Source organism: Lygodium microphyllum, chromosome 14 (assembly GCF_053477565.2).
Source record: "Lygodium microphyllum isolate KBCC chromosome 14, Lygodium_microphyllum_v1.1.10, whole genome shotgun sequence".
In the NCBI taxonomy this organism is placed as follows: Eukaryota; Viridiplantae; Streptophyta; class Polypodiopsida; order Schizaeales; family Lygodiaceae; genus Lygodium; species Lygodium microphyllum.
In genome coordinates, this window is record NC_141148.1 from 74,791,836 (window position 1) to 74,863,924 (window position 72,089).

Sequence of the window (72,089 nt, forward strand, 5' to 3'; positions counted from 1 at the left end):
TGGAAGGCAAGGAACGCTTGGTGTGTAAGCTGTGTAAGAGCTTATATGGTTTAAAATAGGCTCTTAAGGAATGGTATCATAAGTTTGGTGCCTTTATGTGGTCTTAGAGATACATTAGAAGTAAGGTCGATTATTACCTATACACTAGGAAGGCTTAGGATGGTAGGTTTATGATGTTGATTCTTTATATGGATGATATGTTGATTGTTGGGAAGTCAATTGTGCATGTGGATGCTTTAAAGAAAAGGTTGTATGAAACCTTTGATGTAAAGGACTTGGGGAATGTTGGTTACATTCTTGGTATGCACATTATGGGAGATCAAGACAAAAAGATACTCTATTTGTCTTAGAAGGTGTATATTGGGGAATGCTAGTTACATTCTTAGTATGCACATTGTGCAAGATCGAGACAAAAAGATACTCTATTTGTTTCAAAAGGTGTACATTAGGAAGGTATTGGTGTGTTTCAATATGGAGAGGGGGAAGGCTCTCAATGTTCCATTGCCTCCATGTTTGAAACTTAGCCAAGAGGATAACCCCAAGTTGGATGAGTAGAAGGCTAAAATGGCCAAGGTTCCTTATGCAGTCACAAATGGTAGCTTGATGTATGCCATGGGTACTACACATGTAGACATTCGCTATGTAATGTGAGTGGTTAGCAAGTATATGGCAAACCTTGGCAAGAAGTATTAGGAGGCAATAAAGAGTATCATGAGATACTTGAAAGGCACTAGGTCTATGTGCACACGCCTTGGAAGGAATGATGCATCTGTTCTTAGACACGCTAATGTTGATTTTTGAGGGAGTGTAGACTCTAGGAGGTGTACTATACTTTTTCTCTTCATTTTCACTAGTGAGGCAGTCTCTTGGGTCTCTCAATTACTACCATGTATAATTTTATCTACTATGGAGGCAAAGTATGTTGCAACCACAAAAGCCCACAAGGAAGCTATACGGCTTACTTATCTAGTGGGAGACTTTAGCATTGCAGGAGAGATACCTACATTGCACTGTGATGGTTTCTTAGCAAGTTGTTGATAGATTTGTCATTTTTAAAGTACCCTCTTCGCGCCCTACACAAGTAGAGCTTGAAATCTACTAGGTTGTCCTTGGGGATTGGAAGGGGCTTCTCACACTACTTCACATGTATACCTTAATGGTTACTCGAAATGCTAGTGGCTTAGTAGTATTCTCTTTAGCAAGTTGGTGATGGAGACTTAAGTGGATCTAAGCAAGGTGGCGATGGAGGGGGTTTAGAAGGTGAAGGGTGTTGAGCATGGTGGTTTGCCCCTTGGGAGAAAGTTGAATTCCTACGTAGGCCTGGCTCCTCTGAGAGCGTTTTGTGAACAGTCGTTAAGAGTAGGCGTGGAAGCTTCTCCTTTGTTGCCTCCCTTACTTTCAGTTTCCAGAGAAGACTGGAAGAAATTATGCAAGGTGTAATTGCCGAGCAAGGAAGGCGCAAGGTGCTCTCTGTGCCACCTCTTCTCGGCGTCACGTCTCTGCCGAGAGAGAGAGAGAGAGATGCCCTTCGGACGAAAGCCTGATCGATTGTCAGGTTGGTGAGATTCTCCACACACACCCCCACACGCGCACACAGAGAGAGAGAGAGAGAGAGAGAGAGAGAGAGAGAGAGAGAGAGAGCCTGAAGCCTATCCATCCGTGTAGCATTCATGGCACGCTACCTCAGAAAGGCCTCCCAAGAGGCGATCCCTCTGCGTCATCGGCCCCTTCACGGCTGCTCCCCCTCCAGAACCACAGCTCCTGACGAAGCCAGGCACCTGCAACCCTGGAGCTTCTCAGGTGTTTTCTCACTCGACAGGAAATCTGCCCTGAGGCTCTATGGAACTGTCTACCGCGGCCGGCCTCTGCCTTTCCCACAGCCGCATGTAAATCCCAGGGTACGAAGCATGCTCTCTGAATTGAGAGCTTCCAAGGCATGCCGATCGTATTATGTGGATGCTCGTGGCTATGAGCATTTCGGCAGGAAAGGGTCTCAAGGGATATATGGAAAGCATAGAGCCCGGCAGTATGTATTGCTGTTTATATCGGCTGCTGGCACTGGCTCGGTAATTTACTACTCAAATCTCGAGGTGGTGCCGCACACTTACCGCAAGCATTTTGTCCTTATCCCCCCAGAACTTGAAGTCAGCATTGTGGAGCAACAGTTTGAGGCGGTTAGTAGTCCGTGTTGGAACAACTTAATAGATCCTAGAATCCAAAATTTACGCTCTCTAGTCCACATTGAAACTTGTGACTGTATCTGCCACTTGTGCAGCTGAAGAATAACTGGAGACCATTTATCCTTCCACCTATACACCCTGCAGCTATTAGAGTGAGGAACATTGCAAGTGATATAATTCGTGCTGTAATGGAAGGTGCAAAGGCTGAAGGGTGGGTTGATATGGACATCAAATACAATGGCACGACACAGGGATACCTACATGGTAAAGGTGACAGGGAGGTCCTTAAGTTTAAAGCAGATGATGATGAAGATTTTCTGGTTCCTAAGTGGGAGGATAACGATGAGACTGCTGACCATGAGTGGGTTGAGGAGACCAGGCAAAGAGGTTTAAAAAAAGGAGCGAAGCCTTACCTTGAGCATTTGAAGCACATGAAGTGGGAGGTTCTAGTTGTTGACAAAAATATTGTCAATGCATTCTGTTTGCCTGGAGGTAAAATTGTTGTGTATACTGGCCTTTTAAAGCACTTCCCTACTGATGCTGAGATTGCAACAGTTCTGGGTCATGAGGTGAGTAGTTTTTCAATTTTGATAGGACCTCAGCACAAAGCTCTAAAGAGGAATAAGCTATCAAATGCTATTTCCCTAGTTGAAATGTTTGTGATCTTAAAGCTCTAAAGAGGAAACAAGTTACGAACTGTAGTTTCCCTGATTGGAATGTTTGTGTTCTATTTATTTTGAAATGTTGAGTAAATGGATGTTCCAAATGGAACATTCATGTGTGTCTATGTGTGTGTGAAGTGCCCACCAAACCACGCCCCCCTTTTTTCCCCTCCTCCCAAGGCCACTGAAACAAATGAAAAAAAGAAAATAGAAAGAAAGAAAACAAAAACAAAAACCCAACAGATGTAACTCCTAACTCTACCCAAAAGATGTAACCCCTAACATGAAGTGAAGGAGTTGCTTTGCTTTAAAAAACTACTTGCTTTCACATGCCACTACTAGTAGAGGACCCTTGTGTGAGTACATATGAATATATCCCCCTCCGAAAAAAGAAGAGGCAACTTTGACAATGATATTATTTGCCTTTGCAGTTATGTACATGCCTTGAAAGTTGGTTTGTCCTCTTAGCAAGCTGCAACATGTCCCTACTCTCCATTTTACGAGTTAAGGGCAATGACAGAGGGTTGTGATGGTAGTGTTTATGTGACATACAGCCATGTGGCACCAACCAGAGTCGCTTGCAATAAGCCTAGTCAAACCCTATGTAGTTTAGTGAGGTTGGCCAATCACAAGCCAAAGGCTATAAAAGAAGCAAGACTCCATGTTTTTCTCTCTTGTGTACGACTTTCACTCTTGGATGGTACTCATAACCCTAAGCAATCTTACAAGTTCATTGCATTGTGCGTTGTGCAGTATAGTATTTTCCCATTTTTGTGTGTGTTTGTGTGTCCCTAGGAATTTGATATATGTTGGTGTTGTATCACATACCTGTGATACATGTGCATAGGATAGTTTGTTGTTTGACTTGTCTTAGAGGTGGACAACTCATTGAACTCGTTGCCTCACATTTGCCCATAGCAGCCAAGAGTTTAATTTCTAGCGTAAATTTGAGCAAAGGAGTTGTACTTCCAAGTTTGAACAAGAAAGAGATGAATAGCCACACCACAAAGTTGGAGTATGAGATGGCAAATGGACATTGGTGGAGTGACTCCTATGTTCTAATCTTGACTTGCTACTCTAAGACATTGTTTGGGGTGTTGGGCGAGCAATACTCCACTTTTTGTTTTTCACATGAGCATTCTTGTTCCCAAGTGAAGCTGAATTGTACATTTTTTCACTACCCAAGGCTGATTTGGGCCTTGTTGGACCAGATGAGTTTGTCAGACCTTGTTTTTAACCAAGTGAATATTTGAATTGATTGCTCTCTGTACATTTCCTTCAAAAGTCATGGCTTCTTCAGCATCCATGCCTGCCCCATCAGCCTATGACTACTTTCCAACTTGGTGATGGCATTATCAGCCCTGTCTACCTTGTTGTTGCCATGGTAGCCTCATCTACTGCTGTGTGCTGCTGTCTTGCTGCGTAAAGGCAGGTTCCAGCCACCCTATCAGCCCAGGTGTCCAAGTTCTGCTGCTGCTGGTCAAAACACAGTCTTTTGGCTGATGTCAGCTGCTGCTGCTGCTTATGCAATTGGAGTCCCTCTCTACTAGAATGCTGGCTTGTTGCAGCAAAACACAGCATCTGCTGCCCTTTAATGCAACTTTTGTGCCTCCAAAACATAGTGTGTCTGCTTAGACTGCCTTCATCAGCCAAAATGTACTTTTTTGTTCATAGCTTGACATTGCTGGCTGCGTGGTCACCTTCGGGATTCATCCGAGTGAACACACACTCGACCCTATTGTTTGCAATGTATCCTAACTGAGTCCATGAATATCATGGACCACCTCTCCAACTTTCCTTGACCCTTGACTCTTCCTTCTCCCTCAAGACTTTCCCCTTGGTTCGACTTCTCTTGCAAGTTGGAAGTGGTCCTATTGCTTCATATTTATTGACTGTATTTGTTACTCCTACTGTGCAAAGGATCTTCTACTTAGCTTCCCATTTCCATCCATTCCATTTTATTTTTATTGGTGTGTAGACAATAGGTACAACTTGACAAAAGATGAAAGCACTCAAAGGTGGAAACGATCCTTGGAGGATGCATTAAGGTTTGTAGAGAAAATAAGAAGAGTGAATGAACAACGGCACAATGAACTTAGATGAGATACAAATGAAGAAGAGAATGAATGAATGCTGAAAACTCAATGAACAAATTGAGTATGCTAGGTGTGATATACCAAATATCAAAGGAGCAAAGTGTTGTCCACTAGCCATTCTCTTGTCGGCATGGGCTGAGGAAGAGTGTTGGTAGTATTAATACATTGTATGGGTCTTATTGGTATTTGGGCACTTGGGTGGTCTTTTGGGTACGGCCCAAACTCCAGTTGTCTTGGGCCTGTGTAAAGAAATGGCTTAACACAGAAAACACAAATACAATTGTACAAGAAAGCACAAACTGATAACAGAATATAGTTAGGGTTAGGGTAATTTAGAGACAATAAACACAATGAATAATCTAGAATAAATGAAATTGAATAATACAATGCTCATGCGGCAAACACACACTCACATGACCTATGGACAAGATTGGCTTCAAGACATGAGTTCTAGAGGGGGTTACATAACCATTGGTGGCAATTCTTCCACGTGTTCTTGGAGTGGGGACCGTTCCCTTATTGTCAGATTGGCAACATTTTTCAATCAAAGTTCTTTATATACCGGATTTGGATTTTAACCTTTTGTTATGGTCTCACAGAACTAGGTACCCAAGTCTTTACATAGGATGTAGTGACCATGGAGGATGCTTCTACAAGAGCGGTTCTTTACATAGGATGTAGTGACTGCGGAGTTGATTCACACTGACCTATGCGGTCCTATGGGTGTGGCCTTCCTTGGGAAGACCAAGTATTTGATGTTGACTGTTGATGACTTTAGCCATTATGCTAGCCTTATTTTTTGAAGTACAAAAGTCAAGTGTATTCCAACTTCTACAATTGGAAGGTGTTTGTGGAGATGCAAATGTCTTTCAAGGTTGAAGGTACTTGAGCAGATAATAGTGGTGAGTTTGTTCTAACACATTTTCTAAGTTTTTCAAGGATAATAATAATCAGATGGAGTACTCCCATTCAAACACACCATCTAAGAATGGTATGTTAGAGCATGCCAATTGGACTATGCTAGAGATGACCCGTTTTATATTGGAGCATAGGAGTCTTCCTCGCTACCTTTGGGGTGAGGTGTCGGCTATTGTGGTTCATATCCTCAATCGGTCTTCTATCTCCTCATTATAGGATATGACTCTCTATGAGGCTTCCTTTGAAAAGAAGGCTTGCGTTTTCTATTTTTGTATCTTTGGGTGCGATGCTTTTGTCCATGTGGACAAGAAGAAGCAAGAGAGCAAACTCGACTCCAAGTTGAAGAAGCTTATTTTTGTGGTTTACAGCATGACTGCGAAGGGTTATTGGCTTTACAACCCGAAGAAAAGATAAATGAGGCTTCGACCTGTGATGATCTTGTTGATGGTTCTTCTTTTGCAGGTGGTTCTTAATCATCGATTGATCCTGCCTCCAACCATTAGCCCCTCCTTTTCCTTGCAGATTACCTATCTATAGTTCTTCATGTGCAACTTGTCCTCGTCCTCTCCCTCCACTTGCTTTCCTCCCTCCTTTGACGGCTCTTGCTTTTACTACTTCGTCTTCGAGTACTTCTACTTCATCTTGATTCCCTTGGGTTTCTTCTCGGGGTGTTGAGCTGTCTGAAGGGGAGCATTACTCTTCGGATGAGGGGGATTTATCTTCATCTATTGTGGGGGAATCCCTATTCGAGACACATGCATTGGAGGCTACTAAACCTCCTTTGCAGCAGCAGGATGAGCCTATCACCATTCCTCAGTGGTATTGATAGCTTATGCACGACTCAAGTGTTTCTCACTTTTTTGCTATCCCTATAAGCCCATGCAGATCAGCCAGATGGTAGGCCCAGTGGTATAGTTTACTTTGTGTGAACTATGCTATGTCACAGATTATTCATGATCGTGAGCCTACTATAGTTGACGAGGCTCTTGTACAGGATATTTGGCTCGTGTTATGCAGGAGGAGCTCGATTCTATCAAGTGTAATCAGACTTGGGAGTTGGTTCTGCGTCCAAAAAAGTGGAAGGTGATTGGTGTGAAGGGGTCTATAAGACCAAGTATGTGGTTGATGGATCCTCGGACAAGTGTAAGGCTAGGCTTGTTGCCAAGGGATTTGCATAATGCCAGAAGTGGTGCAACAATGGAAGCGTAAACATAAGCTGTAATAAATTGCTGAAACACAAGACAAAAGAGAAAGGGAAAGAAAGAACACAATACAGATGAGAACTTAGATGTATGCTCTGGAAATGGAATCCATATACCAAGACATGCGACTGTACAGAAGTGATGTGAGTCACCGGCTGTGGAGGCACTGGCACATGCTCCCTCTCTCCAAGAACTGTCAGGTGATGAATGAATGTGGAGGAGGGAGACTGAGAATTTATATAGGCCAAATAAATGTCAAAAATATGATTGGTCGGCCAACATTAAATGTTGGCTGATTGGCTGCAAATAATGCCAAAACACAATAAATACTGGCAAATAAAATGCCTAAAATATCTATGTGCCCAGCCTACTATACCACATGTACAAACTCAACTAATCTGCTAACACATAAAAGGCAAGCTTGGATTACTTAGAGACTTTCGCATCTACAACTTGGATGTCCACTATATGAGTTTCTTGGCTCTTGCTGCTCATTATCATTGGTTGGTCTTCCAAATGGATGTAAAGTTTACCTTCTGAACGGCGTTCTCGAGAAGGAGATTTATGTCTCACAGTATCTTGATTTTCTTATGCACAGGAAGGAGGATTATGTTTATAGGTTGTGGAAGGCCTTCTATGGTTTAACGCAAACTCCTCGAGCTTAGTACTAGAGGATTGATTGATTCTTCTTACAGAGTGGATTCCATTGATTAGATTATGACAATCTTTGTTATAAGGTTGAGGGTGACATGTATGTGCTACCATCTTGTATGCTTGATTATCACAGGAATGACTCATAGGAGGTTGATTGGACTTGGGAGATCCCGAGACAAGAGTTCGACATGATAGATGTAGGGACGTAAGTGCCGCCCAAGTTTGCCCTTCAACAACATCCAGCACCAATGCTATCGCTTCAAACAAGCAACATTATTGCTTCATCCTATTAGTAGCAGACTTGCTTGCAAACCTTGCCTGCCACATCCTGAGTTGCTTGCTCATAATCCTACGGAAGTTGCTGTTGCCTCAAACCTTGCCTGCCACATCCTGAGTTGCTGCCTCTGGTGCGCCCCCTCAACGTTTGTGCCATCATGCATCACCCCCATGTTCACCAGCAAGCGGACAGAGCTTGCCACATCAACACATCAACATGGCATCCTCTTTCGTTTCAGCTGACACATCGAATTTAATCTTTTTCCAATTTTCCTTCATCAAAAAGTTTGTTATCTTTTATTTTTCAGTCACATAGGCCCTTGTTCACACTCTCTCTTCATCCCTAGTACAAATGTCGTGGAAAATTGGGGGTTTTCATCCAATCCACCCAATTTGACTCCAATTCAAAGGAAAATTTGGGGTTCTTCATAAATCTTCCAAAATTCATTGTGAGATTGCCAAAATTTGTTACTGATTGATCGACAAATTTGTGACTGTTTATCAAATTGACCAAATTTTGCCCAAAATTCACCCAAAAAATTGGGGCTTTTCAAGAATTTGACATTCTTCATGAAAATTGAGGCCCAATTCATCCTCAAGGGTGACATTTAACACCTTTGGACAACATTCAGCACCGTCTAGGTAAAGAATTGACAAAAATTTAACAATTTCTCTTCAATTTCTTGGTAAAAATTGGGGCTTTTCCCCATTCAAGCTCAATTTCAACCAAATTTCTCCAGAAAGTTTAGGGCTATTTGAAATTCGGCAAGTTTCATCACAATTGAGGCTTAATTCAGCTTCACTGCATTATTCGGCATCGATTGCGTAATAATTTCATCCAATTTTTTCAATCTCTCTTCAATTTTCAGGTAAATTTTGGGGCTTTTGCCCAATCGCACCTCCAAGGCACTTGAAATTTGGGGCTTTTGCCTCAAATCACTTTCTTCAGCCTTGACATGCACAAAAATCATAATATTTGGTTTGCTGGCCTTGTTTTTCCTGGACTTTGAAGAAAATTTTACTGCTATTTGCATTATCGGAGCATTCTCAGCCGTTAATCCCTGTTCTCAGCATATTGCTGATTACTGCCTTGTTTAGGTATTTCACAAAGTCACTTTCTTCAGCCTTGACATGCACAAAAATCATAATATTTGGTTTGCTGGCCTTGTTTTCCCTGGACTTTGAAGAAAATTCTACTGCTGTTTGCATTATCGGAGCATTCTCAGCCATTAATCCCTGCTCTCAGCATATTGCTGATCACTGCCTTGTTTGGGTATTTCACAAAATTATTATTTTCGGCATATTTTTCTCCCTCCTCAGCAGGAGAACAACAAGAGAAAGAGATTATTGTCGTATTATTCTACTTCATCGAAGCAGCCAGCAACTTTTCTATGAGTGCTTCACTATTATTCGAGAATTTATTTTTTCTCTCTTCACTTGAAAATTATTATTTTATAACTAGTTTTCACTTATGGCTAGCAATAATAATGTTTTGTTGGGCATGCTTGGCATTGCTGGCAAGCTCGATGGCACCATTTCTCCTAAGTGGGTATATATTATGTGAGATGTTCTTGTCAGGACGAGTCTATGGAATATTGTGAACGGCACCAAGTGAAGGCTGGCTTCTCAAACACCAGCACCACCTCCCGCCTCTACATCGAGTGGTGGCTCTCATGATGCCGAATCCTCTTTCTCCTCTACATTGGTTCTCGCTCAAGAGCAAATCTAATGGGACAGCCGAGATGCCTTGGCACATGCCTTAATCGCCAAGGGGTATATATTTCACAACCTCCAAGATTTGAGATCAAAGGCTTTGAGAATAAAGTTTGTTGTCTCAAGAAGCTCTTGTATGGTTTAAAGCAAGCTCCATGGGCTTGGTATGCCCGAATATATTCTCATCTGTTGCATCTTGGCTTCTAGAATAGCCCTATAGAGGCTACTCTCTACGTTTGATATTAGGGATCTGGTTTTATTATTCTTGTACTCTGTATTGACATGCTTGTCACTAGGAACAATGATGGTCAAATTGCAGCATAAGGCTGATTTACAACAAACCTTGGTCATGACGGATCTTGGTCTCCTTCACTATTACTTGGGTATCCAATTTGCTACCGTTGGGGGACATCATCATGACACAGTCCAAGTATGTTGGACAACTTCTTTAGTGCTTTCAATTCAAGGGCTGCAAGTGTCAGAGTGAAGCAATGCGGAAGTGAATGACCAACACAAAGAGTGAATAGAGAGAGAGAGAGAGAGAGAGAGAGACAGTGAAACGGAGAAAATATGCAGTGAAGAATGCTGTATAAGGATGCAGAAATATACATGGGTGCAGAGAGAATATCTGCGTATGTCTCCACCTCGAAGATCTCAGTCTCTGTCAGCCCCAAGGGCAGTCTCCACGGTCTGCAGCTTGAAATTATTGAAAACAATTGATGCAGTTTGCTAGAATTAGGGCCTATAAATAGGTTGGGGAAAACATGAAAAAACATGTAGGTCCGTTGCATTTAAATGCAATCGGCTGCTGTCTAATTGTTGCTATTTGACTATCTGCCACGTGTCACTTGCGCCTAGCCGACCTGCCACGTGTCATTAGCCTTGCTGCCTGCGCTCCTACCACATTCGTAGACAATGTCACCAAGTGGTGACACTTTTTTCTTTTTTGTTGTTGCTGTTGCTTCTTACCCCCAGAGTTCTCTTGGAATAAGCCAGGATCTTTGCATGGCTAGAAGAGGCAGCCATTGGGACAAATTGGACTAATGGTTTGTTTGAGCCTTAGGATCGGTTCCATATTGAATTGGCATTGAAGAATAGAATGCTAGTGGTTTGGGACTGTGTGCTTAGCCATTGGAGATGGTGCAAGACAATGAGCTTGGCCAAGACAGAAGAAGCACATGTGAGAATGCTCATGGAATAAAAGTCACCGCAACTAAGCCACATTACACTTTTTGATGTGGTCACAATGATAAAAGTTGCTTAGAACAACTTGAGGAATGCAAGGGTCACCGTCCCTAAAATTTAAGGAGTTACTATTTTTGGACCCCGAAATCTGTTCGCGTCATTATCTTCGATTTTGCACGAGGATTAATTCTCTGGTCTGTGCCGAGGTCAAATTTTGCACTAGTCATGGAGAATTTTAGATTAGAAGGTTTAAACGGGAAAATTGTTACATGTATGCCATGTGGCACAAATTTCCAAAAGAGAGAGAGAAAGCATTAAAGAAAACGTAATAGGCATAAGGGGCAAATGGAAGAATGAAGTTTTGAGGAGCTGAGGGGCTAGATTGTTGCAAGAAAATTAGTCATGGAGAGTACTTCTACGTCTCTGACTCAAGTACGGAGGTAGAGCTTGCTCCCTCTGATCAACTCTCTCTCTATTCTCAGAGGAAATGCTTCGCATGATGGGCTGATTCCATCGAAGGTACAATTCTGTGTTTTCTCTGAAATTCTGCACATGAATCATTGAGTATTGGTCACTGAAAATGCAGGACATGCTGGACAGTAAGAATAATGAATTCAGAGATTTGCAGACTGTAATTCTGCGCATGAATCATTGAGTATTGGTCACAGAAAATGCTGGACATGCTGGACATTAAGAACAATGAATTCAGAGACCCGCAGACTGTAATTCTGCACTTGAATCATTGAGTTTTGGTCACATGCTGAACAGTAAGAACAGTGAATTGTGCACATGCTGGATAGTAAGAAGAGTGTGTTGGACAGTAAGAACAATAAATTCAAGACATGCTGGACAGTAAGAACAGTAAATTCAGAGATCTGCAGACTGCAATTTTGCACAGGAATCATTGAGTTTTGGTCACAGAAAATGCTTTCCTAAAAGGGATGTTCATCTGGACATGCTGTACTGTTCTTATGTAGCTGGGATTCACTCAGAAGAGATGAAAACCAATTGTTTGCATGTTATGTATTTTAAAACATTATCATTTTTGTAATTTTCCATCTTTTAATTGATAAAGAAATACGGAGAGGGATGCCAGTCTTCGGGTCCAATCTAGTGCTGAGCGAGGGAGTGAGGTCTCTGCTTATGTGTTTGTGTGTAAATGCCAGGTGTTAATTGAAGGAACTACTGCCTTATGTGAGTCATAGACTGGTTTCATGGTTCCATCCCTGGGATTTGAATTCTTTTTTGTAAGAATTTAAGCTCGGACAGTTTTGGGTAAAAAGGCCATACACAGGTTTTACAAAGATTACAGGACTAGAGAGATGGCAGACATGGATAAAGGCAAAGGAAAACTCCCTCATGAAGAAGAGAGTTCTTCTTCTGCTCGTAGATACCGAAGAGAGAGTATTGGTGCACAAGTGTCAGCACCTTCTAAAGCCGACATTGAACCATAGGATGAGGAGCAAGAACAGGAGGACTTGTTTATGGCACAACTCCTCAGTATGGTTGGCTCTTTTGAACAGCTTGTAAAGAATCCTCGGATGCAAAAATTTTTGAAGTTACATAATGAGGATTCTCAAGCTGAGTCATCACATCATACCATGGAGCGCTAAAAAAGGCAAACTTCTAATGTGCGTGAGCATGTGGAAAAGACATCAAACATGGAGACAGGTCAAGTGCAACAACAAGCACGAGCACAGGACCAGGGAGTGAATGGTCAAGGCAATAATGCACAAGTGGCACAGCAGACTATTCCTCCTCAGTTTGCTACCTATCCTGGTTACTTTGGTGGTGGGCTAGTTTTTCAAGCAATGGTTGGATTACCCAGGGGTTAACAGGGATACTTGCCTAGAGGGCCACCAGGAATGATGCCTATTGAGGCAGTGAATCCACTTTATGCTAATATTTGTCTATAGCCCGATTATCAGACTCTGCAGAGTCCTTATTTGATGCTTGGAGTACAAAATGCAGCCGCTGGTTTTTTTCAGCCTAGTGGATATATGGCAGCTAAGATAGGTGAAATGAATGCTGATAATGAGCGTAAGGGACTCCCCTTTTTATAGCCACCTGTCTATGGTAACTTGACACCAAAAAGTGCAAAGCCTAAAGACTATAAAGAGGGTGGTCAGGCAATAAAGTTTGAAACCTTCAGTGGTATGCAAGATAAGCTGAAAGCTTCATTTATACAGCAGTTTGATGCAGCTTACACAGGAGAGAATTTTATTGAGACTTCTAAGGTGCGGAAGGCTGCAACTTTTTCGAAAGGTAATGCTTTGCAGTGGTGGAACATATTGTTGATACAAGGATATGCACTTGCCACTTGGGTCCATTTTAAATAGTTGTTTGCAGCCTCATGGTTAACTAAGATGTTTGAAGTAGATGTCATGACTACATGGCATAAATTGGACGCGGGAAATTGTACGGATTTAGAAGAGTACAAAAAGAAATTTTGGGAAGCACTTTTGCATGTGAGTTCTTACAGGACAGTACCCTTGTCAGAACAAATTGAAAAGTACTGTTGCGGCTTGTTTGAAGCCATCAGGGATTATTGTACCAAGACTAGGGTTACAAATATGGTACAGTTAATTGAAAATACTGGTGTGTTAAATGCATTGTTGAAAGGAAAAGCTGACAGCTTTAAAGGCATTGAAAAGAAGGATTCTCAGTTTAAGCAGGATCTTGGTAAGAAGAAGAAGCAATTTCCAGAAAAGACCAGATTTACAAAGAAGTCTTTTTTGGAAGAAAAGATTTCAGTAGCAATCTCAGCCTTATTTTAAACAGGATAAAGGACAGAAGAGGCCACTTTTTGGCAAATCATTTGAAGAAATAAAAGTTTTAATGATGGCTAGTAAATGCTTTATATGTGAACAGAAAGGTCATATTGCTTCTAAGTGCCCACAGCAATCTTCTAAAGATGCGGAGGACAAAGATGCTCCAAGTAAAAAGAAGCCCAACATTGGCTTAGTGCCTGATATGGTGGGAGATCAATCAGCTGATGATGCTACAGAATTGTGCAAGCTTGGGAAAAGATCAGAGATTCCACAGTGTTTATTTTCTTTGATCCTGGAGCTCGTGCAAACTTTATCTCACCGGCATTGGTAGCTAAGCTGGGTATACGTCTCGAGGAAATGGGACCAATTGGATAGGCTGATTTGGCATGCCCAGGACATACTGAACATGTCACCCCCATTCTTGGCAAACTTTGTATGCATATTCAGAGCTATGTGGACACGGAGGAGTTCCATATTATGCCTTTAGAGGGTTGTGATGTTCTGTTGGGTATCCCATGGTGCCACAGGAAGCACGCTATCTTGGATACTTACAATAGAATGATTACTCTTGTACATAGGGGCAAGAGTCAAGACTCATGTGTTAGATGTGAAGCTTAAAGGAGAGTCTGTCCCAGTTGTTTTTGCTTTTGCAATTACTTTTGTAATGAAAAATCATATTTCTGCGTACTTGGTTTTTGCAAAGCAAGTTAATGAAGTTGACAGTAATGTGTCTGTACTAGATGAAAGTAGAAGGGCTTTCTTGGATAAATTCAGTGACTGTTTCTCAGATTCGTTACCAGGAGAGTTACCCCTTGAGAGACATGAAAATCATACCATAGATCTTATTCCAAGGACTAGTCCACCCAATAGGCCACCGTATAGGTGCGGTGCAGCAGAAAGAGATTATGACACAGGTTAATGAGCTTTTAGAGAAGGGACTAATCCAGCCCAGTAGTTCTCCGTTTTGTTCACCTGTGTTAGTTGTTTTAGAAAAAGAACGGCTCTTGGCAAATGTGTATTGACTACAGAGCCTTGAATAAGAACAAGATGAAGAATAGGTTTCCGAGGATAGATGACATTCTTGACCGATTACAGGGAGCATGAATGTTTAGCAGGATAGATTTGAAAAGTGGGTACCATCAAATCAGAATCAAGCCAGAGGATATCCATAAGATTGCTTTTAGAACGACATTTGGTCTCTATGAATTTTTAGTCATGCCGTTTGGATTGACCAATGTTCCTGCTACGTTTAATAGGATGATGGATAGAATTTTCTGCCCTTATCGAAGTTTCGTTGGCACATTCTTTGATGATATGATTATCTTTTCAAAGAATGAAGAGGAGCATAGAAAACACCTAGTTGCAGGCTTTAATGAGCTTAAGCGTAACAGATTGCTCATTAATGGTAAGAAGAATGATTTTTTTTGGAAGAGATTCACTTCCTTGGGTACATAGTTTCTAAAGATGGTGTGAAGATGGATCCTGCAAAGATAGAAGCAATTGTCTCTTGGCCAGACTTGAAAACCATTCATGATGTCCGGAATTTTCTTGGCCTATGCTCTTACTACAGAAGATTTGTAAGACACTTTGCAGAGATTGCTTCTCCTTTACATGCGCTTGAAAAGAAGGATGTCAAATGGCAATGGACTGACAAAGAGAAATCAACATTTGGATGTTTGAAGGGGAAAATCACTATAGATCCAGTACTTATTTTGCCAGATCTATCTAAGCCATTCATAGTGAAGTGTGATGCATGTGGAAACAACATTGGTGCTATATTAATGCAGAATGGCAGAGTTGTGGCATATGAGAGTAGAGTACTTTTTGTCATTGAAAGGACTTACCAAATTTATGAGAAAGAATTATTGGTTGTGATCCATGTACTCTCTAGTTGGAAGCACTATTTGCTTGGTGCTGATTTTGTAGTGCAAACGGATCATCAAACACTTAGAGACTTTCTCACACAAGATAAATTGTCAGAGAAACACATGCGTTGGGCAAATTTTCTATCTATGTTTCATTTTCAGATAGTGCATGTGGAAGGCAAGAAGAATGTAGTTGTAGATGCTTTATCTTGTAAACCACAGGTGTCAGCTGTTTCAATTCCTTATCACCATGAATTGGATGATATGAAAGAGTAGTATGGTGGTGACGAAGATTTCTCTGAAATCTATGAACAGTTGATCAATGGCCAATATCATGATCATTATGTGTTCAAAGAAGGCTTTATCATGATGCATGGAAGACTATGCGTTACAAAACAATTAAGGCCAAAAGTTTTATTGGAAAGTCGTGCTCCGCCGTATGCAAGACATTGTGGTATTGATGTTACAGTCAAGGCGGTAGAGACTTTCTTCTATTGGCCAGCCTTGAGATCTAATGTTGATGCATATGTTAGATCTTGCCTTGTATGCCAAAAGGTCAAATTTGATAGACAGAAGGCCCCAGGGTTATTGCAATCACTGCCTATTCCAGAAAGGCTATGGGAAAGTATTGCCATGGATTTCATTTTTGATCTTTCAAGAACTTCTTCAGGGAATGAGGAAATCTGGATTATCATTTGCAGATTCAGCAAACATGCACATTTCATTCCTGTAAGGAAAAAGATTAAGTCAGAATACATGGTAAAGATATTTATGGAAAATATCTTCAAGTACCATGGAATGCCACGGTCAATTGTGAGTGATAGAGACCCAAGAATGACTAGCTTGTTTTGGAAAGCATTGTTTGAAAACATGGGCGCACTATGCTGAAATTTTCATCTTCTTTCCATCCACAAACTGATGGACAGTCTGAAGAAGCAAATTCTACTGTTTTAGATCTATTGAAGTGTTATGTTTCAGATCATAAGACTTCTTGGGAACACTATTTGCCATTGGTTGAGTATGCATACAATACTACAGTGCACTCATCTACTGGCAAAGCATTTTTTGAGATTGTGGAAGGTGGAAAGAAATTGCCTCCCATTTTGCAGAAAAAAGATAACATCTTTGAAGTAGATCATTATGTAAAAGATTGGGAAGAAGCATATAAAAAGGTCAAGTATGCCCTAGAAAAGTCCAAGCTAAACAGAAAAGAGCTGGTGATAGTCATCGTCAGGAGCTCTTGTTAAAAAAGGATGATTGGGTCTTATTGCGTTTTGAAAAGGCACGCTTGAGAAAACAGAAGGGCAAGGATCGTTTGTTTCGAAAGCTGAGTGTGCGTTACTATGGCCCTTTTGAAGTCTCAGAGAAGATCAATGACGTAGCATATAGGCTGAAATTGCCAGAGAATTGGAAAATTCATAATGCATTCCATGTGAGCCTATTGAGGCCTTTTATTGGTGAAGTGCCAAAAGATATGGTTCAAGAGGAATAGCTTGAAGTAGAGGAATTAGATGAGATTCTAGTTCTTGAGTAGATCTTGGCACATAAGGATAGGAAAGTGAAAGGTAGAGTTATAAGAAGATTTTTGGTGAAGTTCAAGAACTATTCACCAATGGATGCCAAATGGATGGAAGAGGCTGAATTGGCAGATTCGCCTCAGTTATTGCAACTTGACCGAGAAGCTTTCCTACTGGAATCTACAGTGACTTATAATGCTTTTTGAAACAATATACATTCTCTATCGTAGAGTTGAATACTGCATCTCATTGAATAATGCACAATGTATGATTTACATTTAGCATTAACATGTGTATCATTGAATGAAATCTCAGTGCTTTGAAGTTGTATTTGTTACACTTCAGTTGAGTGAATATGCATGTTGTGACACTAATAGTTCGTGCATATGTGCTATTGCCATGTGCTGCATCCAGAAACATGTATATTAGAAAGGCTCCTAGTAATCACAGTTAGATACAGGATGTAATTCTACACCTATGTAAGACTTGAACTTGCAATGACACAAATGGTAGTGGGAAAACTCCTACCGTCAGTCCATGTCATTTGTTAGCAAGTGATACATGCAATGGCACTAATAACATGGAGAATCTTTTTATCGCCCTCTGTCATCCGTTAGCATGTGTGGCATGCAATCGAGGTCGCTTGGTTCTTTCAAGAGAGCGGTATGTCACCAAGTGGTGATACTTTTTATAGTTGCTTTTTTGGCATGCTCGCATGGGGCATGTGAACTTTGGGAGCTTGATGCTCTTACAGCGTATACATATGCTAGATGGATTACCTCTTCTTGAGAGACCTTCTAAGCACTTGTGTGAGGGATGTATTTTGGGAAAAACGCATCGTTTTTCGTTTCCTGTGATGTTGCTTTCAGAGCCACAGCCAGGTTACAATTAGTGCATTCAGATGTATGTGGGCCTATGCAGACAAAGTCATTGGGAGGATGTTACTATTTTGTGACTTTTATTGATGACTTTACTCGATTCTGCTGGGTCTATTCTTTGTGACTATTGTTGCACTTGTGACTTTTATTGATGACTTTTTTTTACCTCAGAGTTCTCTTGGAATAAGCCGAGATCTTTGTATGGCTAGAAGAGGTAGCCATTGGGACAAATTAGACTAATGGTTTGTTTGAACCTTAGGACCAGTTCCATATTGAAGGGCATTGAAGAATAGAATGCCAGTGGTTTGGGACTGTGTGCTTAGCTACTGGAGATGGTGCAGGACAATGAGCCTGGCCAAGACAGAAGATGCACATATGAGAATGCTCACGGAATAAAAGTCCCCACAACTGAGCCACATTACACTTTTTGATGTGGTCACAATGATAAAAGCTGCTTAGAACAACTTGAGGAATGCAGGGGTCACCATCCCTAAAATTTAGGGAGTTACTATTTTTGGACCCCGAAATCCGTTCGCGTCATTATCTTCGATTTTGCACGAGGTTTAATTCTCTGGTCTGTGCCAAGGTCAAATTTTGCACTGATCATGGAGAATTTTAGATGTGAAGGTTTAAACGAGAAAATTGTTACATGTATGCCATGTGGCACAAATTCCCAAAAGAGAGAGAGAGAGAGAGCATTAAAGAAAACGTAATAGGCATAAGTGGCGAATGGGAGAATGAAGTTTTGAGGAGCTGAGGGCAGATTGTTGTAAGAAAATCAGCCATGGAGAGTACTTCTATGTCTCTGACTCAAGCACGGAGGTAGAGCTTGCTCCCTCTGATCAACTCTCTCTCTATTCTCAGAGGAAATGCTTCGCATGATGGGCTGATTCCATCGAAGGTACAATTCTATGTTTTCTCTGAAATTTTGCACATGAATCATTGAATATTGGTCACAGAAAATGCAGGACATGTTGGACAGTAAGAACAGTGAATTCAGAGATCTGCAGATTGTAATTCTGCACATGTATCATTTTGTATTGGTCACCGAAAATGCTAGACATGTTGGACAGTAAGAACAGTGAATTCAGAGATCTGCAGACTGTAATTCTGCACACGAATCATTGAGTTTTGGTCACATGCTGAACAGTAAGAACAGTGAATTCTGCACATGCTGGACAGTAAGAAAAGTGTGCTGGACAGTAAGAACAGTGAATTCTGCACATTCTGGACAGTAAGAACAGTAAATTCAGAGATTTGCAGACTGCAATTCTGCACAGGAATCATTGAGTTTTGGTCACAGAAAATGCTTTCCTAAAAGGGATGTTGATTTGGACATGTTGTACTTTTCTTATGCAGTTGGGATTTACTTAGAAGAGATGAAAACCAACTGTTCATAGGTTATGTATTTTGGAACATGATCATTTTTGTAATTTTCCATCTTTTAATTGATAAAGAAATACGGAGAGGGACGCCAGTTTTCAAGGCCAATCTGGTGTTGAGCGAGGGAGGGAGGTCTTTGCTTATGTGTGTGTGTGTAAAGACCAGGTGTTAATTGAAGGAACTACTGCTTTATGTGAGTCGTAGACCGGTTTCAGACTGCCTACTAAAAACTGCATCTGCTTGTCCAGGGAATGTCACTCTCTAACACACCCCTCTCAGATCTTGGACATGGCAGAAGGCTAAGGGATCTGGAGTGCTATGGAAGTGAAGCTTGGGGAAGCACCTTGGTAAACAAGTTTGCAAGATTGTCCTCTTTCTTGCAATAGACCAGGGAAAGGGTCTCATCCAGAATCTTCTCCCGAGTAAAATGGTATTGGATCTCAATATGCTTTGTCTGAGCATGAAACACAGGATTCTTGGTCAAGGCAATGCAACTTTCATTGTGGCACTATAGAACAGTACGACCTGTTTGTGGGCAGCCAAGCTCCTCCAGAAGCCTGTGAAGCCACATTGTCTCACATGTAGTAGAAGACGCCACTCGATATTTCGCAGCAGTTGAAGAGAGGGCAACCATAGGTTGCTTTTTGTTGCTCCATGAAACAGCACCAACACCCAATGTAAAACAATAACTTGTCGGGGATCTTCGATGATCCACATCACCAGCCCAATCTGAATCACTCCAACCTGCAAGTACCAAGTTCGTAGCACTTGTACTAGTAGGATAATAGATCCCAAAATCAAGAGTCCCCCATAGGAACCACAAAATCCTCTGAGCAGCTTGCCGATGCACCATCTTGGGTTCACTCATGAACCCGGCCAACACACCTACATCATAACATAAGTCAACATGGGTATTAAGAAGCCAAATCAAGGAACCAACCAATTGCCTATAACGGGTAGTATTTGCCAAAGGAGAATCGGAATGAGTTGTAGCTTTCCAATTCGGGTCCATAGGAGTCATAAGCGACTTGCTTCCCTCCATTCACACGTAGCCAAGAGCTCCTTTACATATCGCTATTGGGAAATAAAGATCCCCCTCGGAGTTTGATAGATCTCATGACCTAGAAAGAAGTCCCATATCTGTCATCTCAAACTTCTCATGAAGTGTTGCCTTCGTTTGCTCGATCATCTGAGTATCGTCACCTATCACAATCAAGTCGTCCATATAAAGGACAAACAACACACGACCTTTACTTGAGATGTGTACATACAACAGGGGGTCGGCTTTGGAACGCTAATACCCTAATTTCTCCTGGAGGAACGAGTCAATCTTCTCATTCCAAGCACGGGGAGCTTGCTTAAGGTCTTAAAGAGCTTTCCGCAACTGGAACACCTTACCATTAGAAGAATTGAAGCTTGGAGAGATCTCCTTCTTCAACTCTCCATTCAAGAATGCAAACTTTACATCTAGTTGATAAACCGGCCATCTTCTATGGCTAGCCAAGGCAAGAACTATGTGAATAGTGGCCATCCGAGCTGTAGGGGCAAAAGTATTGTGGAAATCAATGCTTATGCACTGTGCAAAACCTTTAGCAAAAAAGTGGGCCTTGTGCTTGTCCAATGTGCCATCACTGCGCTACTTGGTCATGAAGACCCATATGACTCCAATGAACTTCTTGTGAGGAGGCTTCGGCACAAGAAATCAAGTGCCATTCCTCTCAATCGACTCTAGTTTGTGCTCCATTGCTTTCTGCCAATGATTATGTTGTAAAGCCTTCTTCACGGAAGTGGGCTCCCAATCCCGCATGACACGAGTCATCAAACAATAATTAGTGTAAACAAGCTTAGTGTGGTGTGCTTGGTTCCTTCAAGAATGTCGTGAGCCATCTTGTGGCTGCGACTCCTCAGGGATCCCCTCAATCCCTGCATCACGAAGAGTGTCACAAGCCCAACGAGGAGGCCGGAGCTCACCTTGTCGATCTCCATCTGCGGAAGTTTTTGGAAGGTCCATTGATGACGGGGGAGCAATCAATGAATCGGGCGGTTGAGAATTAGGCTCCTCATCCGAAGAAGAGTCCTCAAGAGGCATATGCTTCAGAGGAATAGTCGTTGGGGCCCAACTATCTCCAGGATCTCTAAGAACATGGTGTTCCTCACTCCCCTTTGTGGCTGAAACTTCCACGAACCGAGCATCATGGTTCTTCTAGACATCTTGCTTAACAGGATCATACAATCGGTAGCCTTGAGACTGTGAGCTATAGCCCACAAACATCTGTCTTTTGAAAGCCGCTTTAAATTTGTGACGCTATGTCTCGGGATGTGAATATAGGCATCACACCTAAACACCCTAAAATAAGAAACATCTGGCTTAGACCCAAAGTACACCTCATATGGGTTCATGCCAACAACAACGGAAGTAGGGTAATGATTGTGGATGTGAACGGCGGTAGCCGCAGCCTTAGCCCATAGGCATTGAGGTATCTGACGATACTCCATCATGGTACAGACCATCTCGATCACATTGCGATTCTTCCGCTCCAAGATGCCATTCTCTTGAGGGGTGTTTGTATTGGCAAACTCTTGGTAAATATCAAGATCTGCATAAAAACGAGCAAACTCATTAGAAACGAATTCTCCATCCTTATCTGATCATAAGTTCTTCAGCTTCTGAACTAATCGGTTCTCCTCAAAGAGCAACCAATCCTTAAAGTTGGAGAAAGCCTTTGACTTTAGCTTCATGTTGTAATCATCCACAATTAGCATGAAATACAAGCTCCCTCTAAGGGACTCCGTTTTCATAGGTCCACAAAGATCGGTAGAAACAAGCTCTGAGGTGCGAAACTCTGTCTCGGCCTCAGAAGACATCTTTACTTACAATGCTTGCACAAAACACAAAGAGCAGCCCCCTCTAATTGTGAGAATACAGCTTGCTAGGGCTTTGGTTCGCTTGTCCCGCTCCTTCTTTACCCATCGGCAAAATCTGCACTTGAAGACCCAAAACACAGCCTTCTTCCTTCTCTAACAGCAAAAACCAGCAGTAGCGTCAGCAAATTTTCTCCTTTCTTGCACGCTCATGCTCACCTCAACCTTGTTCTGATGCACAACCCAGCTGCTCACACTTGAATGCTGAAAACGTAGCCTTGTGTCGTAATGAAATCTCCTCTTCAGTTTGGGTCCACCCTAGGTCCTTCAATGCTTTGATACCATGTTAGAGTGAAGCAGTGCGGGAGCGAATGACCAAAACAAAGAGTGAACACAGAGAGAGAGAGAGAGAGAGAGAGAGAGAGAGAGAGAGAGAGAGAGAGAGAGAGAGAGAGACACTGAAACACATAAAATTTGTAGTGAAGAATGCTGTATCAGGATGCGGAAATATACATGGGTGCAGAGAGAATATTTGCGTATATCTCCACCTCGAAGATCTTAGTCTCCATCAGCCCCGAGAGCAGTCTCCACGGTCTGCAGCTTGAAATCTATGAAAACAACTGATCAAATTTGCTAGAATTAAGGCCTATAAAAAGGTTGCGAAAACATGAAAAAACATGCAGGTCGGCTGCAGCCGATTGCTGTCCGACTGCCTGCCACCTGTCACCTGCGCCTAGCGGTCTTGCCATGTGTCATCTGCCTTGTTGCTTGCGCTCTTGCCACACAGACTACTTGCTGAAAATTGCACCTGCTTGTCCAAGGAATGTCACTCTCTAATAGCTAGCCCGTGTCGTCTCCCTTGATGATTGTATTGGATCCTTTGACACTACTTTATATTAGTAGGCTATTAAATGCTTAATTTATCTATGTTACACGAGGCCCAATCTTCAATTTTTTGTCTCCCAATTGAGTAGGTTCATGCAGACCCTTTTATTACTTCATTGGCACATGTAGTCAAGCATGTCTTTCAATATCTTAAAGGCACCCAAGATCTTGACCTTTTCCACAAGGTTGATTCTTCACTCTTTGCATAGATATTTAGATAGTGATCGCCATGGATTTTCATATTCCCATGTCTCTCATAGTAGCAACTACTTCTTAGGGACATCTCTTGTTTCTTGGTTCAGCAAGAAACAAACTACAATTGCTACTTGAAACTTCCAGTTGTAAGACTAAGTACAAAGCAACGTTTATGGTAAACTGCATTTGGCTTTACACCCTACTTGCAAATCTTCATGTGCACCAGGTGGCTCCGATACTTATTTAGTTTGACAACTGGAGTGCTCTGGCCATTGCACGAAACCCAAATTTCCATACCCATATAAAGCATATAGAAGTTCATTACCATTATGTTCATGTTAGGGTTGTCTTACATACTCATTGAAGACAACTTGCTAGTTTCTTTCACAAAGGCTCTGTGAGAGAGTACAATGGAAGAGAATCACAAACATAGAGAGAAAAAGATAGGAGAAGAAAAAGCAAGAAGAGTAGAAATCTGCATTGAACAATGAAGGAAAGCTGAATACAATGAGCATTGATCAGTCCCTGCATGCAGCTCAAGGCATCGGCGAGGACATGGGATCAAGCTGAATAATGATGTCAGCAATTGTGACGGTGACGATGACGGAGATAGTGCGTGTGCAGCCTGCAGTTCTCATTGTAGATGGAGAAGACTGCAGCAAACGATCGGAGCACCTGCAAAAGACAAAGAAGAATAATCTGCCCAGCCAAACCAACTGCGATAAATAGCAATAAATCTGAAAATCTGTCCAACACTAGTCTTGTTGACCTGCAAGAACTGGCCCATTGCATTAATGCAATCCGACTGCAATAAATGTAGTGAAATGATGAAATGATGACACCACAGGCCAATAAAAAATCCAGCAGTCTAGGAACTGGACAGCAGCTGGTAGGGCAACACAAACACTAGAAATGCACACTGGACGAAGAAGGAAAAACAGTCAAAGCTCCAAATGTCCTTGTCAGACTTTGACTAGGGCTCACAACCAAGAGATGACAAATTGACAAAATAAGGCAAGCTAACACCCCCTCTCAAATCTTGGGTGTGTGTCTAAAGACCCAACAATCTTACATGATGAAGCATAGAAGCCTTAGGCAAAGGCTTCATGAAGAGATCTGCCGCATTGTCCGCCGTGGGATAGTAGACCACCTGCTAACTCGGAATCTATGATCCACTCCCATACATAGTGATATTGCACCTTTATGTGCTTCGTGCGAGCATGAAACATGGGGTTCTTTGCCAAAACTAAGATACTTTGGTTATCCATGCACAAGTGAGTGGGTCCTGTTTGTGGAAAGCCAATCTCTGCCACCATTTGATGGAGCTAAACTATCTCCATAGTTGTAGAACAAAGAACAAAGTACTCAGCCTTTGTAGAAGAAAGTGCCATGGTAGGCTACTGCTCCATGAGATAGCTCCCGATCCAAGGGAGAAAATGTAACTTGTAGAAGATCGTCTCGAATCCACATCACCTAAACAATCTAAGCCCCACCATCAAGAAAGACTAGCCCCCTCTCCATACATGATCCTATAGGATCAAGTCTCCTATAAATAGCGCAAAATGCGCAAAGCAGCTCTCTAGTGAGCCTATGTAGCAGTCTTCATAAAAGAAGACAACAGTGCCACCACAAAGAAATATCCAACGGAGTGTAAATGAGCTAGATCAACAAATCAACAAGGCACCTATAATGGGTAGTGTCTAGAACCGGTCGTCAAAAGCTTGGACTTTGGGTCAATGGGGCGAGAAATACACCAACACTCCGCCATACTAAACTCCAAAAGTAACTTGGAGATGTACTTGTGTTGGGATATGAAGATGCCTTATGCCATGTGATAGATCTCCAAACCAACTGAGAAGTATAAGAGTGGCTGCTAGAATGATTTTGGGTAGCTTTAAGTGTGGCTATCGTACCTCCTCATTCCAATGTCTTCGAGGTGATTGACGGGGGTGGTTGAGTGGCAGCTGCTGCAGCTGTCTCTACCCCCCAGTCCACTGCCTCTGTACAACCCATCTTGGGGGAAATCTTGGTCACCTGCCCATTCAGAATCCAGATTGGCACCTGTCAAGCCACTGTTGTCATTTATATATATGGACCTTGATTGTTTACTGCCATGGTGTATTTTATGAAGTCTAAGGTGCATAAAATTTAGTAGCTCAATCTGTTCTGTACATTACAAGCACTTCTGATGAAGTGCATTGCTGCATTGATAATCTTCCTTTTTTAAAAGTCTCTTTCATTCTGATCTTAAACTTTGGGGTGTGATTCGGCACAGGTTGCACATGTTGTGGCAAGGCATAGTGCAGAAAGGATGACACGACACATTTTTGTGACATTGATAGAGCTGGCTATAATGGCTTTTTTCTATGCTCCAGACCTTGTGCGATCAGCGTCAATATTACTACTGGAGCTTCCTTTCTCAAGAAAGTAATACTCATACATGCAGCAAACACTAAGAGAGATTATCAGCATTGTCTTTTATGTGACATGTCTGATGTTTCTACCTCTCATTGATGTTTAGGGCTTGTAAGCTGGTTGGTTTCTGGCAAGTTGTTCCATTAAACCTGCAGATTGACGGATCCCTTTTGGACTTGATTACGTGCAGGCAAGAGCTAGAAGCAGATCACATTGGCTTGCTGCTGATGGCAGCTGCAGGGTATGATCCGCGTGTTGCACCATTACTTTATGAAAAATTGGGGAAGCTTGGTGGGTCTTCTGAGCTGCTTCAATATGTGGCCACTCATCCGTCAGGGAAAAAGCGGGGTGAGATGTTGTTAAAAACTGGTACCATGGAGCAAGCAGTGAAGATCTATCATGCAAAACATGGAGGTAGGGTTGTCAAGGGGTTCTTGGATGAGTTTTGACCTTGTACCTTCTTGTTTAATTGAGCCTGTGCCATCATTTGAAGAATGTGGAAGCTCATGTACAGGAATGCATAGCTCTGAGGAATTCCAATAATCCAGAATTATGCAACCAGAATGAGCATATTCAAATGTGTTTTAGTCTTGTTTCAATGATCTCTTGTGATATAAACAAGTGTAGCTTTGTCAAAGGGAAGGTCTGAGTCTTGTCTCAATGAGCCCAAAGTGAATTGATTAAGTGTATGCCCAGTAGCATAGCTCTGGTTGTCCTTCCAAGGGAAGATATTGGGCGACAGCTCCCTTGATGGTAAGTCAAATGCTATTACCTCCTCATAGTGATGGTATAGTTACTTACCACTGTGTAGTGGTGTCCTTGCAGTTTGTTACATTAGGGGTGTATAGAAGATCCTAACAATTGAGAAAGTGTGTATAGAGGACTTGTAGTCCTGATTGCAAGTGTTGGGCTTGCTGATACTTTAAATCTGCCTATAGAATACTCTTGATATTCCTCTATACTTGTCTGTTCTCAAGGAACCAACTTCCTATACCATATCAGAAGGAAATTGTAGAAGAGGAAGTTACATGGAGCAATGTGCACCCTGAGTTTCTGCATTATGTGTACCAGTTGAAGAAAGCACTTTATGGTTTGAATCAGGCACCTGGAGTTTGGTGCAAAAGGATAAGTTTGTTGTTGACTAATATGGGATTTAAGCAAAGCATGGCTGATTATCCACTTTGGATGGTGGTATGGTTGTGGCAGTCGTTTATTTTGATGACCTTATAATTGTAGGAAGCATAGACAAGGAGATTACTAGCATAAATAATAGGTTGCATAAGGAGTTTGAGATAAAGGTTTTGGGGCAACTAAGACACTTTTTGGGTCATGGCATTTGGATCTTACATAGACAATATACTTTGATCGTGTTAGAGAAGTATGGGTTGGCAGGGTGTAAACAGTTGATACACCATTGGATCAAAATGTAAGAATAGTCACTACATAGAGGATGTCACTATGTCTAGAAGAATAGTGAAAAGTCTTATTTACTTGACTATCACTAGACTTAACTTGAGTCATGGAATTGATATGATCAAGCGATTCATGCAAACGCCATGAAAGGTTCATCTAGATGGAGTTGGAAGGATTATGAAATATACGAAAACCGCTTCGAGACTAGGGCTTCTTTATGTAAGAGGTGCTATGCTGACTTTGTTTGGATATACGGATGCAGATTGGGATTGCAACAATAGCGAGATATTTCTAGCAAGCAAACGCCTTTATCAACCCTTTAAAATTAAACAATGAGAGCTGGAAAAAAAAGCAAGGTCTCCTAAATGCTCCTTTAAAATTATGCGTTTTTGAGGAATATGTCCATGAGGAGAGGGAAGTAAAACAAGTGTTTTTGGACTCCAACCAAGCATGCATTGGAAAAAGAAGGTAAGTAGGAATCAAAATTTCAACATAAATAATGCACTTTCTTCTTTTAGTATAGTTAAGAGAGTTTTTCCCATGATCAAGCACACTAAAGGGAACCAAACTAGGGTGGTTGCTCAAGCAATTATTTGATTAGCTCTTGGAAAAATTCAATGAGAATGACCTTTGTTGGCTGTGGGATAAAAGAAAAACTTTTCAAGGATTTTCTTTGAAGTAATTATAATTACCAACCTTGGCAAGCTATTCCTTGGAGACAAGTCACTACAAGAGATCCAATGGGGGGTGTTGCATTCTAATTGTCTTTTACATGGGGTTTGGGTTTGATTAATCATTTTGACAAGGCCAACAAATTTAACCTAAGATGTTTTCTATGGATTGAAACTTGATAACCTTAGGCGCTCTCCTTAGATACTAAACTAGATGTGCTTAATGTATGACATGGTTTTTCTTAGAATAAAAAGCTCTAAAGCTATTAATTTGATTGTCATTGTTTGGGAAGCTTTAAAAAAAAATTCACAACTGTTTCTTAGAGTCGAGAAAAGATGGATTTCAGCATATAATTTGGTTTTAACTCTTTTTCTCTCAATGATAGGACTAAAGTATTATTCACTTGAGTATTATTAGAACAAAGCTAGCCTCCAAGTAACATTCGAAAAGCATCTTTATACAAGAATCTTTGAAATGCTAGTAGACTTGATTGGCTATTGATTCAAGACATGTAAGGCAAGTTCTCTTGAAGCAAAGATTTGACTTGTTATTGTCTTTGCCATCTTAGTCATGATGGAATTGAAAGTGAAACACATACCAAGCTTAAAAAGTTCTTCAAGCAAAGAAGATTTGACTTGTTATTGTCTTCGCTATCTTAGTCATGATGGAACTAAAAGTGAAGCACATACTAAGCTTAAAAAGATGAAAGTGTTGATAATGGGTACTTGGTAGGCTCTTCTTTGAAGAACCAAGCTCTTGCTTTGGACAATCATAATGGTTAAATTGCGAGTGACTAAGTGGATGTTAATTTTTCCCTCTACAAACTATTATGAGGATGTGTTTCATCTAGTATGGGTGCTGTACGTATACTACCAACATTCAAATAGGTCCAAAATAAACTCATAGGTGCATTGATTGCATTTGGAGAAAGGTTCAAGATTACCTCAACTCAATGACCTCTCTTTGAACCAAGCTTTGTTTCCTCAAAAGAGAAGACTAATGCTAGCCTTCCCTTTGTTCACATTACTTTATTAAAAGGTACTATCATCCAAAAGATTTATAATACAAGCATAAAGTTTCCTATTCTAGCTTAGATCATGATTGACATTGCAGATGATTTGTTAAGCACACAATGGATTTTGAATCTCTGAACTCTAGTCATAAAAATCAATACTTCAATGTTTTGATCTCTAAGCCTAAAGGCTCTAAAAAAGAATGGTTTCCTTTGGCATGAAGTTCTACATTCAAGAAGAATATTACTATTCCCATTCAAGAAAGCATTTTTTATGTCCATATACCATAATTTTCAATCATATATCGTTGACAAATCAAATATTGTTTTGATTGTAGTCATCGTGTGTGTATCCCTTGGCTACCAACCTTGCTTTGTATCTTTTGAGAGTTCCATTTGCCTCACACTTAACTTTACAGACCTGTTTGCATCTAATAGTTTTCTTTTCAAGTGGTAATTGAACAAGATTCCATGTCTTATTCTTCTCCAAAGCATCCATCTATATGTATGATGCATTGTCATGTATCCATTATAAGTCAATCTATTAGCTAGATTTTTCAACCCCTTTGATAATCTTAGCTGCGGTGCATTAGATGGCAACTCAACCACTCTTGCATAAGGTAAAACTTACTCTGTTGCACTTTTAGTTCTAAGAGTTTTTACTTGAAACTCATCTAATGATTCATCTTCAGAAGTATCCATCATAGGCCTCTTTCCTTTGGCAATTTTAGCTCTCTTTTTACTATCCCTCAAGTTGCCACTATGGATTTAGATTTCCACTACCTTTCACTTGTTCATTTGGCTTAAAAACATCTTCAATATGATCTTCAAATGAATTGTTTGCTTAAAATTTTCCATCATCAACATACTCAACATTGCCCTCATACATATCCACATGTTCAGTACCTTGGCCTTGCACCATGACTCATTCTTCTTGAACTGAACCTCCTTGTTAATAATCACTTTGTTAGAGATTGAATCATAGTATTTGTAGCCATTCTTTTCATTAGGATAACCAATAAAAATGCATTTTATAGCCTTAGATTCCATCTTCATTCTCAACTTAGTAGGCACATGCACATAACATATATATCCAAACACTTTAAAGTATGCAATTGTGGGCTTCCTATTATACATCTTATCGTACAATGAAATGTTATGAGTCAATGATGTAGGTGTTTTGTTCATAATATGTACTACCATGTGTACTGCTTCAATCTAGTAAGTTAGTGGCATGCGCATCAGGCTCATCATAGCCCTCATAACCTTTGCAATGATATGATTCTCTCTTTGCAACTTCATTATATTGTGGTGTATAACAATACGTAACCTTTCTTCTTATCCCATTCGCTCTCAAGTGATCATTGAACTCATTTGGCATATACTCACTACCATTATCTAATCTCAAACACTTAATATATGTCCCTTTTTTAACCCCACCATTGCTTTCAATTCCCAAAAATTGTCAAAAGCCTCACTTTTGTACTACATGAAGTAAACCCAAGTCATGCAACTAAAAATCATCAATGAAAGTGATATAGTATCTTAACCTCCCACTCAAAGAAACACTCCGACAAGGTCCAAAGATATCATAGTGGATCATTTTCAAAGGATATGTGCATACTTTCCCCCTCTTTGGAAATGGTAGCCTCAATTGCTTACCAAATTCGCAAGCTTCACAAACATGGTCAAAATTGACATATCCAAAATGAGCTAATGCACAAACAATTTTTCTAGATTGCATTTGCTTCAATCTCTATAAGTTAGCATGCCCAACGCATCTATGCCGTATCTCTACATTCTTAATTAACTATGACTTCTTTCAACATACACAATTCTCCACGATAGGTGTTTGTCAAAGCCAATTAATCATTATTTTTACCTTCAGCAATCATCTTGCCTGCTCTTCCATTGTTAAATTTCTCAACAAAACATCCAAGCTTATTGAAATGAACATGCAATCCTTGGTTAGCCATTTGACCCACTGATACAAGGTTTTTAGTAATGGTAAGCACAAGAAGTACATCACCCATCTTATTCTCAATACCATTCTTTGTGACCAATGGCACACTTCCAATATGAGTAATCTTATGCATAGTGTCATCACTTGTTGCCACATACTTGTCATTATGTATCTTCTTCTTTCTATCAAACCATTGTTCATGATGAGCATATGATTTGTTACACTTGAATTAAGAAACCAATTATCATTTCTAAATGGATGCACCATGTTGCCCAAAACATATTTCATTGTGAATAAATCAACTCTATAGGATGAGTCCCCTCGAGACACGTATCCAATGCCACTATATCCTCCTGCACATAATAACCATATTGGGTTCTTCCGTGACTTCTACTCATGCTATCTTTCTTATGAAATCATTCCCACTAAAATGATCATACTATCCACAAAGGAGCCACGTCCATGAGCCAATGCACCACCTAGTAGCTGCTCTTATATCTAGAAATACCACCACATCTTGACTGGTGATAAAAAAGCACACTCACTTGTCTACTTACTATTGTATGCATTTAAAGAAAACTTTATATAGAAGTATCCACTGACTTATATGCGAGAGCATGACCATTCAATATAGTAGAGACTAAATTATCGTCCTCCACAAGTGCATTAATAGATGCAAGTCTTCAATGATTTTGTTAATTTTCACCACATAGCCACTAATGCTATGATTACCATGCTAAGCACCATGAAGTCTGCTTAAGTTGAAATTTTCATGCCTATGTACAAGTACAATATACCTTCTCAATGATATTCCATGTATCCTTACAAGTATTAGCCTTCTTTATGTGTGGGATAAATGTCTTTGAAATGCATATAGAAATCCAATACAATACCTTTCTATTTTTTCCCATCCAATCTTTATATACTTTTTCGTGTTCTTCAATGGCTTTATCTAACAACTCAGGACATATATAATCACCCATTACGAGGTCTTGAAGACCTCACCCAAAAAAATTTCCATCCTATACGACCATGCATTGCAGTTATCCTTTGTAAGCTTATTACCAACTATAGCACACAAAATCAACAAAAAACAAAATTCTAAAGTGTCCATGCAATGACTAAGTGGATATACCAATAAGAGTGTCAATCACTCAATTATGAGAGTCCAAATACATTAACACATCCACTCTAAATACATAAAATGAAGTGTCAAGTTTTGTATGTCATACATCAGATAAAAGCTTCCAAAAACATTCCTAAATGATGCTAAGAGGATATATAATAGCCATCCATCAAAAAGTACCCACACAATGCTCATACGGTGCCAATATGACCAAAATTGCACGTGTTTATGGATCCAAAAAACATTATACTAGCAATATAACAATAGATCTTTAATGCCAAAATGATGCCCAATCAATGCTCAATAAATGGTAAATCTTTCAAATTTTTTGTATAAATTTTTACCCTTAAAAAATGCACTTGAAAATAGCATAAAAACAACCTTTCTGACCTCCAAAACAATCAGTTCTAGCCTTTACAATGTGAATGGCTTCAACAACATTCAAACTAGACCTGCCCAGTGTGAAATGGACTTCTAAAATGTCCAGATCCAAACATTCAAATGTGCAAAGAATCAAAATAATCCTTGAGTTGCACCCAGTGTGAAAGGGCCATAATACATCAAGGTTTACTAGCCTTCTAGCTAATTGGGGGCAAAACAAAAATGTGAATAGATGGCCTATTTGCTGCATCATTCTAAATCACAAAGTCCCGAATCATGCACTCAACAAAGTCATTTTGGCTCGAATTAACCTCTCCTAGTAGCTCAAATGATTTTGGGAGCTCAAGGCTATCAAAATGAAGCAATTCTCAATCTTCCTTTGTGTGTGTGCGTGCGTGCACGCACACGTGCTTATAAGCCCCCTACTTCTTTTTTAAAGCAAGCCTTGCGCTTCCACAAGCCACCTTGTGCTTCTTTTTCCCACATGCACGCCCCAAGCTTAAGCAACCCTTGAGCTTTTGGAACCAATACATATAGTGATTTCTTCTTGAATCAAACCAATACCTCGTTCTCTTGACCTTATTTCTAGTCTTCAATGGTTGCCAAATCACTTCCAAATTGGGCAACAAAGCCCTCAAATTGAGCTTCAATCGCTCCTTGAATCGGTCCTATTTTACTAGAATCAAATATCATTAGAGTTGGATTTGTATATCTTTTAGTGGTGGATAGTAAGCAGTTGATTCGATATAGTCTTCAATTTTGGCATTGTTACCGTGTTTCCCACAGCACAGAGGAGCGAAAAACGGAAAAAAGGAAATAGCAAAAAAGGCGCCTTGACCGGTATAACCAGACCCTGAAAAATTTAAATGTTCGAGCACGACCCTCAGAAAGTCCCAGTGTCGCCTAAGGCAACAAAAGAGTAAAAGGCGCACCATTAAATATGGAAGCACTCCCGAATCCTTGTAAAAGAGTGCTAGGCTCGCTCCTGTGCAAATTGTACGCATTAGTTGGGAATAGGATGAAATTAGAGTGGTGGGAAATGGAAAAAAGGGCCTAGGCTACGGCCGGCCATGTAAAAAAGGGAAAAAAGGGGATGACCGCCCAAAAGGGATTTAGGGTTTTGTATATAAAGTTGAAAAAGTGAATGAGAAGGTCATTCTTTGGTGTGTGGCAAAAAGAGTCTTCTTCTTCCTCTCTTCTTCTCTCATTCTTGCTTCTGTGTGCTCTTGAGAGAGGGAGTATGAGAGTGTGATGGAGTGAGTGTGTGTGGGAGTGAGGGATCAAGAGGGTGAAGCTCTTCACCATCTCCTCTCTTCTTCTTCTCTTCGCTTCTCTTCTCTTCTCTTGCGCGCGCGACTATGGAGGATAGAGCTTGGAGATGGAGGAGGCTTGAGGATGCTTGAGCTAGCATCGAGAATCGTGAAGCTACTAGAGTGCAAGAGAGAGGAGGGTACTCGATCAAGCATCAAGGTAAGCTCACTACACTCGTAGGATTGACGGCGTGTCGACTAGGTGAGAGATAGCCATTAGAGCTCGCTTGGAATGCTTGAAACAATAAGCGGTTCGTGGGTCTTGGCGGTTGCGTGAAAGCTCCCACATTTTGGTTCTTGCTGGGACCAATGGATTCAAGCTTGAGCACTTGCGCGCCTCATATCGAGCATCGAAGTAGGGGATTCATCCTCGAAACGGAGCTTGAGATAGGTAGGAAGTTTGGGTGTTTTTGATCTTCAAAACAAGTAAGTATTTTGGGATATTTTGGTTGTTTGATGATTGGAAAGCATGGAGAATTTATTTCAGTTTTTTGCTTTTGATCTTTGTTGCATTTAGCGTAGGTTAGAGTTAGGAAATCGAACCGGAAAAGGGTAGGGTTTAGTGTTTCAAAACATGGCAAAAATCATGCAAAATGGGTAAAATGCTCGCTAGTGATGCCTAAGATTGGCAAGTGAGCGATTGGGGGCATCAACGCCACACTGGGGAAGGCAGATAAGAGCCAGGAGGCCAAAGGAGAGTTCATTTGTGCCATTTCAGTGAGAGAGAGAGAGAGAGAGAGAGAGAGAGAGAGAGAGAGAGAGAGAGAGAGAGAGAGAGAGAGAGAGAGAGAGAGAGAGCTCCAGCCCGTGTCAATTCGATCGCATCACCGACGCACTTACTGGCCCGTTTAGGTATATGAATCTCTACCGCTACGTCCCTAGATAGGATCTGGAAGTGCATGACCACGGCGCCGGCCTACATTTGGTGAATCGACCAAAATTGCGTTCGCGCGGGTCACGCGTGCCGCGTTCGGCCCGTCCGAGTGGCCTTTCCTGGGCCAAGTCCCAAAATCGGCCCTCGGCCCTTGTCACTCAGCCCACATGGCCAAACCCTAGTCGGCCCTCGGCCCTCCGACCGTCCGAGACAACTGTCCGAGTCAACCCATTCGGCCGTCCGAGTTAGAGCTTTTTGCCACGTGGCACACCCGGCCTCGGCCCATTTGAGTGACCGATTTGAGTCTCAAATTCGGCCCTCGGCCACATTCCAAATTCGGCCCTCGGCCCAAGTACCGTTCGGCTCGTTCGAGTCACCTTGCCCGAATTCGCCATTTGGCCCGTCTGAATTGAAACCGTCCGAGTCTATCCCCGAAATTCAGCCGTTGGCCCTGTGCCATTCGGCCCGTCCGAGTGATCTACTCGGACCCTGCAATTCGGACCAGTTGGTACGAGTGCAACTTTTTGTCAAAATTTTCAGAAATTTGACCTGACCCGAAAAATACACAGCAGTGCAAACTGTCGAAACCCTTCGGGCGCTCAGAACTTGATTCTGGCACACGTGATAAGAGGTGCACAGCCGCTTAGCGGCTAGAAGTGGAGAGTTGCGGGACCCAAGAACTTAGATGCAAGTTGCTGAGCTGTAAAACTTGATCGACCGAAAACGAACAAGGCAACATACGAGGAAACCCTAAACCCTGACAAAACGGCTAGAAAATGGATATACAAGCCTATCAGGCCTGAAACAAGCGAGAGTGTGTAAGACGCTGAGGAATTGCTTGCTGCACTTGCACTGAATCTCCGCACTTGAAGTACACTTAAGAAAGCTGAAAGCTTGATTGGGCACAAGTGCACGAGAAACAACACGCGCATCGAGTGACCATAAATTGAGGTTTATATTCAATAACCAAAGGAACTCACTCAGATAAACCACTCAAGGAACCCACCAATAGGAGAGGACCCAAGATATAGATAAACCATCAAAGCGCAGAATAGGACCAAGCAGGGAGCGCCAATGACGGGAATCTATCAAGTCCATTCAACCTGATTGATAGCGTAGTGGAGCGCGAGAACTCAACCATGACGGAAGAGAGCTCAAACCATCGGTCTAATGAGGAGCTTGATTTGAACATATTCCCAGATACTATCTAGCATTGCTGGTGAGTAGTTATGACGTGCACGCTCGGTACGAGCACCGCGGCAGGACGGCATACACAATCATTGCAGATCTAGAAGAGGAGAGAAGGCTAGCCCGCAAAGCTTTGCAAGGCATAGTCGAGTACAATAGGGATCAGCAGGCTAGGAGCCAGAGGCAAAGCATGGAGCTGCACGAGGTGTAGCGAGTGTTGAACTTAGCTTGCCGAAACCAAACAGATCATGAGAGAGCACTAGAGGGAGACCTGACTTTGAGCAAGCTTCTCATGAAACGGCTGCTCGATAATACAACAGTAGAGCAGAGTGCCACTGCAGTAGTGACATCGCTGCTCGCAGAATTAGGGGCGAATCAAGGCTCGAAAGGCCAGACCAAAATATGGATTGTTGCCAAGCAACTCGATAAGTACCAACCTCATGACGACCCATACAGCTTTGTTGAACAGTTTGAGCAAGTCTGCGAAGCCAATGGCCTCAACGACCAAACTCAACGCTCGCAAGCATTCGGGCTTTGCCTAGGTGACAAGGGTAGGACGTGGTATGCGAGCCTAGACGCTGCAGAGCGAGCCAACTTCAATGACCTCAAGGATCTCTTCGTCAAGAGATTCGCCGAACCTGGATACTTCGATAACCTGCTAGTACGCTTGATGAACGTCAAGCAGAAAGAGGAGGACATCCGCGACTATGTGACCCATGTGAGGAGTCTCTTTAAGAGAATCCCTCTAGGCGAGTGAGCGACTGACAGAGCAGTTTCGACTGTATTCATCAGCGGAATTCGAGACGAGGAGTTGTATAAGGCTATGGCAGGAAATTCAAGCTTGCAGCGGGATGCGATGGCTAGAGTATTTTGAGGAAGCCATCCGAGTCGATGATCAGCTGAAAGAGCGAAGCTCCAGGAGCTCAAATCTAGAGGAGACCAACTCGTGAAGCTCAGAGAGAACGCTAGCCTCTAGCGCGAGCGGTCAATCCCATCATCCCAAGATAAGGGGAAGGCCACCGAGATAGACCAAGGCTTGGCCGAGGTCAAAATGGAATTAGCCAAGTTACAAGACATGTTGAGACGACCAACATGCCTGCACGTCCAATGCGTGTACTGTGGTGGAATCCACTTGCCGGCTGAGTGTCAAGACCCTAGGTCACGACCTTGTGCTAACTGCGGTAGGTTCGGCCATGATGTCGCGCATTGTAGATTTCCAAGAAGACTTCCATACTCGCAACCCTACGGCCAGCCTTACCTAGCGAACATGCCGTAGCCATTCTTCGGAAGGGGAGCCCCATTGGCTCTTCCCGCGCCTAACGATATGAAACCAACCGTCCCTAGAATGGACATAAATCCTACAGGCATTCCTAGACCACCTGGTCCTTACGTGACCCACCCACCGAGCGATGCTCCAATACACTACGTGGAGGAGCCGAACGAGGAAGAGACCTACATATACCCTTACGTCTCGCATGATGATGAGGGCAACGTGGTCCTCATGGATTATCGACCCATGCCGGTGATGGCGTAAGGACGAGGACGAGGTAGAGGCCTAGGAGGGCAGCCGCAGGATCCAGTCACTTGTTGGACTTGTGGTCACCCCGGTCATGTCTTATCATGCTGCTCTGAAAGAGAGCAGCAAAACAGAGACAAGGCTAACCAAAGGTGCGCAGAGGGCGGAATCACCCATCTTTTCATGGATTGCCCAAAGCGGAAGCCATCCTCTAGCTCAACTAACTTGCCGTCTGTCCCATTGGGGCTGTTTGGTGTTGAAAACCCCGATAGGGAGGCCACACCTATTCCATTGTGGGTCATGACCCGAGCCCAAACGAAGTAGGCCGACATCTTTCTGCCAGGACCTAGCAATCTTGACGCAACCTCCATAGGGAAGAAAAGTCGTAGGAGGAAAAAGAGGAGATCGGAAGCTAAAGTCGCACTAAAAACCGAGAGTGCTATGACTCTGCCTGCGGGAAAGAAGGTCTCAGACGCAGAGGCAGAGACTTCAGCCCCTAAGACATCCGAAAAGGGAAGCGCTAAGGTAGGCGAACACCCGCATCCGAAGCGACAATTAGAGGCCATAGAGAAGGTGAAGGAATGGGTGAAGGAGGCTCAAGAGCATCTCAAAGACGCTGAGCCCATCATAGAGGACGAGATCGATGATCTCTCCAGCGTAAGCACGCCAATATCACCACCTCAACCAAAGTAGGCAGAAGCAACTATGCCACAAGCAATGCCGCTAAGACCAAGCCTTGACACGACAGAGCCGTAGATCAGCCGGCAGCCATTGGCCCGGACAACCTAAGTTAGGGGAAGGACGAGTATCCAACGATCTCATGACCATGCTAGTGACTACCCCTGTAACACTTAGCATGGGAGATTTGCTTAAGCAGCATCCTACCCTATGGCAAGATCTTAAGCAGTGGGTCAAAGGGTCACAAGAGTAGGTCACTGCAGACCCTCAAAACCATGATGCAGAAACGCAATTACCAAGTTTGACGCTGTGCTCCATGCCTAAATCCTTGCACGTCAATGCCTTTTGGGAAGGCTCTGAGATGCACGCGGTCTTACTGGTCCTAGCCTTAGGCGACACGACAAGAAAGGGGATTGTAGACACGGGAGCTCGGGTTAGTGTGCTTAGCCATGCAGTGCTTCAGACTTGGGGAAACCCGCCTGTCGAAGCTGCTAGGTTTAATGTCACGCCAGCAAACGGTATGAGAGTGAAGCCATTCAAGGTACTGAAGAATTGGCCAGTGAAGATCGCATGTGTCTAGTTCTTTGTCGACTTTATAGTCATGAAGGAAGTGGACTACGATGTCCTATTAGGCTGACCCTGGATGCATAGTGCTAGAGTCATTGAAGATTGGGGTAATGGCTTGATCTTCCTTGACAATAGAACGGACGTCGTAAGAATAGAGATGGACACTTGGAAGACCTCACTAGTTGACCTAGACGCCATCTCTGCTATGCTCAAGAGGAACACTTAGGTCAAGAAGCCCTATGGGCCCTTGACCAAGTATATCCCATGCCCAAAGGATGAGCGGGATTGGTTTCACGTTCTTGCTACAATCGACCTGCCATTCTCAGATCAGGAGGCATATGAGCAGGCCATCAAAACGATCGGCAAGTCTAACGAAGCACTCTCTACACCAGTTTGCATGATGGCAGGAAGCCGCTGGGGGAAGCCTGAGCCTGTCTCCTTCCAAGTACCATCCAACAAAAGGGAACTCGAGGGGATACTAGAATACCTAACGAACCAGCTAGCTGGCAATCCAGCTGCAAATTTCAAACCACTCCAGGATCTCTTAGAGGAATCCAAGTGGCAATGGACTACAGTGCACGATTTAAACCTCATGTATAACTGGGCCCTAGTCCCCGACCAACGGCACGAGACATACCAAACCCTAAGAGACGACGAGCAGTCGGATAACAAAGATTCTAGCGACGAATACAAAGACTGCCAATCCTTCAGTGATGAGAGCGAGGGTGAAGTAGACACCATAGAATACGACACTGAAGGACAAGAAATTGAGCAGATACGAGTAAACGCCAAGTCACAGAAAAGGCACACCCTTAGAGTAGAGCGAGGAGTCATGCGCATGGAATGTGATCGTGCTTGGTTGGAATGCATAGGAGCCATAGACCTTAAGCAAGCATGCCTAGCCCAGCCAGGAACGACATCAATACTTAGGACCAAATTACCATTTGAACTGCGGCCACTGGGGGAGACCACCTCTTCTAGCGAAAATGGAGGGTTTGACTCAGAATCGGAAGTTAGTTCAGATAGTGATCCAGAGATCCCTAGGCCGGCCACATGACCAGACGTACCAAGGGGGACCTACCCGTCCACCTGAGGCGTAGATGATTAAAGCAGGAAGGGGTAAAGCAACCCAGGGATACACGATCAGAAGAACAACGAAAGCCGCAAGACCTCCCTAAACGCTTCACAAAATTCAAAAAAGGGGATAGGGTAGTAGTTCTGTTAGGTACCAAACGTCAAGGGCAGACGAGCGAACCAATCGAAGGACCAACCAATGTCAAGGAGGTAGACCTAGCCCAGGAAGGGGAAACACCCCGACCAGTGTTCATTATCGACGACTTGACTAGTGAAGAAGAAACGAGTCTTGTCGCTCTCTTGCGAGAGTACATAGATGTGTTTGCCTGGTCCTTAGCGGAGCTACAGGGGGTAGATCCGAGTGTTGTGACTCACAACATACCCATGACGTCGGACGCGACGCCGGTCAAGCAGCGATTGTACCCTATGAATCCAAAACACGCTCATGCTGTCAAAGAGAAAATTGAAAAGCTAATGAGAGGTGGATTCATTTACAAAATTGAGCACACAGACTGGGTATCACCCATAGTCATTGTGATGAAGAAGAACGGAAAAATTCGAGTGTGCGTCAATTACAAGAAAGTGAACGCTGCTACGAAGAGAGACAACTATCCATTGCCGTACACCGAGCACATGCTTGAGAGAGTGGCAGGCAAGGAAGCCTACAGTTTTCTGGACAGCTTCTCACTGCGGATAGCACATTTGCCACTGAGTGGGTGTCTTTGCATACAGAGTCATGCCCTTCGGGTTGACCAATGCCCCCGCCACTTTTCAACATCTCATGTGCACTATCTTTAAGGACATGCTTCGCAAGGAGTTAGAAGTCTTTGTCGACGACCTGTGTGTCCATTCGACCTGGATCGAACACTTAGACAAACTCTGCGTAGTCTTTGAACGGTGTCGCCTATATCGTCTCTCCTTGAACCCCTTGAAGTGTCAATTTTGGGTAAAGCACGGATGCATCTTAGGACACATGGTGTCGAAGAACGGCATTGCCACTGACTTCTCGAAGATCAAGGTTATTGTTGGCCTTCCACCCCCAATTGATTACAAGGGAGTTCAATGCTTCTTAGGCCATACAGGATACTATCGGTGGTTTGTACTGAACTACACATTGATTTCCAGACCATTGTACAAGCTGCTGATTGTCTTCGAGTGGACTGAGGCATGCCAACGGGTGTATGAAGAATTGAAAAAGGCTCTAACAACAGCACCTATCCTACGAGCCCTAGATTGGACCATTACCTTCCACGTGCACATTGATGCTTCTAAGTTTGCCATGGGGGCAATGTTGTGCCAACTTGGTGAGCACAATTTAGATTATCCAGTGAGCTTTGCTAGCAGACAACTCACTGAGACGGAGATGAACTACTCGACAACAGAAAGGGAGGGATTAGCCATGGTCTTTACTGTGAAGAAATTTCGGCATTATCTATTGGCCACACCCTTCACATTTTTCGTGGACCATCAAGCCCTACTCTATTTAGTAAACAAACCTTGTGCTACAGGGCGCATAGCTCGATGGCTCCTCCTACTTCTAGAATTCGACTTCTCCGTGGTAGTACGAAAGGGAAAACAACATTACATGGCCGATCACATGTCACGCATCCCCACAGGAGAAGCCATTGGACAAGGCATCGTTGACGAGTTACCCGACGCCCACCTATTCCACCTGTCCAGTGAGAGAGATTTATTTAAGGCTGATCTAATGCCATATTGGGTGGACGACATAGTCTAAGTGCTCGAGCACTGACTACCTGAGCGACCAATAGAAAAAGAACAACTTAGGCACTTGATCCTGAAGATTCAGCCCTACCAGCTAATTGCAGGCCAACTCTATAGGCTGGGGCAAGACGGATTGCTGCGTAGGTGCGTGTGTGAGCATGAGATGCACGATGTGCTCTCGGAGGCGCACAATGACATTACAGGAGGACACTTTAGTGGAGACATGACAGCACGAAAGGTGCTGCAGTCTCAACTATGGTGGCCCACACTTTTCCGCGATGCCAAACGATTCGCCAAGCACTGTGACGAGTGCCAACGGACAAAAGTCCCGATTCGTAAAGATCAAATGGATTTGACCCCAATTATTACTCGCCAACCCTTCGAAAATGGGGGCATTGACTTCATAGGACCCATTAGTCCTGCAGCGCAGTACTCACAAGCTAAGTACATCGTGGTGGCCATCGATTACCTCACGAAATGGGCAGAGGCAAGAGCCACACGAAAAAACGACGCTAGGACGACTGGCAAGTTCTTATGGGAGCAAGTGATCTCGCGCTTCGGTTGCCCCATCGAATTGGTTAGCGACCAAGGCACACACTTCCTCAACGAAGTGATAGCACATCTCCTATCCACCTTTCTCATCATCCATCGCAAATCCTCACCATAGTACCCTCAGGCGAATGGCCAGGCAGAATCAACTAACAAGATTCTTATCAATGTCCTGACTAAAGTAGTCTCAACCTCGCGAAGTGATTGGGACAACAAGCTGATGGCAGCCTTATGGGCCTACCGCACAACTTATAAAACGGCTGTCGACCAAACCCCCTTTACATTGACCTATAGAACTGAGGCAATTCTACCGTTAGAATTCTTCGTTCCTAGCCTGAGAATAGCACTTCAAGAACAATGGAAAGGGAAGGAGGCATGGACGCAATGCCTGGTCGAGCTGGAACGCCTATCAGAAACTCGTCTTCTCGCCACCCATGCGCTTATCTGTGAGAAAGCCCGACGCAAGAGCTGGTTTGACAAGCATGTCAAGCAGCACGAGTTTGAACAAGGTGACTTAGTGCTCCTCTACTCAGTTAAGGGGTATAAGCAAAAAATGAAATTCAGAGGTCTCAGACCCTTCAAGGTTCGTGCGATCAGCCGAACCGGCAATGTCGAGCTTGAGACACTAGACGGTGAGGGAATCGGTTTCTTCAATGGCAGTCGTGTCAAGAAGTACTACCCTCCCACGCATCCTTGGTACGAGCCACCATTGTTAGAACCACCAATCAAAGTACGGGTAGCTACAATCACCGAAAGCAACGAAGAGGATGAGGAAGCTGTAGAACCCGCTTACCTCCGTGTCACAGTCACTGCCAAGCAAACATGCGCTTTCAACGCCTTGATCGACGAGGGAGCAGACTTCAATGTCTTAACCCACAATCATTGGATCCAACTTGGCAAACCACTACTTCAATCCACAACTGCCAAATTAAACCCATATGGGGCTCAATCATATGCACTTCTCGGCAAGTGCAGAGTCGCCATTTCTATCGAGTCTGAGACTGTTCCAATGCTCTTTTACATATTGCCAAGTGCTACAAACATAGACACGGAGTCACTACTGAGGTGTTGATTATGAGTCACAGCGCATCCACCTAGCAATAGGCAACGTGTGCATTGTCATAGCTTTTAGCAAGGGCTGCGCGACATCATCACCATCCACAAAGCCACCGGTAGAAACATCTATGGGCAAGACTAAGGAGGGGGGTAGCACACAACTACCACTCCCTGACTTCCATATACTGCAACCCACAGGAGCCAAAGCTAAGGCCCAACAGCCTCGCTTTCAATGGGTGCTTAAACAGCCGCAACAACCGCCTAGGAGTCGACACTCCTATCCTCATAAGACCCATAACTCTAAACCTAGGAGGCCAAGACGCAATCACAGGAAGCGCCGCGTGATCAAGCAAAGATGGGTCCCTAAAGCCCTCTTGCATGCGCAAGGCTACTACGAGGGAAATACCTGGCTGTGGATCCCAAAGGTCCCCACGGCCAAAGGCACTATTCATATGCCACCCTCAAACTTGATCAGCCCACGTCCCCCAGTGCCTCAAAACCATAGGCCGCAGTGCTCTCTAGAGCCCCAACCACCATCAGGCTCATCTACGCTTCGGCCCGAGAGAGTCGCACACACCTATCGTCCCAAGCAACAGCCATCGTCATAGGCGGCATCACCCGACCAAGTCAAGTCGACTCCCCACGGCAAAGCTGATTGTGGCAGCCCATCCATTGTGGCTGACCCTAATCCACCCATATTCCAAACAGCCCAACTGTAGGCTCAAGGAAACTCCCAACTGCAACTATGTATTGTTAAGGCCTCTAGTTCTAGCAAACCCCACCCCAACCGCCCGTCAGCCTTACGCCCTCTTATGAACGAAAATCCTTTCTAGTGCTAGCCGCTGACCTTGCTGAGGACACCAGGGATGATGTGGTGGAATGCAAAAAAAGACTCGATGCCACCTTCGTGTCGCTAGCCCTCAGCTACGACCGCTTGGACTTAGGTCTATTAGAAGAACCCTTTGCAATGGAAGTGCACAATATGCCTTGCTCCTGGGAGACCTTTGAATTCGCATTTGCGAAAGCTTCTCGCTCCGATGCTGAGTTGATTCACAGCGAGATCTCCAAGGAGCAAGCCATCAAACATCGCCTTATCACGTCGTACGATCCATGAACCACTTCTGCTATCACTGACCAAGAAATCGCGGAGTTATCAAACCTTGCTGACACTGGATCACCTTTCTTGAGGCAGTGGTACGCTCTTAGGCTGCAATGGGCAGTTGAAGGATGTCGCATAATGACCAACGCCGAGCCATCAAAACAACAGAGTATGACCCCACTTACATCGCGCCCACCTCATACAGAGTGTTAACCACTCTTCGGGGCCGACCCATGGACGAGCACGTAAAGGGGCATCCCTACCTTGACCGCCTCTTAACAGAGAAAGAACTCCACATTGCAAGTCGGGTTGATTCTGGTGACTTCCTCACAGATGTGCTCACATACATCACACATGTGGGAATTCGACCCTTTGATTTGGACCGCGCCGCTCAACTGGAATACAATCCAAATTTCTATACTTGGCTCCTTCACAAGTAACTCCCATCCCAACATGCCGAAAGCCCTTAACTTTTTGACCCTCAATCCTAGGAAGGATTCTGTTCAAGATGGAAGGGGAGGGGGTAAGGTGGAATGAGGTGGAATGAATCAGATGAGAAAGGAATCAAAGGGGATAAATTAAAGTAAAACTAGCAACAAGCATAAACAGGTAGCATGAAAAAACGGACGGGGTAGGAAATGGGCAGGAAAACTTTGAAATAAAGGGCAAAAAGTCCAAGTCTAAAAATGAAAATCTACATGGATTCCTAAGGAATTCATTCAAAAAGCATAGAGTTTTTCTTTTCCCGCAATCAGCGAATTGACATGTGGAAAATACTAATGAAAGTTACGATTTATGGCAGAAGCATAAAATGTCACAGCAAGACCGCGCCCATCGACTCCCGTTCACAGACGAGGAAAGGGAGCAATATTGCATCCATCCAGAGAACTGCGTCTTCAGCCAGCTCAAATTCCAAACCATCCACAACATAGAAGTTGTGGTGGCCAAGGAGGAAGCAGCCAGGAGGGTGGTGGAACAATGCAACCTCACAAAGTATCTCGAAAAGTTTTTGCAGGAGCCGGACCACCTAAAGTGCGTGGAGTTCCTCAGAACATAAAACCCAGACCAAGAATGTGGTATTGTAACAGTGGGCAGAGGAGAAGGCGCAAAGTAGGTATGGGTCTGGTTACATCCAGCCTTGGTGGAGAAGGCTTTGGGATTGGTACCAAAGACGGAGAGGGAACAAAAAAGGGATGTTTATGCCATGCTGAAAATGAAGAAGGAAGATGCACTTACAAACGACGGCATAAGCATTGAGGATATCCCTGACACAGAAGCCAGGATGTAGGCCAAGCTGATACATGTGCTCTTCTCCAGCCAGCGTTACAATTCCTTGATGCATCGAATTAGCCTACCGATGCTGGAGAATGTAGTAGCCCATACCCTAGATGAAGTAGATTGGAATGGGTACGTGCGAAAAACGATTTATCAGGCGGCCAAAGCGTTGGCCCTAGGAAGTGTACCAGTTGGAGGAGAATCTCCGGCTTCTAAAGTTACGGAACGAAAGAAAGCCTCCTCCAAAGCCTCCTTCATCGAGTATGGAGGTGTCTTGACTGCACTCATCTAGGAGGCAGTGAAGGAAGCACAGGAGGCAGAAGAAGGAGAAGGAGAAACGCCAGAGAGGTCACCTCCTCACTAGGACAAGGATAGGTCCCATCGATAGAACTAAGACAGAAGGAGAAGGGGAGGGACAGACTAGCAAAGAGACAACCAGGAAACCCAAAAGAAGATGACGTAGAGAAAGAAGAAGGATGATGAAGACAGAAAGAAGGAAAGAGAAGACTTGGAAAGGGCAAAGAAAGAGTCCCTAAAAGAAGCCAAGGAGAGAGAGAGGACGAAAAGACAGGAGGAGGAGAAGGAAAAAGAAGAATTGTAGAAAGCAAAGAAGGCGTTGAAACAAGAAGTAGAGGAGAAGAAAAGGAAGGAAAAAGAAGAAAAAGGGAAAAAGAAGGAAGAGCAGAGAAAAGCTGAGGAGGAAAGGAAGAGAAAGGCGGATGAGGAAGAGGAAGAGCTGCGAAGGAGGGAGGAAGAAGACCTGGCAGAAGCCACATGCCGGTCCATCGAGCAACAGATCCGAGCAGATGAACTGAGAAACCTAAGCCCGCATAGAGAAGAGGGGCCAGGGTCTAGCACACATGTGCCAGAGTTTGTGCCACCTCCAGTCCCTGAGGGCAAGGGCAAGGCCCCGATTCATCCAATTCCTACTCTCCAGGTGCCTTCCGCTGAACCCACCACCATCACCCCTAGCATTCCGACCAGTGTCGACGTGTCAAACTTTGTGGCATGGATGCAATACTTCATCAACAAAGAGATGGGCCAGGGGGGACAGAGCACAGAGACCACGGCCACAGGATAAAAAATGCCAGCTACGGATGCGGAATCCAGGCAAGAGCCCAAAAGGCAGAAGGTAGAAGCCTCAACCTCGCCCATCCACACAACGATGACGCCATCGGCTAATTATGACAAATACGTCACCGAGCTGCTCTCCCAATTGGAGAAAGCTAAGGAGGAACGCAAGATAGCCATGGCTGAGTTGGTAGCTGGATAAAACAAAAATGATAGCCATGCAGCAAAGGGAGATCGCAGATCTCAAACAAGAAATGAAGGCTAAGGATGAGAGGGAGGAGCACTGGAGACAACAGCTCAAAAACGAGACATAGGAACTAGTCAAAATGCAAAGAGAGCGCAAGCTCCTGATAGTGCAATATCACGAGCTCGCTACGAAATTTGCTCAGGTGGATGCGCTTGTGGCTGAGCTGAATGCCAGGGACGAGGAGAGAAAACAAGGCATAAAGAAGCAACAAGAGGAGATCGAGCGCCTGATAGATCAACTAACCTCTGAAAAAAAAGAGCAAGAAAGGCTGGTTAGGGAGTTGGAAGACTATGAGCAAAAACTCATGATGCTAACCCTAAGGCAAGGAGAGAGCTTGGAAGTGATGAACAAAAGAGCAGAGGAGTGGGCTGCACATAATGAAAAGAGGGTGAAGACACTGGCGCGGCGCCTTGCTCTGGCAAAGAAGGAGAAAATCATCGCAGAGAGCAAGGCAGAAGCAGCCCACGTGGCCTTCAACACTCAACAAAAGGCCTTCCTCAACACCATCCTGGACGCCACCCATGCAGCTCAAGGAGAGTCATTGGAGGTGACGCAGAGAAAGCTCGGCATGGCACAAAGAGCCTTACATGCTGGATTGCAGATGCCACCCTTACCTATGGAGGTTAGGCTGAGCTTAGATGAGCAACGAAAATATCTATTGCTGGCCGGCCTAACCCCTCAGGAAATCGATGCCCTCGGATTCGAGGAGGAAGCAGCACATGGAGAATGGCAGGGGAAGGAAGCAGAACTGGAAATCGACATGAACCGATTTAGGGAGGATGTAGTCCCACAACCCCCCTCGCCGTAGTCTCAAGAGCCACCACAAGAGGACCCCTCTGCGGAAAGAAAAGCCGCCTCTAGGGAAATATGCAGGAAGCTAGCGGAGGAAGCCAGGAAACAACTGAGAGCCAAACCAGTCGTGCTACCATCCTCACCTCTCCCACCATGCCCTTGATGATCTCCCCGTAGGATTCCATGCAGAACTGGTGTTGTGGGAGATACAGAAATAAGGAAAGGATCCATTTACCTTTAGTTTCCTCCTACCCAACAACTTGCGGAGGGTCCTGTCGCTCAAGGTGATGGACGAGGTAATTGCGGTTGGGGCAAAGATGGCTAGAAGAGCGAGAAAAGGCCCCTACCTCTTGGGTCACAGAAGCGACTGACTACTGGCAGAATAATGTTTTTGAAGTCCCACACACTGTACAGGGCTACAAAAGCCAACCCTGTGGAGGAGGTGAGTATGCAACATCAGCATGCTCGCCTGGATGGCGTTTTGTAACACCCTGCCCTTAGAGCGGAACAACCCTACATACATGGCATACCCTTGAAGGGTAAAGGTGGATTTTGATGCCACCCTCCACGGGCGGTACGACTTCCCTATTATTTATAACTCCACTGTAGTATCCTTCGAGCATGCCTTTCTCTTTACCGTCGAGAGCCTAGATGAGTCTATGATGTGCTTTCTTGTGGATTTCTCCTCATGCCCTAACCCCGCTTTTGTAACAACCTGTAATTATCTTAGGTTACTTAGGTTACTCCTTAAACAGGACCCGACTCCACAAGAGTGCGGCTACCTCCCCTATTCTTTGACCCTAACACTATAGATAACTGTGCCATGGCTCGTCTTATGATGAGGACTAGTCTCCTCCCCTTTTTTTGCCTAGCCCTCCTAGAAGATATGAATGACAGCCAATTTACTAGGTGCAGTCACCCTTTCCTCTCCACCACTTCTCTTCATGTCCGCATGAATATGAAAGATTACATGCAAAGTCGCCAGTTTTTGAGCAAATCTATCCGACCCCCTTCCCCTCCTTATTCCGATGAAGACAATTAGTCCTGGTTATCATTTCAAAAAAAAAAAGAAAAAAGAAAAAAAAGAAAGAGAGAAATTCACCATAGTCATTGCACCTAGGGCCTTCCCTAGCCCCCTCCCCACTTCACACTTAGGCCACATCAAGGGCAGGACTTTCAGACCTGTCATTCTAAGACTTGCACCGCACCTCCAATGACACACGAACTGGGTCCTCAAGTGTGGGACATTACCAAGGGCTTGCCCAAGGATAGACCCATCTCCCAGTTCCATTGCCACGGCCACCACACACTACACGAAGAGGCAGACACACCCTTAGGGAGTGCGCAACTTTTCTTACAGGTTATATTCGAGTTTCAAGAACTGGCTACTCCGCTAAAGAGGATCAACCACGACATCCTTTAATGACCAAGACTTTTTCCATGTGCCGGTGTCTAGCCATCTGCCTGCTGAGATGGCTACCATGATTGAACCAAGTCAAGATAGATCTACCATTGGCATAGATCTTGGAACCTCATCTTCCAATGATGCATGCCCAACACCTCAAGATCTACGGATCGCTTATTGATTCCACAAGCCTGAAGAATTTCAATGTCGAGTTGAAGATCCTCAACGCAATACTGAAGACCTTCAACTCAAAGACAAGGATCTTCAAATCAACGACACAGATTTTCAATGCGGAGACAAACCATATCTTTGTCAAGATAGAGTTCGGGGGGGCTTCTCCAGGATAAATCCCTCTAACACCATCCTCCTAAGGGATTGCTTATTGCTTCAAGTGTTTCTGATGCTCAAGGGACAACCGACTACATAACGGACGCCACAACTATGTGAAAGATGCCGAGCATCTTCATTGAGCCTAAAGCACACCGGAATCTCTCCTGGTCATCGTCACTAAACTCCATCAACTCTCATTCACACAACCACCTTGGAAGCGGTGTCACCCACCCACCAGTTCCGCCTAGCAGCAGACCTAACTAGCCACTACTTCCCATCGTAGTGCCATGGGACTGGCACTTGGCTAGGAGGGGGGTAATGTTACCGTGTTTCCCACAACACAGAGGAGCGGAAAACGAAAAAAAGGAAATGGCAAAAAAAGCGCAGGATAAAAGCAGAAAAAGGCGCCTTGACCGGTATAACCAGACCCTGAAAAATTTAAATGTTCAAGCACGACCCTCAGAAAGTCTCAGTGTCGCCCGAGGCAACAAAAGAGTAAAAGGCGCACCATTAAATATGGAAGCGCTTCCGAATCCTTGTAAAAGAGCACCAGGCTCGCTCCTGTGCAAATTGTACGCATTAGTTGGGAATAGGATGAAATTAGAGTGGTGGGAAATGGGAAAAATGGCCTAGGCTACGGCCGGCCATGTAAAAAAGGGAAAAAGGGGATGACCGCCCAAAAGGGATTTAGGATTTTGTATATAAAGTTGAAAAAGTGAATGAGAAGGTCATTCTTTGGTGTGTGGCAAAAAGAGTCTTCTTCTTCCTCTCTTCTTCTCTCCTTCTTGCTTGTGTGTGCTCTTGAGAGAGGGAGTGTGAGAGTGTGAGGGAGTGAGTGTGTGCGGGAGTGAGGGATCAAGAGGGTGAAGCTCTTCACCGTCTCCTCTCTTCTTCTTCTCTTCTCTTCTCTTCTCTTTTCTTACACGCTCGGCTATGGAAGATGGAGCTTGGAGATGAAGGAGGCTTGAGGATGCTTGAGTTAGCATCGAGAATCGTGGACCTACCGGAGTGCAAGAGAGAGGAGGGTACTCGATCAAGCATCAAGGTAAGCTCACTACACTCATAGGATCGACGACGCATCAGCTAGGTGAGAGATAGCCATTAGAGCTCGCTTGGAACACTTGAAACAATAAGTGATCCATGGGTCTTGGCGGTTGAGTGAAAGCTCCCACATTTTGGTTCCATTGCCGGGACCAACGGATTCAAGCTTAAGCAGTTGCACGCCTCATATCGAGCATCGAAGTAGGGGATTCATCCCCGAAACGGAGCTTGAGATAGGTAGGAAGTTTGGGTGTTTTTGATCTTCAAAACAAGTAAGTATTTTGGGATATTTTGGTTGTTTGATGATTGGAAAGCATGGAGAATCTATTTCAGTTTTTTGTTTTCGGTCTTTGTTGCATTTAGGGTAGGTTAGAGTTAGGAAATCGAACTAGAAAAGGGTAGGGTTTACTGTTTCAAAACAGAGCAAAACAGGGAAAAAATCATACAAAATGGGTAAAATGCTCGCTAGTGATGCCTAAGATTAGCAAGTGAGGGATTGGGGGTATCAACGCCACACTGGGGAAGGCATATAAGAGCCAGGAGGCCAAAGGAGAGTTCATTTGTGCCATTTCAGTGAGAGAGAGAGAGAGAGAGAGAGAGAGAGAGAGAGAGAGAGAGAGAGAGAGAGAGAGAGAGCCCGTGTCGATTTGATTGCATCACCGATGCACTTACCGGCCCATTCAGGTATACGAATCTCTCCCTCTACGTCCTTAGATAGGATCTGGAAGTGTATGACCACGACGTCGGCCTACATTTGGTGAATCGACTAAAATCGTGTTCGCGCGGGTCACGCATGCCGCATTCGGCCCGTTTGAGTGGCCTTTCCTGGGCCGTGTCCCAGAGTCGGCCCTCGGCCCTTGTCACTCGGTCCACACGGCCTAGTCGGCCTCCGAGGCAAAAACTATCTGAGTCAACCCATTCGGCCGTCTGAGTCAAAGCTTTTTGCCACGTGGCACACCCGCCTCGGCCCGCGTCCGAGTGACCCGTCCGAGTCTCAAATTCGGCTCTCGACCACATTCCAAATTCGGCCCTCGGCCTAGGTACCGTTCGGCCCGTCTGAGTCACCTTGTCCGAATTCTCCATTCAGCTCGTCCGAATCGAAACCGTTCGAGTGTATCCCCGAAATTCGGCCGTTGGCCCTGTGCTATTCGGCCCGTCCGAGTGACCTACTTGGACCCTGCAATTCGGACCAGTTGGTCCGAGTGTAACTTTTTGTTAAATTTTTCAAAAATTTGACCTGACTCGGCAAATACACAGCAGCGCAAACTGTCGAAACCCTTCGGTGCTTAGAACTTAATTGTGGCACACGTGATAAGAGAAATTGTGATGCACATCCGCTTAGCGGCTAGAAGTGGACAGTTGCGGAACCCAAGGACTTAGACGCGAGCCGTTGAGCCGTAAAACCTGATCGACCGAAAACGAACAAGGCAACATATGAGGAAACCCTAAACCCTAAAAAAACGGCCGAAAAATGGATATACAAGCCTATTAGGCCCGAAACAAGTGAGAGTGTGTAAGACGCTGAGGAATTGCTTGCTGCACTCGCACTGAATCTCCGCACTTGAAGTACACTTAAGAAAGCTGAAAGCCTGATTGGGCAGAAGTGCACGAGAAACAACACATGCACCGAGTGACCATAAATTGAGGTTTGTATTCAATAACCAAAGGAACTCACTCAGATAAACCACTCAAGGAATCCACCAATAGAAGAGGACCCAAGATATAAACAAACCATCAAAGCGCAGAATAGGACCAAGCAGGGAGCGCCAACGACGGGGAGTCCATTCAACCTGATCGATAGCGTAGTGGAGCGTGAGAACTTGACCATAACGGAAGAGAGCTCAAACCATCGGTCTAATGAGGAGCTCGATTTGAACGTATTCCCAAATGCTATCCAACAGCTGGTTAGCAGTTACGACGCGCATGCCCCGTACGAGCATTGCGGCAGGACGACAGACGCAATCATTGCAAATCTAGAAGAGGAGAGAAGGCTAGCCCGCAAAGCGTTGCAAGGCATAGCCAAGTACAATAGGGATCAGTAGGCTAGGAGCCAGAGGCAAAGCCTAAAGAGTTCTTCATTGTCCCTTTAGATATGATGTGATGCCCTTTAAATAAGCCATCATATAGAGTGAGGGTAGCCCAACAAGAGGAGATTATGAGACAAGTATTGAAGTTGTTAGAAAAGGGGTTGATTCATTCCAGCTCATCCCCATATTGGTCACTAGTGTTGTTGGTGTAAAGAAAGGATGGTTCATGGCATATGTGCATCTGCTACCATACCTTGAATAAAATCAAAATCAAGAATCCCTTTTTGATCAAAAAGCGATTCTTGATTTTGATTTTATTCCTATGTGCATTGACTATTATACCTTTAATAAAATCAAAATCAAGAATTATTTTTTGATTCCTAGGATTGATGACAAGTTGGACAAATGATAGTTTAGGGCTCTAAAAGTTTTCATTGACTTGAAAAGTAGGTATCATCAAATTTTTATCAAACCAAAGGATGTGCCAAATATAGATTTTTGTACTTCTTTTTTCTTGTATGAGTTTTTGGTTATGTCATTTGGACTCATGAATGCTCAAGACACATTTAATTGCATGATGGATTGGATTTTCAAGACACATAGGGCCTTTGTGGCTTCATTTTTCAATGACATGACTTTTCACTCAAAAAATGAGGATAACTATCCTAGACACTTTACTCTAGGAAACATCAATAGGTCATTAAAGATAAAAGGAATAAATTTCTCTTGTATGAAGTTCACTTTTTGGGCAAGATTGTATTGGTTTTGATGGTGTACATATGGACCATGTTAAGGTTTATGCAATCTGCATATATGTTCATGAGATTTGCAATTTCTTGGGGCCATGTTTAATTATGAAGTGTTCATCCACCACTTTGTTTGAATTGCATCTGCACTACATGCTTTATAAAAGAAAGGTGTGCTTTTTCCATGGGGATAGAGGTGGGGTTTCAATGTTAACCCCAACAGCTCGAGATGCAAGAAAGAAGTAAAATATGGATGCAATGGAAGAAGCAGGATGGAGAACAAGCAAAGGCACAAGGATGGCCTCTAAAATCAAGTTAAAGACAAAATCACATTTTTAAGTGAAAGGTGCCCCAAAATTTCTGTAAAAGAGCGCAAAGCTCTCTCCTGTGCAAATTGTAAAAGGGTAGATGAGAATAGGCTAAAGAAATATGCAAAGTAGAAGGGAATGGAAAAGAGGGCATTACCACAATGGTCGGTCATGTAAAAAAGGGGATGACCGCCCAAGGGATTTTAGGGCATGTATATAAAGTTCAAAAAGTGAATGATAGCTCATTCTTTGGTATGTGGAAACAAGATACTCTTCTTCTTCTCTTGTCTTTACTTGCTTGTGTGTGCTTGAGAGGGAATGTGAGAGTGTGGGGGAGTGAGTGTGTGAGGGTGAGGGATCAAGGAGGTGAAGCTCTCCTCCATCTCCTCTCTTCTCTTCTCTTCTCTTCTCTTGCGCACGGCATGGAGGATGGAGCTTGGAGGTGGAGGCTTGAGGATGCTTGAGCTTGCATCAAGAATTATGGAGCTATCGATGTGCTTGAGGGAGGAGGCAACTCATTCGGGCATCGAGGTAAGTTGAGAGCTAGATTTTAGGATCCGATTTGGACCCATTCTCAAAGCTCTGGAGCCCGTTTTTGGGCCGAAAAGTGCACGAGAGGCGTTAAAGAGCCAAATTTCATGAAAAATCAAATAGTGGCAGTTAGTTGAATTGAGTTTTCCTAGATGCATTTCGACATCAAGAATCCAATCAATTCGTCGATTGGAGGTCGTTTGACCCCCCATTTAATCCCCGTAAGATTTGGTGTCATAAAGCAACTACTGGATCCGAGAGCTGGAAAGTGTATGATGGGGCCCAAGTTTATAGATTTCGACGTCATGAAGCCGGCTATGCATTCGGATTGCAAATTAAAGTCCGTTTGTACCCCTAAACATACGGAAAATCCTTCCAAGATAGTGAGAAAGTGGTTTTTTGAAAGTGGATATTTTATAAATGAAATAAAATGAAACTCTAAATGAAGAAAACATGCAAAAACATGTTGAGATGCAAGGAGGGGGCGTTTTTTGATTGGCACCCTATTTTTTGGGGATTTTTGTGCCTCTTGGATGCTCAATCATGTAGAGAGAGAGAGGGAGATCCCTGATCTATGCAGAGAGGGAAAGATTTTGATGGTAACCATGTGTAATATGATGAAGGGAATGAAATTATGATTTTTAGTCTTTCTCTCTCCTCCTTTCTCTCTCCTCTTGTGGGATGTTCATATGCATTAATTCAAGAGAGAAGGGGGTGGGGGGGGGGGGGAGGGGGAGGGGGAGGGGGGGTGATGAGGATTTTGAAGCAAACAATGCTGATAGAGCGGTAGAGAATGTAGATCGGGATTGGAGAGCGTGTCAACGGCCTCTCAATCTCGGGATACGCACCTTGAATATGTAGGTTTCTATGAGTAAGTGTTCGTTTTCTTTGTTTGATGAAAGATAATTGAAGGAAATGATTGATGATGATTGATCTTGGTTGAATATGTTGAATTATCTCTAAAATGAAAGAAAAAAACCAATAATTTTGATGACATAATAATTTTTCCTCAAAACACATAAAACCCATAAAGTATGATTTTTGAAGAAATCAAGAAAATGGGGGTTTTAGTGAGTGTTTTGAGTTCCCATGGAATAAAAATGAATATAAAAATGGACACGAGTGCTTTTGATTAGCGATAGCTTATAAATTTGATTTTTCATAATTTTTGAAAAAATAAATATAGAAAAATAAAAAAAAAATAGATTTTTCACGATAAATAAATAAGAAAAATATGATCCATGTTTGTGAATGTGTGACAAGGTTGAGGCATGAGGATTAAGCCTCCGTTCAGCCTTGTTTTTATGTTAGAGTGTGTTTGTTTACTTTCTACATGAAAAAATGACATAAAAATGAACCCTACACCTATGCAACATTGCAAAACCTAAGCCGCGGTAGGGGGAGAGAGCATTTGTGAGTGTGTTTAGTTGTTGAAAATGAGTTAAAGTATGATATTTTTGTTTATGCACAACATATAGGATGATCTTTTGTTTAAGTTAAAGGGACTAGTAGCACGAAAAAGTTAAGTGCTAGTCTCTATCAACGCAACACTTGCGCTTAGTTGTAAGATCATTAAAAGGTTGATTTCACACTTCACTTTGCTAAATTTTAATGATAAATATTTGAGCACAAGGGTCATTCACCCATGCATTAAGCATAGCATGGTATCACCTCTTGGATGCATAGCACTTGATTGTCTAATAAATGACCAATGTGGAGTGTGTGAGGATTCTTAGACAGTAGGATAGACGAGCAGTTCCTTGGGTTAAGTTTAGTGAGGAAATATTAACTCTTGGATCGTTCAATATACAAAAGAGTGGAGCTTGTACGTTTGTTCTTATGTTGGAGCAGCGCATCAAGGGGCCAATCCCCGAGATGTAGGAGAGTTGCAGTGGGGCCACGACACTCAACCGGGAGGTGGCCTCCTATATATGTGATATGTGGTATATTATATCGTTGTGTATGGGATGTCCCTCTTTGAGGAGTAGGGGAAGACGAACATTGGACTGCCCTATTACAAAGGCAAGATCGATATTAGAGTTTAGTGTAGCGTGTCCCTTAGATGCTCTTGGGGCCGTGAGGCCATGTGGGGTGTCTTGTGTGTCTTAGAGGTCTGGCTAGTGCTAGAGAGCCAATGTTTGGCCCATTTTTGGTCTTGACATAAGCTCACTACATCCCGGTAGGATTGAAGGTGCGTCGGCTAGGTGAGAGATAGCCATAGGTGCTCACTTGAAACGCTTGAATAAATAAGCGGTCCATGGATCTTGACGATTGAGCGTGAGATCCCTCTACATTTTGGTTTTGTTGTCGGGACCAACGGATTCAAGCTTGAGTGATTGTGCACCTCAAATCGAGCATCAAAGTAAGGGTTTCATCCTCAAACCGGAGCTTGAGATAGGTAGGAAGTTTTGGGTTTTTAATCTTCACAACAAGTATTTTTGTTATTTTGGTGGTTTGATGATTAGGAGAGTAGGAGAAATGATTTTGGTACTTTGCTTTTGATTCTTGATGCATTTAGAGTAGGTTAAGATTAAGAAATCAAATTGGAAAAGTGTAGGGTTTGCCGTTGTAAAACAGGCCCAAATAGGGCACAAATCAAGAAAAACAGGGAAAAAAGAGTGCTCAAGGGGACTAATGTCAATAAGTGAGTGATTAGGAGTGGCAAGACTTTGCCGGGAAGGGGTTAAATAGCCAAGAGGCAAAGGGAGATCTCATGTTAAACCTTGGTTGAGAGAGAGAGAGAGAGAGAGAGAGAGAGAGAGAGCTCCATTGCGTGGATTTGCTTTGATCTTGCCGCCGATGAGTTTATTGCCCATTACAGGTTTGGCCTACTTGATATGACCGACTCGGATTGACTCACTTGGACACACATCCACTGGGCCCATCAGGATTCGACCGACCGAGTTGTACATCCAAACATCCCAGTTTGGCCCTCGGCCATTCGGTCCTCGCCCCATTTGGCCTCGGCCTGCCCGACTGGGCCTAATCTCGTTCGGCCACTCGGCTTTCAGATGTAACATTCACTTGGCCCTCGGCCATCTGGCACGCTTGAACTCCATATTCGGCCTTGGCCCACTTATGCAATGTGTCATTTGGATGTCCCAATTCGACCCAGTTCCACTCGGCCCTTGGCCGTTCGACTCGTCGGAATTATACACGGCCTCTACAATTCAGACATGTTGAGTCGAATTTGATTTTTCTCAAAAATTTTAAACTCTGAACAAGACCCACCTAGACACCAGTTGTACGAACCTCTAAAGGCCATACAAACACTTAAAACACTTTTGTGGCGCGAGGAATAGAACAATCAGCAAGACGTAGACGTAGAGCGACACTAGTCAACCATCTAGCGATCTAGCCCATTAACAACATCAACCGGAGTTGTAAATCCCCACACTAATCTTGACTGAGCAGAAGGCATAACAAAAACCCTATAAACCAGCATGGATGGCCAAAAAGGCCAGAAACTGAACATACAAGCCTATCGGGCCAAACCCATAAATGAGAGTGCAAGAGCCACTTAGACACTTGGTTTTCTCACTCACTCTGATTTCCAACACTCAAAACACACTTGAGAAAAGCTAAAAGCCTGATTGCGCACAGTGCATGGAAAAGAGTATACACACACACACACACACAGTGAAGGTGAGTTGAGGATTGTTTGTAATTAACAAGGAACTCACTTAGACATAAACACTTGAAAGAACCCACCAGTAAGAGAAGATCCCAAGAGTGAAGGTGAGTTGAGGATTGTTTGTAATTAACAAGGAACTCACTTAGACATAAACACTTGAAAGAACCCACCAGTAAGAGAAGATCCCAAGACATAGATGGGTAATCGAATTCCGTGTAGGACCAACAAGCGAAGAACACAACTGAGAAGCTAGACGTAGCAAGGACCAATACTATCAGGGAAGTGGATTTTCCCGACCTCATCAACCTGATCGACAACTTGGTAGAACAAGAAATCTTAAACATGGCAGAGGATAGCTAATATCGTAAAAGCAACAACGAACTTGACCTAGGAGACTTTCTTGAGGCAATCCAACAATTAGTAAGAAAATATGATGCTCAAACATGGTTAGAACATCACGGCACATCTGCAGAAGACATCATAACAGACATTGAGGAGGAGAGGAAACTAGCACGCGAAGCTCTGCAAGGCATAATCACTTACAACCAGGATTAGCAAACTAGGAGCTTATGCTAGAGCATGGAAATGCGAGAGATCCAGAGAGTGCTAGCCCTAGCAGGTAGAAATCAGATAGAGAACGAGAGAGCGTTACAAGGAGACCTCATGTTAAGCAAGCTTCTAACGAAGCGGTTGCTAGATAATGCGGCATCATAGTAGAGTGCTGCAACATTAGCAACATTGCTACTGGTAGGGTTAGGAGTCAGCCAAGGCTCTAAGAGCCAATCGAAAATTCATGCAGTAACGAAGCAGCTGGACAAATACCAGCCGAATGACGATAACCCACCGTACAGCTTCGTAGAGTAGTTCGAGCAGGTCTATGAGGCAAACGGCCTCACTTATCTCACTCAACACTCACAAGATTTCAGCTTGTGCTTAGGCAATAAGGGTAGGACCTAGTACATGAGTCTAGATGTTGCTGAGCAAGCCAATTTCAATGGCTTGAAAAATCTCTTCATTAAGAGATTCTTTAAACCAGAATACTTCGACAACCTTCTAGTGCGACTCATGAATTTCAAGCAGAGAGAGAAAGAGGACATCCGAGATTACGTGACCCATGTGTGGGGCCTCTTCAAGAGAATCCCTATGGGCAAGAAGACGCGTTGTGGCAAGGGTCTTTGAAGAAGCTATTAGAGTGGATGACCAGCTCATGGAGAGAAGCTCAAGGATCTCGAACTGAGAAGAGTCCCTGTGCTAGGAATTTTGAGAGAGCTTCAACACCGAGTGAGAGATCAGACCCAAGTGCTCAGGATAAAGGAAAGGGAACTGATTCAGGACAAGAGCTAGTAGAGATGAAGATGGAAATAGCTAAATTGTAGGAGATGATGAGATGACCAACGCGCCCACACATCCAATGCGTGTATTGTGACGGAAACCACCTGCTAGCCGAGTGTCAGGACCCTAGGTCATGACATTGCGCTAATTGCGGTAGGTTCGGCCATGATGCCATGCATTGTCGATTACCTCGGAGACTCCCATACTCGCAACCTTACGGTCAACCCTACCTTCCGTCGAACTTCTTTGGAAGGGGATCCCCATTGGCCCCCCCAACACCTAACGACATTAAGCCAGCCATCCCTAGGATGGAGATAAACCCTACGGGTATCCCTAGACCACTTGGACCCTATGTAACCCATCCACCAAGTGACACTCCAGTCCACTATGTGGAGGAGCTGAATGGCAAAGAGCCTTATGTACAACCTTACGTTTCGTACGACAAAGAAGGAAATGCAATCCTGATGGACTACCGACCCATTCTAGCTGAAATGTACGCTTTGCAAAGCTCCAAATTATTTTATTTTTCTTCTCACTAGCTTGTGTGCTTTTCAAGGAACTTGACATCTCTTCTTCATTTGTTTGTATAGGTTGACATGGAGCATTTTGTACAATTGGTGTAACTTGTGTTTCAACTACTTCAACACTAGTAGTGGCACAAATTTGTTGATCTCTTGCTATTTGATATGGTGTTTCAGTCTCATTATTTGTTTCATTTCCAAGAATAGATGTATCTGGTTGATTTGTTGATGTTTGCGAATCATTTATAACATTTGTGGTTGCACAGGTATTTATTGGATGGCTGAAAAATGCTATCATATCTCCCTTTGAAACCTCACAAATTTTTTGTTTCTTTAATCTACCCATGCCTATAGAAAAACACACAAAACAATACCTAAGATTCTGGTTCTTCACAATGCTACTACAAAATTATATCAACTTTAAAGAATACCGGTTGCACATAAATCCAAATATAACTTAAAAATCAAAGAAACATACAAAAATAACTACGACTCACAAAAGATTGGCTTCAAGCTTTTAGATCAAAGCAACTTGTTTGCAAGAAACAACACACACAACACACTCGTGCACACACACATATGGTCACACTTTATACCAATTGCACATAAATCCAAATATAACTTGGAATTCAAAGAAACATATAAACTATTACCAACTTAACCATGGCCCATAAAAGATTGGTTTCAAGTCTTTAGATTAAATCACCTTGTTTGCAACAAGGAACAACACCCTTAAATGTGTGCACATACACATCCTTGCACATTTTGTACTAGTTGCATATAAAAGCAAATATAGCTTGAAATTGAAAGAAACATATAGACCATTACCAACTTAACTATGATCCATAAAATATTGGTTTCAAGCTTTTAGATTAAAGCATCTTATTTGCAAGGAATAACACACACACACACACACACACACACACACATCATTGCACATTTTAAAAAACCTTACTAAATAATGACACCAGCTTAATGGAGATAAAATGTGATATGGTTAATAATTTGATATCCAAGTTTATCATGGAATTAATCGCAAAGTAGCTATCAAAGGTTGATAAAAATCTCTCAGTGGTTCTAGTGACTATGAAATTTTCTAAGTGTTACCTTTATTAAGTGCATTATGACAAGCATTGTGGTCTATGGTGTAAATATCAAGATATGATTATTGGCACTCATAAACCTTGTGTATGCATTAGAATACTCACTAGTGTTTCACATTTGCTAACTAGAAACAATTTATGGATATAAAATCTTCACCGTGCATAAAACATGACACAGTGCAAATAGTGAATTTCAAAACTTGAAAGAACCATCAATCATACAAAACAAATTGTGAATAAGATAGATACTCAATCTTGGAATAATTACTCCTAACAATTAAAAGCCCTTGTACATTTTGACACAAAATTTCAAATTTGAAGGAAAATAAATTATATTATCTATTGTGGCTTCCACACACTGCCCGAAGGAGCCTTCACCGATGTCTCTGCCTGGCTTGATTGCATAAAAAGGAATGCCAATTGTTGGCGCACATTGGCGATTCCTCAATGTCCGCCACATAGTTCTTGCCCCCGACAGATCATCTTGCTGTCCTATAGAACTGGGACTAGGACTTGCACTTATTGCAATCTTCAAACGCTTTGGCAGGGAGGCACCAGACAAGTCCTTTGCTCGCCTTGAACGTACCACCTCCTCTCTCCACTTTGTGTTCCACAGGGCCAACTTCTCGTTTGATACAAATGATGGTGCTAACTCCCTAAGATCTTCAAGCATCTTAGGTGCATTCTCGAGCAATGTGTGACAAAGATGCAAGTTTTTCTCAGGATCCATGACTACATCAGTAACTAAGTGTGAAAGCCCTTGTTGCTGTAACAAGGTACGCATAGCTATACATGCTTGATTGCAAAAGTTGACAAATGCAACATCGTTGCTATTAATGAATGATATTTTCTCTTCTATATTGGACAATATGGCCTCTATTAAGCAAATTCGGAGTGCTTTGGCAACGTTAAGAGCCATCTCAAAAAGGCCAATTCCCCTAGTCTTTGGCGAAGGAAAAAAGCCATATAAGCATAACACCCAAGACCTTGCCTCCTAATCGTAAGTTAGACTACATCACTTGAATAAAAGCATTTGATATACAATCCTTGTTTAAAAACAAAATTACATGATACCAATCTTCAGTTATACTAGTGTTGTATATAGACTTCAATTGAGTTAAAATTACATGATATCATTTAGACATTAAACAATGAAGATGCAACATAGATTGCATCAAGTTGTTTTCTCATAAAAGCATAAATACACAAAAAGATTGCTAGAGTTTTAAAGATCTACACATGCGAGGACACTTTATGGTTGAGTGTACGACCTAAATGCCCATCCCATCAAGCAACACCAAATAACTAGCATATCAGGACATTATGTAGTCGAAAACACGACCAAATGACCATCACTTATTTATTCATTTATAGCCTATCAGGACACTATCTAGTCGAATTCACGACCAAGTGCCCATCCATGCCCAAGGGGGAAGGGAGGGTGTCACAATCAAAATGACACATCTATGCCGTGTTCACGACACAATACAAGTCAATTGTGACATGTTGTCAAAAGACACTCACTTGTTGACTTCAGGAGCGAGTGCCTACTTGACAAGCACCTTTCAGCCCTACACACACACACACACACACACACACACACACACACACATCATGAGACAAGTATCATGACATGTATACGTCGAATACACGACACATGCCAATCCACCTATCTCACAAGTGACTACAAAATACATATGCACAAAGAATCAAAGATACAAATAATGCATGGCAAGAGACCCATCTCATGACACACATACATGCCAGTCAACGATCCCTTGCCATACACATGCGCGTGAAGCGTATACACCTTCACATAGTGAGTGATAGGAGAGGATTGCCTTATTAGTTCTCTTAACATGCATATCCCGAATTCACGGTGCATGCTAGTCAAATGGCCTCTCCCGTCACACATGTGGATGTGTGCACACATACATGCACACATCGTGACCAAAAAGGACTATCTCATGACATGCATACGACGAATTCATGACGCATGCCAATCAATGGGCCTCTCCTACCACACACACCATACCACCTACTCTCTAATATTTTTTTAATGGTATGCTTGAAAACAATTGGCATCCTACTATCAATGGTAAACACCACCTCGCATTAGCATTAAGTCCCAATCCAATCCCTATGTGGTTTACTTCAAAATGCTTGTGTGTACTTAGAGTTGTTTCAAGAATCTCTTACCTTCGAATAGCCTAGGATGAATTTGTGCTAACAATACTTTTTTAGATTCGTTGCTACCTTTAATGAAATTGGTCGCCAACACAAAGCAAAAAGTGTGGGCTACAATCCATCTAAGCAAGTCACACCCAAAACACAAATCCTAGAGAGAGAGAGAGAGAGAGAGAGAGAGAGAGAGAGAGAGAGAGAGAGAGAGAGAGAGAGAGAGAGAGAGAGAGATTTCTAGATAAATATTTTTCTAGCTAAACATTTCCTCGTAGATAAGGTGAGGTTCATGATTTTATGGCTTTGGGCTTGCTAAACAATGTCACAATGCACAATTTAAAGATTGGCACATCCTCACTTGTGCAACTACTTGATTTAGACATTAGGCATGTGGTCTTTGTATACATACATTGAAGCAACCAGCTCTTTCTTCTATAAAGCTATATTGAATTCATGCTTCCATTTTGACATGTCACACTTTCATGGGATGCCTTTGGAGTTGGTAATAGGTATGTGTAGCTATTTTATTCTTTGGCACCTAGTCTCTACTAAGATTTCTCATACATGTTGAAGAAAAGGAAGAAACCATCAAAAGTAAAAAGAGAAGATCATTAAGTGTTCCATGCAATCTTGAAAAAGTTACAAAACAAGTGTGACAAGTAAATAATCTAATATTCATCTAGATCATCAAAAGAGAAAAGTCAAGAGCCAAATGTCAAAACCACCATTATTTCATGGGAAAGATAACACTTTTACTGGATCCATCATACACATGGATTATACTTTTCCTTATTTGCTTACCTAGGAATTAGGATCCTGGAAAATGGCCTATGGCTAAACATCCACATAATAAATCTTGCAGACATCAAACTGAGAAATCAAAGCACAACTCATGAGCTCTTATGGAACGTTGCACACCTGCCTTGAGATACCAATGTAGTGTAGCACTTTCTCATTATCAAAGATTGCATAAACACTAGCTTTTGCATTTGGCAAACTACAATTTTTTATTAGCCCTTCGTCATTAAAGTATGGAAAAAAATCTGGATCCTTCAAAGGAATCACCTCTATAGCAACATTGGCATCCAATCTCCTCTATGTTGCTTGCCTCATTCTATATACTTCATGAGCCTAGATACCCAAAACAAAACAATAGTCACTTCATGAGCCTAGATACCCAAAACAAAACAATAGTCACTTCAGCTGTCCTTTGTAGGCATCATGAACCTTCCCACCTTCCTTTCCTATCATTTACCTTTGTTAGTATATTCAAATTGAACAATTATCCAACCTAGGCAAAATAAGTTTTGTATTCAACTAGATTATGATCACATATACAAGACAAAAACTGCATTTAGCTTTGACATATACATTATGGCCCTAACATGATATGTGCACTTGTAATTCATGATTTAGAATGCATAGAATGGAGATGTCAATGTTTATTCATATGTATTGTTGATAAAAGCATCAAATTTCAACTACACAGTCCTACACAAATAATGACCTCTGGCAATAGGATATCGAAGTAAATGTGAGTGTATCTAATGTATCTCAAACTACATTAGATAAAAGCATCAAATTTCGACTACATTAGATACATTATGTCAGTGTATCTTAAACTAGGATACATTATGTCAGGAAATAGTTGATAAAATCATCAAATTTTTCGATCCTAGGGACCTGTTAAAAATATCAATAACATGCTTGACTATAAGCTTACAAATGTGAGATGAAGGAAAGTCGAAATGTTGGACTTGTGTGGACACGCAAGACAGAAAATGAAAGATACGGGTTGACTTCTGGGTCCTTTATATCAATGTTAAGGCCATCTTTTGAGCAGTCGCCTCTACCGCAATGCATACATATGCTACTCCCTCTTGCCTGTGCCCCTTTACTACACGACCTTCTGTTGGCCATCGGGATAATTATATTATTATAATTCCACATATTGATTGCTATGTGTTCGTCATCGAGGCCGGTCGAAGAGGCGGGATGTAAGCAGGGTGCAGATATATTACAACCAGACGGAGCACTTGCCACCGACAACTGGCAACTGGTGACGACTACCAATTTTGACAACTGCCGATTGGCAAGTGATTGGAGATTGTCGATAGTAGTGGCTTGGGGATGACTGGAAGATGGTTGAGGCGACTGGCGACGATTGGTGACAGGAGACTGTCGAGCTGTACTGAGCTAGTGAACTGGAAGAGGGCCGAGGCGACAAGGCAACAACTACAGTGGTGAGCTGGCGAGGGGAAGAGGGCCCATGCAACTGCTAGTCATATTAAAGATGTTGAAGGATGCCCCATGCAACTGCTAGTCATGACGAGTCATATTAAAGATGTTGCCCAAGAAGAATGCTAGAGCACTTAGGCTTATCCCTAGTTGTGCACTTGCCATAGAAATTCAGGATCAATCCCTAGTCAATGAAATCAAATAAAAATGCAACTCTCAATGCTTGTTTTAGAAGAAATCGTATATGCATCAAGTTGACAGTGCTTGTAGGGATTGTCAAATCATGAGCAATGTAGAGTAGCAATGTACAACCAAAACAATTCAATCGAATCCAACTCACTGCAACAATATTTCTATTCTCTCCATCATTCTCTAATGTAACATGGTCTACATCCAAAATTAGAGCATCACCCCCTCTTGTATAAAACCCTACTCGAGAAGGAGTTTCACATAGCTAACCACTTGATGGTCCCAACCTCTTGATCGACATTGTTACTTATCATTGTGTGTTAGTAGCTCAAACATTTGATTTGAATTTTGGATCCTCTTGTTAAGTTAGGTGGGACCTCCTGAGAGATGCTCCATATCAATTTTACTTCAACTATCTCAAATCTAAGCATCAAAGAGAGACTATCACATTTATTTAGGACAAAAATAGATGCACCTTTATTAATGACTACTAACTAGGATATGCTACTGTTTTCCACAAGAATCTCTCAATGCTAGCTGAAGTTGAGCCAGCTCAAGAGTGTTGTTGATTGGTCCTAGTGTGTTGCTAAAATCTTGGATGTGGAAATGGAGAGAGTCCTTGGCACCTTGTTGAAATTAGCTTGCTCTTGGATAAACCATTCATTGAAGGGGAGGCATTATTTTTGCTCAATTCTATGAAGAGGGGAAATCCCTTAGCATTTATGGGTTTTAGGTAGAGCTCTCTCTTGCTTTGCAACTTTCAAGTTGCATGCTTCAAAGATCTGACTAGCTCAAGTTATTGAACCATGAGTATCTCAAACCTTTTGGTTCTAAGAATTGTGCATATGTATGTATGAATACAAGAGTAGATGTGATGCTGAGTAATGTGTGTGTGTGGACTCTGGAGGGGTGTGTGTGAGTCATGTGTATGAGTATGTAAAGAAGGAGCAAGGATAAGTAGTACATAACATGTGTCTATGTATGTACTATGTGTATGAGTACATATGTACATGGAGTGAATGTTTCTATATATATCCTATAACTTATAAATACTATGGTGAATTTAATATATTTCTTTCAATATCTGTTTCACATGAATGGTGAAAGAGCCTTCAAAATCTCAATATACCTTAGAAACGTTGGCGAATAAAATTTTTTGGAGTTATAACTCAACCTACTTGAGTTTCGAAAAAAAAAATCCGAAAAAATAAAAGTATAGCTATTTTGCAACATATAGCCACTAAAAAATATCTATGATCCCCACAACTATGACTCCACCTACTAACTACGACGAGTATGTCGCGGAGCTACACTCTCAGCTGGAGAAAGCCAAGGAGGAAAAGAGAATAGTGGTGGCTAAGTTGGAAGCTGAGGGAGAGAGAGTCAGTGGTGGCCTTCTAGTTGGAAAAAACCCGACAAGTGGCCATGTACCAAAAGGAGATTAGTGAGCTAAAAGAAAGGCTTAGTACCAAGGAAGAAATGGAGGAAACCTAGAGAAAATAGCTCGAAGAGGAGAACCACGAGCTGGTTGGACTACAACGTGAATATAAACTCTTAATAATGCATCATGAGGACCTCAAAGCTCAATTGAAGAGAGTCCAACTGGGCATGGATGAGCTCGCTACAAGAGAAGAAAAAAGAGAGTAGGAAGAGGAAGAGCATCACCCAGAGGTCGAACACTTGGTAGTAAGGGTATTCCTGGAGATAGGTGAGCAGGAGAGGTTGGAGAGAGAGAGATCAGTACCTGGAAAAGGAGAAGGAGGTGACAACTCAGAAGTGGAAAGAACAACAATCAACAATAACAACCTTAATGCAGAGGTAGGGGAGAGCTTCGTGGAGATAACAAAGAGAGCATAAGAGTGGGCAACCCGCAATGAAAGGAGGGTGAAAACCTTGGCGCGCCATCTGGCTCAAGTGGAGAAAGGCAAAGTACTCTAGCTAAAAGCAGAGCAGAGGCCGCCCAAGTGGGCTTTGAAACTCAGGAACACGCCTTCTTGAATACCTTACTAGATGTCACATAAGTAGAGAAAGGAGAATCCGTAGAAGTAAAGAAAAAGCTAGGAATAGCACGCAGGGCCTTGAGAGTAGGCCTACAGATGCCACCACAACCCGTGGGAGTTGGCCTTAGCCTTAAAGAGCATTGCCACTATTGCCTGCTATGGCAAGCCTAACCCTACAAGAAGTTGATGCACTTGGATTCATAGAAGGGGCGCAACAAGAGCCAAGGCAGGAGGAGGAGGCTGAAATGAACTTTGAAATGGGACTGCAGGAGGAAGAGCTTGTCCCACTACCTCCTTCCCCACGACCAGATGAGCAGCGAGACAAGTAGATACCTCTGTAGAAAGAAAGGCGGCACTGAGAGAAAAGAGAAAACAAATGGTGGAGGAAACAAGAAGAAGATGGAATGCTAGAGGAGTAATAGCACCACTAGTACCTATCCCACCATGTAAGGACGAATCCCCAACAAGCTTCTACACTGACCTTGTGATCTGGGAATAGCAAGAAACGACCAAGAACCCCTTCGATTTTAATTTCCAATTCCCCACCACATCCTGCATAGAGTTTTTCCCATCAAGGTGGTAGAGAAGGTGATTAATATCGGAGGCAGGCTCGGGGAGAAGTGGCTGAAGGAGAGAGAACATAACCCCACTCTATGGGGCACTGAAGATGCTGAATTTTGGCATAAAAAAGTTTTTGAAGTCCCGAGGTTTGTGCCTAGTTATGAATGCCAACCTACATGGAGAAGGCAGATCTGCGACGTCAACATGGACACTTGGATGGCCTTTTGCAATACTCAACCCTTCGAGTGGAACAACCCAACATTCATGACATACTCTCGAAGGGTAGGAGTGGATTTTGACCCTAGTATCCACGGTCGGTATGATTTCCCAATAATCTACAATTCGCATTGTACTACATATAAAGATGCCCTTATTTTCACATTAGAAAATTTGTATGATACCATGGTCCACTTCATCAAAAACGAATTCTCTTTGTGCCCTGACACCGGCTTTATTATCACCTGTAATTACCTTAGATTGCTCAAGATACTCCTTAGGCAAGACACACTCTACACAAACGCAGCCTCCCAGCCCTCCATTTTGATCCTAATGCTATAAATAGTTATGCTATGGATCGACTAATGATGCGAGATACACTACTACATTTTGCTTAGCTCTTCTAGAGGATATGAATGATAGCTGCTTCACCCACTGCAATAATCCATTCCTCTCCACCCCCACCCTTCAAGTCCGCCTAGACCTCAAGGGGTATCTCCAAAGGTGTCAATTCCTTAACAAATCTATTAAGCCTCTTTCTCCACCTCACTTCGATGACGAAGACTAACTTCTGCCATGACTATGTAACTCAAAAAAAAAAGGGAGAGAAAGAAAGAGAAAAGGCAAGAAAGTACAAAACAAAAAGATAAACAAAGAGAATGGAAATGGAAAGAGAAATCACATGAAGACACAACAAGCTGCATATAGACCACAATCACTGCACCTAGGGGTTCTCAAGTTAGGCGCGTTTGGTAGCCTCAGTTGATTGGCTCTCTGTCTAACCCCCTAGCCCTTTTTGATCCCCCACTACACACGCTTAGGGCACCTCAAGGACATACCTAGGGAGGTAACATTCGCCTATGGTTGGACGTGTCACCCTAAGCTACCCACACTGCACCCCCCTCATGCACAAATTGGGTCCTTAAGTGTGGGACAATGCCCATGCCCTCGACCCAACTCCCAATCCCACTAGCACGAGCACAATGCACCACATGACAACCCAAGCACACCCCCAGGTAGTGCACCTTCTTTTCTTTTTAGGTACAAACAAAGGCTCCAACCCCTCGCTTTGAAGGCCCCATCATCCATGCAATGCGCTCCCAATCTCCACCATCTTAATTAGGTTACCCGTTTCTTCCCAAACCCAATTCAGCTAAGACCCCATCATCATCGACTCACACATCGGCCCTTTCTCATCAAACCTTTACTAGCTCAAAATCACAAGTGTCTTGGAACTAGCACCTACTTAAGAACGGAGTCATCTTATGCGACAATGTCACCGTGCAAGCGAAACAAGGCAGAGGCAAGACCGAGGCAGCTCCAGTCAAAAAGTGAATGAAGAAGCTCATTTGGAACAGTGCAGGAGAAGACAAACGTGGAGGGCCAAAAGACAAATCTATCTAACACCATCGTCAATTCCAAAGATGGATCCACCCATCAGCCTCTCTCCAAATAGGGATCCGTCTAACACAATATTTAATTTTAAAGAATAAATCCCCTCAAAGCCAGCATCAAAGAGGGACCCATCCCAACTTCATCTTCAATTTCAAGGGCCAATCCACCACCCAACACCAACCCAATGGCAAGGGCTTGTATGCAAACTCAAAAAAGCCATATGGCTACACCCATCCCTCCTTCCAACCACTCCACATCAGTGCCATGGGATTGGTACTAAACTAGGAGGGGGGTAATGTTAATCCCAATAGCTCGAGATGAAAGAAAAAGAAGTAAAATACGGATGCAATGGAAGAAGCAGGAGAGAGAACAAGCAAAGGTCCAAGAACAGCCTCTAAAATCAAGTTAAAGGAAAAAGCACATTTTTAAGTGAAAGGCATCTCAATTTTTTTATAAAAGAGCGCCAGGCTCCCTCCTATGTGCAAATTGTAAAAGGATAGACGGGCATAGGCTAAAGAAATAGGCCAAGCAGAAGGGAATGGAAAAGAGGTCCTTGCCACAATGGCCAGTCATAAAAAAGGGGATGACTACACAAGGGATTTTAAGGCATGTATATAAAGTTCAAAAAGTGAACGAGAGCTCATTCTTTGGTGTGTGGTAACAAGAGACTCTTCTTCTCTTCTCTTTGCTTGCTTGTGTGTGCTTGAGAGAGGGAGTGTGAGAGTGTGAGGAAGTGAGTGAGTGAGGGTGAGGGATCAAGGAGGTAAATCTCTCCTCCATCTCCTCTCTTCTTCTTCTTCTCTTCTCTTCTCTTCTCTTCTCTTCTCTTCTCTTCTCTTCTCTTGCATGGCACTATGGAGGATGGAGCTTGGAAGTGGAGGCTTAAGGATACTTGAACTTGCATCAAGAATCGTGGAGCTACTAGTGTGCTTGAGGGAGGAGGCAACTCATTCGGGCATCGAGGTAAGCTCAGTACACCCTAGTAGGATCGAAGGCACGTCGGCTAGGTGAGAGATATCCATAGGTACTCACTTGAAATGCTTGAATGAATAAGTGGTCCGTGGGTCTTGGCAGTTGAGCGTGAGCTCCCTCTACATTCAACATTTGAGAACTTAAAGGAAAAGTTTTTAGATCTAGTTCTTATCTTGCCAAATCATCCCAAGTAGTCACTTGTGTGTAGTGTGATGCATGTGATAACATCATTAGGATTGTTTTAATACAAGGCGTGTTTGCCTATGCAACTTGTGTCCTCCATGGTGTGAAAAGGAATTTGCATGTTTATAAAAAAGAATAATTTGCTATAACGCATGTACTCTCAACATGTAGAAACTATCTTTTAGGGGAAAATTTCATAGAGTAAGCTACCAAAGAAGCATGTGAGATTGGCAGACCTTCTCTTGATGTTTCACTTTTAAATAGCATGCTTAGATGGTAAGAAAAATATGCTGAGACTGATACAATGCCTAAGAAGCCCCAGATTTCAATAATCATCATAGCTTCTTTTGATGTTTTAGTTTCAAATAGCAAATATAGACACTATCTAGGAAGCCCCAAATTTCAACAATCACTACGACTTATCATATAGAGTTGAATGTCATGAAATAGTAGGATATTGTGATAATTCTAACTTTGGTAATGTTTACGATAAGCTCTACAATGGCCAAAGGCATGAACATTCTATGCTTCATGATTATTTTCTTATGGTACATAGTGTTTTGGTCACATTGTGATTGGTGTGCATTTGGGTATAGTTTTCGCCATGGCTCTAAGACTATACATTTGAAGTTATTATCAAGGTTTTAAGCTAGTATATGATTCAAACAATTTTCATATGGTGCAACTTTGTGGATACTCATTGTTCATGCTTAGCTTATATATATATTAGTTTGCCTTGATGGTCAAAACAATATTGGTTTATAGTAAATGGATGGATCCCATATGGTTATGATAGTAGTTATGGTTCATATGTGAATTATAACTTGGTTTTTCTCACTTGGAAATTTAGCATGTTAATTTGGCATGGACTTGTTAAGCAAATATTAGCCAATCTTTAATTGAGATGCCACATGCTTTGTTAGTAGTGTTCACATGTTTTTGCCACATTGTAGTGCAATCAAGCAAAAATATAAGGATTGAAGAGGGAGGTTTTTCATGGGGTCATGAATTTTTATGGTATTGTTTTGCCATAATTGAGCTTTGCACATGTGAGGTGCACATGTGAATTGCAACTTATATTGGTCATCATGATGACAATCCAAAACCATAGTTGCACAATGGAGGACATTGGCGAAAGTTGTAATAAGAGGATAGGTGCTAGTGGGTGCTTGGTGACAATCTTGGCTCTAGCACTAAAGACTTGGAAATGACGTGATGTCAAATGAATGTCAAAAGGCTTTCACACTCAAGGGCCTTAGCACATTAAATTGTGGATGAATCTTAATTGATTCTTGAATTTGGCTATGCTTACACCAAACTAAGCCATCCTTTTTGTTATATTTTTGGTTAATTGGAAGTCTATGTTTCCCAAAATAGCAGAGGGAATGGAGGTTCACACTAAAGAGCATTCAATTTTTTCTTAGTGTGCCATTTCCCACTAATGTTGTAAATTTGTTGAAGAAATTTGCATGCATTGATTTAACCAATAACTTTTTAACATCTCAAGGAGTGCTTGGGGAATTTTAAGAAAAATATTAAAAAAAGGGAGTTTGTTTAACAAATAAGGTTCAAGCCTAACATTTACCACCCATACATTAATTTGGATATCGAGTTATCTCTATATACTCTATCCCTTATTTCCTAAGGGTGATAGGTGTACATCCTTAGCCTTTGTCCTAAAGGGTGCATGCCTTAACCTAAGTTGTAAAGGACCAATTTCATATTTTTGAAAGTCAATCCTAGGATATCAAAAAGTGTTTGACTATCACCTAGCATTGAATCTATACTAGTTTATCATTAAAAGGTTTTAGACCAAGAAGAGTGATATATGAGTTTTTACTTAAAGCCAAGGTCTTTTGAGTATCTAAGGGTACCTAATTATAAAGTTGAAAAGCCTTCCAAATATGAAATTTATAGTCGAGATTGAATGA

The 72,089-nt window shown here is 42.8% G+C and overlaps 1 protein-coding gene across 2 annotated transcripts; it reads left to right on the forward strand.

Moving 5' to 3' along the window:
* Positions 1 to 1,222: 1,222 nt before the first annotated feature.
* Positions 1,223 to 26,686, forward strand: LOC148025733 (Peptidase family M48 family protein). Of its 2 annotated transcripts, XM_087692954.1 has the most exons (5): positions 1,223 to 1,555; positions 1,666 to 2,174; positions 2,276 to 2,749; positions 25,518 to 25,669; positions 25,848 to 26,686. In XM_087692954.1, the coding sequence occupies exons 1-5, from the start codon at positions 1,522 to 1,524 to the stop codon at positions 26,104 to 26,106; spliced, it is 1,428 nt and encodes a 475-aa protein (XP_087549080.1). In that variant the 5' UTR covers positions 1,223 to 1,521; the 3' UTR covers positions 26,107 to 26,686. The 2 variants fall into 2 exon arrangements, with proteins under 2 accessions (XP_087549080.1, XP_087549081.1); XM_087692955.1 differs by having other exon boundaries at positions 1,223 to 2,174.
* The last annotated feature ends 45,403 nt before the right edge of the window (positions 26,687 to 72,089 follow it).

Excerpts from the sequence above, each read along its gene's own strand:
- LOC148025733 (XM_087692954.1), top strand. The coding sequence starts at position 1,522 with ATGCCCTTCGGACGAAAGCCTGATCGATTGTCAG. Across the intron at positions 1,556-1,665 it reads AAAGCCTGATCGATTGTCAG|CATTCATGGCACGCTACCTC; the intron begins GTTGGTGAGATT and ends CCATCCGTGTAG. Across the intron at positions 2,175-2,275 it reads TGGAGCAACAGTTTGAGGCG|CTGAAGAATAACTGGAGACC; the intron begins GTTAGTAGTCCG and ends CCACTTGTGCAG.